This window comes from Perissodus microlepis, chromosome 1, assembly GCF_051167445.1.
Source record: "Perissodus microlepis isolate ML-2025 ecotype Zambia chromosome 1, ASM5116744v1, whole genome shotgun sequence".
NCBI lineage: Eukaryota > Metazoa > Chordata > Actinopteri > Cichliformes > Cichlidae > Perissodus > Perissodus microlepis.
In genome coordinates, this window is record NC_140461.1 from 24583020 (window position 1) to 24655108 (window position 72089).

Below are 72089 nucleotides of genomic sequence, written 5' to 3' on the forward strand. Positions count from 1 at the left end.
TGCAAACCGGACCCGTTTAAGTGAAATAAAAAGGATGCATGCATGTATGGGTAAATTGAGGTAGACTGATACTCATTAGAAAGCTATGCTTGCAACAGGTAAGCATGATATCCCATACTATCGGGCTTGATTCGCAATAAAACCACAGCTCATAAACACACACATGCAATTGACGGAGTTTAATCCTACATCCTGCTAGCCCCACACAGTTAGCCGCAAGCTGAAATATACAACCCACATACACAAACCACAGAGGGCAGATGATGAAACTAGTGTGGGAGGGAATTACAGATTAGGTCAGCAATTTGCAGTTCAATGTGAGACCTACTGTTCAGTGTGAGACAGAAGTTAAATGATATCAGGTGGAAAGCTAACGAGAACACTGCAGAGACAATTTAGGTCGATGACAACAGTAGTTTCTAAAGTAGTCCCTGACATCCATGCATGGAAGAAGTAAAAGGTAAGCACCACGAAACATTTTTTTTTTTTTGGACTAAAGTGCTCCGTGAACAAATATATTGAATATGCTCCTGCTCGACAGATTTACACATCACAATCAATCACAATCAACTCTCAATGAAATGTTTTATTTGGGAATACATCAATTATACTGTATGTGTATATTCTTTCTACAATAAATGGGTGTGTTGTGAACATGATACCTTTTTGTGAGTCAAACTCAGCTGCCAATACTTTATTCATCAAATACAGAAGCCAACAGTAGCTGTGATTGTAAGGTTCTATGTTTTTTTTTCTCCTGATAACAAGATAATATATCCCTTCATCTCTCTTTTTGTTGGTCTCTTGGAATAACAAAGATTTGTTTTCACCTAATAAAGTGTTAATTATTTAGTTCTTTGTTTGTTTCCTCTTTGTTTATCAGAGATCAGCAGTCAGCATGCCAGCAGCATGCAAACTATCAGGAAGCCAGGGAGAGCTCAGCTACTTTTAAACAATGAGCTTCCACTGAAATCATGATTTTCTTTTTAAATTTATTTAATGGAGAAGGTTGTGTAAAATAATGGCTGCATGCTGTGCATTTGTTTCTGTATCTTCACAATCGCTGATTAAGTGTAAGACTAGGTCATTACTGATGCATGGTTCATACATGAGCGTGATTCGCAATATTATTATAAGGATACATGCACGCTATTTTTCAGTGCTTGGTTTTCCAACTCATCCTAATAAATGAGGAATAGTACAAACTAATATATTCATTGTGTGAACCTAGGAAACATCTGTTTTCTTATTGTTATTGATAAAAGTGTAATTTAATAAGTATTGTTTATTAACAGTGTCAAGATTACTAACTAAAAGCTGAACAAACTGCTCTATAAATTGGTTGTGATGCACAAATATGCATAGCAGGTAGTAACAGCTACATCTTTATTAATATTATTATGATTCACATAAGAAAAAGGGGAAATCAAATGCTTTATAATTGTGTTGTTTTGTTTTTGTTTTGTGCATGTCACACTCACACTGGAATCAGCTGTTACAGGAAATTTAAGATTAAAATGTCAGATTAAGGAGTATCTGTACTGATTATCAGCCTGTACGTAAGTCAAGATCCAATACACACAGCCATTATAGTGTCTTTTTTTTTTATTATTAGTGATTACATTCAGATCTATCATTTAAGGAGAATATTGGTTCGGTTCTCAGATTAACTTCCGTAGTAGCACACAAGGTGTTCAAATTGGTTTACTATAAATGTCTCTTAGAATTAAATGATTTAATTTTGTTTTCTTTTTTTATTGGATAAAGTAGAAAGAAGAAGAAGAAAGCATGGAGATCAGGTAAGAAAAAATTAGCTTCCCTGGATAAGTACGATGTCCTAAAAAGGCATTAGATAACTTTTTTTGATGAACTTTATATTATAAAATATATTGTGGTGTTTCTTTGTTATATCTGTCAAGAAGGTATTTAGATTAGTTGTATATAAATATATTCTTTCATTGCTATCCCTAAACTGGGATTTCCCTCTACTAATTTGTTTTATTTCATTTTAAATTTGTTTTAATGGCAACAAGGAAGTGATTTAGCAGCTGCACAAACAAACAAACCTGGAAGCAATTAGTGGCTAGTGGTTAGTACTAGAGACTTATTTTTTATAGACACTGGTGGATCTGTTGAGTTAAACATTAAAAGAAAAAGAAATGCTTTATCAGAGGATGCAAAGAAGGAGAAGAGGGAGACTGAACAGACTAAGCAGGAGCTAACCTTGGACAAACATTAACACGATGGTGAAAGCACTGGAGTTTTTACAATACCTCAAAACAGACAGCCAACTGGTATTATTCTACTCGATAGGCAGTTAACAAAACCTTCCTGCAGTGTGTGTACAAAGGCAGTTATTGGTTCAAAGATGCTATAACGCTACTAACACTAGCTAGGGCATCAGTCCTGGCAAGCCTCTGTGTCTCACTTGCTCTCTCTGTGAACGGAAGCTTTAAACAAGGAAAGGGAAATGTAAATTAATGTAGACAGCTGTTATAAACTGTCCTTGGCTGTTGTACCAACCAGCGAAACGTAACTATATTCTGCACCGAGCCGTGAATGCTAGCAAAAAAAAAAAAAGACGTCTACTGCTACTATTAGCAATGCTAAGGTTAGCCAAAACTCTGCAATTGATCTATGGGCAGAAATCTGTGCCATCAGACACTGAATTTGAATAAGTTCAATTTGAATTTGAATTGCTCAGATTGAATCTGAATTGTGACTTGAATAAATGCTTTTGAAAACTGAATTTGAATTAGTCTAATTTGAAATTGAATTTGAATTTTCTAGTAGAATTCCAAACTTGTCATCTTGTACCCTCTCAGAGTACCCCCTCTGTATGCTTGCAGAGACTACAGTAGAGAAACATGCAAAACAGTGTCCAAACCTTTGTATTTTAGCTTTATTTATGTCTTACACAGCATCCCAACTCTTTAGCTAACTTAATAACTTTAGCTAAAGTGAATAGTTAGTCTAATTCATTAGTGCAGCATTACTGGATCACCTCTGTTTGAAGTGATATAATGTGATATACAACTATCACTGTGTTTAACTACCATAATAATTCTTAGGGTACTGAAGGCATGCTTAATTAGATTTTTTTTTTTTAAACATACTGCTCCATTAATATGTTTGACAGGCTGAAGTTGTTGGGTCATCTCCTAAATCGACCATCTTTTACAGGTGTTTTGTGCCAGAAATGGAGTGTCCACTGAAGACTGAAGATACTGAATCTCTACGCCTTGCCATTGATCCCTCTTGTGCCTTCATCTAGACAAGAGACATTAACTTAACCACTCTCATATGCTCTGTACCTACATCACCTTCCCTGACAGTCGTAGCTTGGCTCATCTGAGGGTGAAATTATAAGAATGTGTTATTTTGCAAAGTGCTCTCTAGGGTTCCTAAATAAAATATGGCATTGAGGTCATTTCTTTTGAATTAATCCCTTCTTCTGAAATATAAGAACCTCTCCTGGTTTTAATGGCACTTTGGATTTCCTGCCACAGTAACATGGAAGAGGGAAAGAAGTTGGAAAGGACTACTACAAATAATCCTAATGCCTAACAATGTAAAATAAGAACAATAATAATAATAAAGATAAGATGAAGTAACAAGTTTTTAGTTTTTAGTTTATTCCAAATGATCATCCAGATGTCTGTGACATGTGATGACAAACACCATAATGGAAGGCCTTAGTCATCACATGCTTAAACTCATATATTTTGGCATATGCTGAACAGGCAGTCAGACATGCTGTAACTGTGGGGTAGAAAACAGCATGAACACCATACGGCAGGGGTCTCAAACTCCAGTCCTCGAGGGCATGGAAAAGTTGCATGACACTGGCCCTTGAGGACTGGAGTTTGAGACACCTGTCATATGGAATATGACAGGTGTGGTTGAACTGCATGAAGACTCTGAAGTTTCTCTTCTCTTCTGGCAGGACAGGAATGTGGCCTTGTCCTGTGAGCCACTGTAAGGATGTACTTAGAGTAGAACTGGACTGTCACCGGCCTCAGGCTCTTCACCCTTTTCAAAGACAAAGCAGTCATTTAGATAAAATATTAGATATTGTTTACCTTTAAATGCACAAAGTAAATTTAGAAATGTTATTATTGTCAAGAGTGAACAAGCACTGATAGTGTAATCTACAGCTGTGGCCAAACATTTAGAGAATGAGAAGTGTTGTTTGCTTATTTACAAAGTTTGCTGTTTCAGTGATAGTTGTATATCACATTATATCACTTCAAATAGAGGTGATCCAGTAATGCTGCACTAATGAATTAGACTAACTATTCACTTTAGCTAAAGTTATTAAGTTAGCTAAAGAGTTGGGATGCTGTGTAAGACATAAATAAAGCTAAAATACAAAGGTTTGGACACCGTTTTGCATGTTTCCCTACTGTAGGGGTCTCTGCAAGCATACAGAGCTCTGAGAGGGTACAAGATGACAACTTTGGAATTCTACTAGAAACAGTCGATCATATTTGTTTGTCAAAGCTGAATTCAGGGCAAACTACACTAAATTAGCGTTTTTAGCTAGGAGCTACAATAAGCATAAAAGTTACCTTACGGCTATCATTTGTTAACATGACGCTTGTTCTTATACATGTAATACATTTATTACCAACCTGAGAGTTTATCCGCTGGTCATTCGACATGATGAATGACTTCAGAAGTCTTAATTTAGCTCAAGATGCTGTAGATTCCCGTCGGTAACACTTTCGGTCCGCCAGTAAAACGTAGTTCTATTAATCTGCGCTTGAACCGGAACCGGATGTAAGTTCCAAAAAACTGAATTTTGGAACTGAAATTGAATTGTAGAATTGAAACTGAATGGTGAGAAGTGAAACTGAAATTATTCGAGAGCTGAATTTTTAAAGGATAAAATGCAGTTTCAAAGCAAATCAATTCATTTTCAAAATATAAAATTCAATTTCAATTTAGTGATGATCATTTTCAAACCATAAATTCAATTTCAAATTAGACTAATTCAAATTCAGTTTTCAAAAGCATTTATTCAAGTTACAATTCAGATTCAATCTGAGCAATTCAAATTCAAATTTAACTTATTCAAATTCAGTTTCTGATGGCACAGATTTCTGCCCATACTGATCTAACATCATAAATGTTAGCTCCAAAAATACACAGGCAATATTCATTAGTGGACTTAAAGTAAGTTTTAAATATTTTAAGAGGGTTTCTTGTCTCTTAGTTGCCCAGTGTATTTTTTTGGAATGGCTTGCAAATTAGTTGCCAGGAATATCCTTACAAACAAAATCAACAACTGACCTTTGAATTCTGTTTCAATGAGAATCAGAATATTTTAATAATCCCAGAGGAAATTATCTGGTCATGGTTGCTCTGAAACAGCAAGAACAGTAGTAGTTAGCTAAACTCAATTAAATAATAAAATATATTCTAACGCACTGGGTTACAAGTTAGTTGACTATTGTGTTATCAGTGTTTTGTGTTCAGAATTGCCACTCACTTATGGCATACTTGGCAGTGATGCGCGATACCACTGATTTCCTTTCCGATCCAATACCAAGTAAAATTCAGGGTGGTATCAATAATACTGATCTGATACCGATACTTTGTACAAAAACTTATTTTATTTATTGTATCTCAGATTATAGTGTCATAATGATTACAGGACATCAGATTACCTGTTCTTATCACTTAATAATGCAGAATTCATCATATAGAAATAAAAAACCTGAAGTTGTGCGCTATTTGAACACCTTGCCTGCCTGCAGCACTAAAGGAGACGTCTGTCTCGCCCTAGCAGCACCTGTCCCTGTCCACTCCTCCTCTTCAGTTTGCCTCAACATACGCTCGTCATATTCTGTGATATGATTTACTCTGAGGTGTTTGACAAATTTGTGGTGTTGCCATAACACCTCACTTTCTTGCCACATGTATCGCAAACCACGTCTCGGTTGTTTGTGGATGTAAATATGTCCGCACATAACTAGCCATAGCTCCAATTACGCTCAGCCATTGTCGTGAGTGCGCATGCCAAGGAGCTGCTACACATTTATACAGCCGTATTTCGCACATGACTATGAAAGGTGGAAGAGGAAGTAATTCCTTCCAATGTAGACAATTCGGATGATATAGTTTCTTTCCACTGTGTTCCTGTTAATGATAAACTACAAATTTACCCTAAATTACTAAAACAAAGATATTTTAATGTGAGAATCGATTCTACACAGCAAAATCTCCAGTGTTAAATTAACACTAGAGAGTGTCTATATGGGTCCACACCTCTGAGTGTTAAATACAACACTGTTGAGTGTTAAATTAACACTATTGATAGTGTTATATGTTTAAAAGTAACCTAGTCAGTTTTGAAGATTAACAATGACTAACACTAAGCAGTGCTGATTTTCTAACACTGGAAAATAACTCAAAATGTTAGAAATATTCCAGTGTTAGAAAATCAGCACAGTGAACACTCAGAGGTGTGGACCCATATAGACACTCTCTAGTGTTAATTTAACACTGGAGATTTTGCTGTGTAGAACATAAATGACTGGTATCGGAGGAATCTATATTTCAGTATCGATCCGCACATCGCTAATAGCTGGACCACACCGGCAGCATGGTGATTTACTGAGTGTCCTTGAATGTGTAGTAGTCTAGAGGCCGTTTGGCCTGTCAATCAGATCAGCTACCAATGACAGAGAGTCTGGAGGAGAGCATGTGTGTGGTTGGCTGAGAGTGTTTGGGGCGCGGGTGTTAGAGAATGTTGTTGTGGGTGTGTGCGGAAAAGAGGAGAGAGAGTCGGGGGTTTGTTTTGATTCTGGAGGGTGCGTTTTTCCCTGTTGTTTTGGCATTGGCTACGGCCCACAGTAGCCTGTGTTACTATTCTTAATAAACACCGGTAACCGGAACACCGATCGTCTCTGTCTTCTGTCGGAGGGACGCTACAATATCATAAAGTTATAAAATATAACAACATTTGTCTCTAATGAGAGACAAATTAAGGCTAATTATAAATATCCCAGTATATTAAAATATACAAAATTAAATGTATATAGTTAGAAATTGAGATGCCCCTCTTATATTGACTTTGTTATTTTTTCTGTAGAGGATGTGATATTAAGGCTGTGCTACTAAGGCAGTGTGTACTTGTGTTTATGGCACCTCTCCCCCCCCACAAAAACAAAAACAAGGCATTTGCCTATTAGCATCAGGCATTGACATGATTAGGTTAGAAGAAGGTTAACATCTAGAACAAACAGGATCCATTGAGGAACTGTTAATATGAACTAAAAACACGCTAATAAATACTTACTTCCACCATCCTCTTATCAAAACATTGCATTTCTAAAAATGGCTCAGGGCACAGGAAACAGTAAAGGAAACAGGGCCAAAAGTTATCCATTGTAGTTCATGTATTCAGAGTCTTACATGATATCAGTATGCTTTTAATGATCTCCTGCTTCTTATGTTTATGTCAGTCAGACTCTTCAGTAATCAACGTGAATTTTTAGATTCTCTTTGTTCTCACATTTCTTAAAACTTTGTTAAATTTGCCTTACATAACCTGCAATAACAGTTAACACATTACGGGTAATATGAGGCGGCTGTTGAAACTTACTGGCGTTTTTATTTTTTTTTCCTTTTGCTTTTATTTACCTTTCTGAATATCTGTGACCACTGGGGTGTCTAGCTTTCTATTAACAATGAATAAACAAAATGAAAAGAGACAATGAGGAAAAGCTCTTTCATGAAAGGTGATATCAACAGAGGCAGGGTTCATGGGAGTGCTTGACTATAATGGAGATAGACTGCAGATAGCTTCAGGGGGCTGTGATTTTATTGAAGCCATTGTGACACTCCAATATCACCTCTTCTTAGAAATGAATTATCACACCTTTGAGAGAAACTGGATTAGAAACATTTAAAATCTAGATGACAGCTTCAGCAACCATAAACAGTTGTTTATGTCTACATGTTATCTTAGAAGGTTTATATATTTTTCTTGTTTTTCTACCCCAAGTTGCGGGAATATGTGCCACTGTCTTTGGGTGTTTTCTCCAATCATTAATTGATTAGATGGCTGGCATGGGGCCAGTCATGGACTTTTGCTCTGTGATCTTAGAAACGGACACCATTTACAGCCAAATGCCCTTCTCCCCTCTATTCATTTAGGTGCTGAAATTCAACCATACCTCAGCCGCTCTACACAATCAGTGAGGCCAAAGGTTATAGACTCGATGATAGGTTAAGCTGGCCATCCTTCACCGAGGCATGTTCAGATAGGACAGGCAGAAAAGATACTGCGAAGTGAATGTTGAATCAGACCATATGACAGTGTGGGAAGCATCTCAAGGCCAAGTGGTGTAGCCTGCCCTGTCCTTTTCAACACCTTTAAAAGAATGGTTGTTATCGTGCTGTCACGTTTGTTCCTCGTGACCGGGTTTATTCTCGGTATGCTCTGAAACACAGTGGTAAATATGTAATTTTAGCATTTATATTCTCAAGAAGTGATTCTCTCTGATTTTTGAACTCAAGCCCATCAAGGGCGACAACCGCAAAGCAGCCCGGGTTTCTAAAGAAATGATGAGTTAGAAAAAAAAGATTTCTTAGCAATATTTGAGTTTAGTGAATAGTAAAGAAATGCCAACAAAACTATAACTAGATACAGAGTATAAAAACATAATGGGCCATTTTGCAGATGAAGAAAATGTCAAAATCATTTTTGTTGTCTGGAGTAACAATGAACTTTGGCATGTTGGGTTTAAAGCCACAAAGATGTTGTGCTGAAGGCACTTGTCAAGATATCATGCTTTATTTCTGTAGGCTACATGGAATTTTTTAACAAAGCATCAGTAAAACTTAATGCCTCTTAGGGGTAAGATGTGTTATATAAGAATTTTTTTCTTTTTCTGTCTATGAATATTTCACACCCTGAACTGTGTCTCAACCCTGCTCTGCAAAAAGCAAAGAACAACAAGGGGTGCAAAACACTGGATTTTGGAGAAGAGATATGCTAGTATATATATAATGAATATAATTCAGTGTGTAACTTAAGACACTGGGTTGATCAGTTAGAGGAATGTGCTGTTCTCTATTAGCACTCATACTTTGTAGAAAAAAAATCAGTTTTTTGTGCTGAAACTCGACATTTTCCCGTGACTGCTTCATCAAGCTAGTTTAAAGCATGTTGTAGTTTCCCTTTTATGTCACCACTTTATATTTCAATCTACCCTGAAGATAAAGTCACCACAAAACCTGTGATGTTCTTTACATCAGAGTGTAGAGCCTTGATCTCTTACTGTACATTTTCAATTAATAGTAATGGGTCTGGCGGATTGCTTTCCACTTCCATAAAAGAAATGAGAGAGCGGCCAGATTTCACTATTCCAGCTTTCAAGGTTTAATGTTTGCAGTGTTCACTCAGTTTGACCTTGGCTTTTCCTTGGCTTTTTATAGCCAACCTGAACAGAGGAAATACAAAGAATAAAACAGAAAATATATGGTGAGAACAAATTCGCCGCTACGGAGTCATACTCTTTATCTTTCACTCATCTGTCACTGACTGTTTCTCCTCCACCTCACTGGCAAGGCAAAACACAGCCTGTGGTTCTCCGATCCCCCGACAGGGGCCCCCGCTGACCCCCCAGCAGTAATTTTAGATTTCATGTCGGCTGTGCCAGGGAGCCAGCCCCAGCTAATTCAAGGTCATCCTAGTTTTTATTATTTTATTTTGGAGAATAGAAGCCAACCTGTTCTCAGGCACTGTGCCATGTTAGAGACAGACATTGCATTAATCTGTTCCTGTAATCAGTTTGCCAGTGTTTGTAGGAATCTGTTATCCAAATGTCAGTTTCTTTGTTCTCATTTAATAGAATATTCAAGTGTTAATTTTACAAGGTACGCTTGTTTTTCCACTGACTTAATGATGCCAAAGTATCCTTCTGTAATAAGAATATGTGTAAATCAAATTGAGGCAAAAGCTGTCTGAGAAAAAAGCTGAGACAGGAATGCGTGACGCACAATAAGTGCAGCAGTTGGACACAATGAGATAAAATAAAAACACGTCTGACTGCTGTCACGTGTTGGGCTTCCAAAAGTCGTGCCAGTTATTAGTCATATTCTCGTAAGCAGTCACGTTTGGCGATTACAGTAAATGCTGAAGAGATGTCAGATGCCTCTCATTGTCATGCTGTGCTAGAAAAAATGAAGAGTGACCATGAAATCTGTTCAGACAGCTTTGGTGTTGCTAACCATTCCAGGGGACATCATCTTTCTGCAGACAGTGTGGTCAAAGGGCTCTTTTGTAAGCACTGACATCTACAGAGAACCACATTAGTGGTTTAGAGGGACAGGTCCCTTTTTTACACTAACACTTGCCGCTGGCCATCATGAAGCTCATGGTCTTAGTCCAGTGAACAAACTAACAAGCACTTTATAAATGAAATAGTTGCTATACTGCAATGAAAGCTTTAAATTATATAAATATCTCATAGAGTTGTTTTTATTTGATTTTATTAGGCAAAAAGCAAACTGAATTAATATTTTTGGAGCCAAATTTGAGATGGCAGATTGGACTTTTCCAAGAAGTCAGAAAGTAATCAAGCATAACATTCAACCACTACATTTTTTTTCTATTCAGGAATGCAAGTAAATAACTGTAATTTAGCATCTTAATCAAAATAATAATAATAAGGTGTTTGCTTTTTTTTTTTCCAGTTTTTTGTAAAACATCAAATTTGAAAATTGCTTGGATAACATTAATTACACTTTTAGCATTAAAAATATAATTTCAGTTAAGGAGCTGGACATACTGGTGGATTAATCATTACAAAAACAAACAAAAAGATTTAGTAATTACCAATACCATTCATTTACATTAGATGGTGGTTTGATAAAATTGTTAAGCATTATATATAGTTACCACTACCTGAAAATATTGAGTACTGGAGGATTTTTTTATGAACCACTCCTTTAGTAAAAGTAGCAATACCATACTAAAAGAGTAAAACATGCTTATTCTAAAAGAAAACTATGTTTCCTAATGTTATATAGATCAGTATTTCTGCTGCAGATCATTTTAAATACTTTATGTTCTGTTTAACCTCCAGTATTGCATCATATTCTTTAAAATCATATGTAAGAAGAGGGATTCCTTCAACTTTGGTTAGTTTAGATAAATGTGTATTTTGAGATTTCACTGGACAAGCACTCTTTTCCCTGCTTCCCCTGATGGAACACCACTGCTATAAACATTCCTTATTATATTTGCAGTGAGATCATATGTATTTCATGTGTGGGGGGAAAAAAATCGTGTTTACCAGCTTAAGTTCCTTTTCACTGCTAGTAAAGCATTTTCTCCCTTTTTTTAAACCCACAACATTCTCCACTGGGCCTGTGGAGCACACTTTTTTATTTATTTAAAAAAAATGCAGTTTCTGAATGACTGATGCAGGCTCGTTGGTCTTGCAAAGCTCAATACTGTTAAACTTCACTCAAAACTTGTGGAGATCGATTTCCTCCTCCTCACTTCCACAGGATCACATCATTAGATTTTCCTGGTTAGGTGACACCTACACGTCTGATGGGTGATGGATGTTTTAGATATAGAGACCAAATGAACATCCCCCCCAATCCCCCACCACACGCTGACACACACTCCCGCACTGTCACACACCTCCCTTCAAACACCCCCGCAACTCTGATGTTCTTCCTATCATCTCCTATCAGAGAGGCAAGATAACCTCAGAGCCAATGACAAACTTTGACAAATGGCTTGTCTCCAAGCACCTGCGAGAAGATGGAACTGACAGACTCCTTCACCTTTCCTCTTCCTCTAAGCCTTGGGCTGTGCCAAGCAGGCATAAGTGATATACTGTAGGACATGGCTGGGTGTAAGTCATGCTCCTTCCGTTTCCTCCAGATTGTGAGAGTCTCCATCTATCATTGTCAGTCACCTCTCTCTCTCTTTGCCGCTGTCCATCTCATCCACTCTGTCTGTCCTATGAGCCTTGTCTCTTTACTCATTCACCCAAAGGTCACTCTTCCATTTCTTCCATCTCCAGTGTTTCCTCTCTCTGCTACAGGAGCAGTCTGCAGATATCTATGGCACTATACAGATGGCTGGTAATCTGCCCCGGGGTCATTATGAATCCAAGCCAGGACCCTGACCGACGGCTACTCTCCCCTTCTGTCAGTCCATCTTTGCAAACGTGGCCTAAAACGAGCCATTCATCTGAATTTCCAGACATTTGGCTTTTCTTGGCAAACACAGCTCGGCTACTTTGCCTCGAGAATCAAAATCTCATACGCTTTATTTAAGCAGGCAAAGACGAACATTCACTTGGTTTTGCATGCATGCAGGCACACACCGGCACACACAGACACACACACACAGTTGCACCATTTTGTGTTTAGCAGTGTAGTTCAGTGCTGAAAACAGAACATTAAAGGTTTTACATGCCATCTGGCAAAGCTGTTATTCCTGCTATATGAAGTATGTGGAATAAAACCAACATGACTTTCATGGTATTAATATATCTTAACATAAAAAGTCAGGTGGGAATTTACAAAATAATTCTAAACTCAGGATTTGCCAAGAAGTATCCCCCCACCCCGTCCCTATCCACTTCCCCCTGGGTTTTCAGTTTATCAGATTTTCATAATCTTAGCACAATCCACACAACATTCACATTGTTGCCTCTTGCTTTTTCTCATTCTGCCATGTGCTCATCTCTCAGCCAATCTCTCTCTCTGATGCCGTCACCTGACATCCTCCCATAGTCTCCAGCCTCCTTCGTCTCCAGTGTTCATTGCTGTGTGACATCACTGACCTTCACTGGACGTTATTTCCATTAGTTTGACAAATCTGGTGCATCAGAAAAGGTTTGTTGACGTGCAGGAGTAGAGTGACCACTGAATGGATTCCTCATAATGAAAATGCCAAAGGTAGCAATGGGTATGTTAGGGGTTCGGTCAAATACTACTGTTCCAAATACGGTTACAAGACAGGTGCAAGATTGTGTTTGCAATTTGTCATTTGCCTTTGTCAGCAACTTTCAAATGCCTATGTGAATTATATTTATGTGAAAATAATTTGTGCTGGAAACAACGCTGTTGGGAAAAACTAATGACCATCAATTACTGAACAGGCCAATTTATCTTCACCTGACATTTTGTTCTAAAGCTGGACGAGGAAGTCCAATAAAAACAAGAACAACAGAAAAACCTTAACATCATCATTGATTCATCAAAGTTGACAAAGTTTCCTGACCCTACCCAAGTATTTTTTTCTTGCCTAAAAATCCACGAAAAACCAAAACCCTAAATGAAAGCTGCAGCTGTACACATTATTACCATTTTGTGATTTGCAGTGAACATTTTCAGGTAAGAAATGCAAACCATTCAGGATTGTGATGCCACTGAAATTTCTTAACCTACTTATATGTTAGAGTTGCACTCATAGTGAACCAATGATGCATTAAAATTTTGTGTGTGTGTGTGTGTGCTTCCTTTAGTGGAACTATGAGACTGCATTTTATTTGTTTTCTGCAGGGTTTACTGCAGTTGCAAAAACCTTGCCTCCTAAGCCTGCCGTGGTTCTGAGTCATTTACTGTACAAATAAGTTTTCTTTGAAATCTAGCTCATATATTTTAATCATTTTAATAAATGTATGTGGTGTGGCTAAGAGCTGTGCAGTGGAACATTTAGATCAAATGCACATTTTGGCCTCTATTTTCAACCGTGTATGTTTCTCATCCTTACAGTAACTGAAATAAATGAAGGCTCTGAGCCTTTCCAAAAACTCTGTGCGTGTGTGTCTGTGTGTCAAAGAGAGTGTGAAAGAGGGAGTGAAACTGATTTTTACAGTCCCCCCCTCTCAGTGTTCAGGGCATTGTGTTTTTAAGGTTCACGTCTCCCTGTTGTCTGACAATGTCCTTCTTCTGAGTTACTGAAGAAGCCTTTTTCATGATCAGTCCACAAACCGCAAAGGGCAAGGTTGTGACTTCTGTATCCCACTGACCATACTTCCTCCAAGCATGCACTTGATCTTAACACAGAAAGACAGTGCAAACATCTTTCCTCAGATTCGAGCCAGGGTGTGCAAGCAGGCCTGCCCTTCCTACGCAGTTACAAAGCAGGGGACTTTATGCTTTGTAGGAGGGCACTCAGAGTATAGCCTCCATAACACATTCTAAATCCACTCTCTCAAGTCTAGAAGGACAAGGCACATTTGCTGTTGTGCGATAGATATGCTTCTCAAAACAGCAGTCAGTGGAACAACAGTGAAGTATGCCCTTTCCATGACAGAACCCTCATCCATCATGAGGACAAGCAAGCCAAGTTTATTTCCACTCCACTTCTTAGATTTACGTGAGAAGCTTGCACCTTGAAGTGAGACTATACCTCCCTTATAAACCTTTAAAAACATCTATGGTGTTTTTATTCTTTCAAATGTGGTACCACTACCTATCAACTGGAGATCCATTTTAAACTGCTTTATTTAAAGAAGCATCCATAACATTGACTAATTATTTTCATATTTTGACAGACATCTGGCCTGGCTGCTTTAAAAAAAAAAAAAACTAAACAAATTAAACAAAACTATTAAACTTTAACAGAGCCCTGAGCCACCCCTCATTCCTTTATATTTTGCTTCCACGTAGCCAGACTTTTTTTTTTAATCTCTTTTTTTTATTTTTTACTGGCCGTGTGGTTTTTAGCAACAGCTTTATCACTCGTTCTCAGTTTAGTCCTTGTACCTGACAATTTTTAGAGGACTGGGTTTTTTTGTTGTTGTTTGTTGTTGAATGAATGATTCAAGCATGACAAACAACACACCTAAGTCAAAGGATCAATCATAACAGACAACTTAGCAAACAACTAATTTGAAATTGTATCCTTGGGCACTTTGTTACTAGCAGCCTGTCAAAAATAAAAACGCAATTAGTTGAATATATGAAAAACTGACAAATATATCACATTTTAGCAGGCACAAAATAGTATTTTTGCACGTACAAGGTGATTCCCAAAGAGCTAGCAGATGAAAACTTGGCATTACTCGGCATGGTGTGCAATGTGTCTGCACAAACTGAACAATTGGCAGGCTTAAGAAAACAAAACATCTACAGCAGATGAACAGTATCTAAAAGGCATATTCTTAAGAAATAGGAAAAAGTGCAGCAAAGACCTCAGAGATGATCCATCTACTGTTCACTGAAGCCTCATCAGAAATGGTCTCAGTGGAAGGATGGCTGTCAAGAAATGAAACAGGGAGAGAAGGCTGAGGTGTGCCAAATTACACAAGAACTGGACTGACTGGAATCAGTGACAAGACATCTGATGGAGTGATGAATTTTTGGTTCAAATTGAAATCAGTATGTATCTGGGAGGTCAGGAGAGCGGTACAACAATGAGAGTCCACAGCCATCTGTAAAACAGGGTTTGGAACTGCATTTTAGTCACAGGTGCTGGGGATCTTGTTGAAATTGTTGAATTAATATTATAATGAACAGCAAAAAGTACCTTTGGATTTTTAACCGCTGTTCAGTACCATCTAGAAAACATCTGATTGGCAGTTGCTTAATTTTACAGCTTAATAATGATCCCAAACACTCTGCCAATGCAGTAGATGCATACTTAAATTTTTAAAAAGCACACAAAACAATACTGCCAATCATGGATTGGCCTCCTCAGAGCACGGACAACATTACTGAAGCAGTGTGGGATGATGTTGATAGAGAATACAAGTAAACGCAGCTAACATTCAAGAAAAGCTTTGAATGCCTTTCAGGAATCAACTATTCCTGAAGACTACTGAAAGAAATGACACAAAAGTTTCCCTGTGTTGAAGAATAAAGGTGGTCATATCAAATATTGACATTCAAGCTTGTTAGAATTGAACAGTTGTACTTACGTGCTGTGTTCCCATTTATGTTTTCACATTTCAACATATTTACCATCATGTAAAGAAATGTGGGGTGGCTCAAGACTTTTGCACAGTACTGTTAACTATAAGAGTGGAATGCAGATCAGGTTACTGAGTTAGAAGCTATATAAAACACTACTACAAAAAAACACATCAAAGTTGATAACAAAACAGAAGGTCTGCAGTCATTTTGGGCTATTTACTAGTTCTGAGGCTTTTTTTCTCACCTTTAATTGATAAAAGAAATAATATAGTGGTAAGTATAAGTATTGACATAAAATGTGGTGCACAGCCTTTCATCATAAAGATAATTCAGTTCCCCCCCTTTAATTCAGCTACAGACAAGCTGGTTGAAAGTATCTAATTCTGGTTGCAAATGTCTATATTCTCCTCTGCTCCGGTCATGATTGCGGTAAAATGCAGAATGATGTTATTTTACAAGAGACCTGCTCTCGAGGCTGAATCACTGGAATTGCAGGCATCCATAGGTGCACGCACACACACACACACACACGCGTGCGCGCACACACAAGCACGCACACCATTATCATCACCATCACAGCCAATTTTTGAATGCTTTATAGCCTTGCAGCGGCTGCTTTAACCTGTTCGGCACGTGTGTTGCTGAAAGATGACAACAGCCAGGATGAGGACTGTGATGAGGTTTTGTTCATGGCATAATGCAGTGCCAGGTATCTGCAAATACAAGGGACCTGTCATTATCTAAAACACCACATTTCCCCTGAGGTGCTCTGAAAGATATGGCACACTTGCAGGGTTCCTCTATCTCTCTCACTGTCTCCCTCCCTTACTCAGACGCTCCTACATTACACACAATAATTCAATTTGAAAAACAGTGATGCATTATTTGTTAAGCTATGCCAGGTTGTGAACTAAATGAGAAGCGCATTCCGCATCTCTGGGGACCCTGTTTGTTATTTGTGTACGTTGTTAGTGGTATATGTTCATAAAACTTACAGGCTGTGTGTGTGTGTGTGTGTGTGTGTATGTGTGTGCGTGTGCATGCAAGTGTGTATTTCTGCATGCTCAAGAATATCCAGATACACACGCCTGCCGTACAGGATATTTTTCACCCAGTCTTTCTCAGCCATTTCACCACGGGTAAGGTGAGCAGAGTATTCAATAATGATTTACTGTGTGGAGTTATGGTTAAAATATGAACTCCATTCTCAACATGACCGCGCCTGAACAAAAAAAAAAAAAAAGCTCCCACTGAGAATGTTTAAAAACAAAAATCTGACATGTCACATTAGGGGGATTGTTAAAGGTTCACAGACCGGCTATTTTCTCTGGCTGGCTATATTATGGTTCTATTTAGGATGCTGTTTTTCTTTCCCCCTCGTATCCCCTTCCCCGCTCTCCCTCTGTGATCCATATCATTGTTCCCCGGAGAGAGAAGAAAGGTGACAAACAAACCTATTCATCATCAGCAGGTTCTCCTGGCTAAACTGTTATCCGAGCTGAACTCTCTAAACTTTTCCCAGTGGCCTATTGTTTACGGCTGCATCCTCTAAATTTACACCCACCGTTTGTTTTATGAAGAGTCCGTGGAGGGTAAGAAAGGTAGATAGAGGCCTGATGTCAGCATATTTCCCTGTCCTGCATCTATACTGTGATGTATGGTTAAAGAGAGCTTCTGTTTAGCCCCTCGTTCTCCATTTTTTACATGGTGCTATTGTTTTATACCACCTAGTTTTAAAAATACAGCATCATCATATTACTAAGCTCTCAGAGGAGGACTTATTGTAAATGATTGGAGGTTATTCACAGGACTGTGAGGGGAGGGAGTGGAGCTAGATGAGTTGGAGAAGGGAGGGAGGAGGGAGCGCAACAGCCTTACACCATACTGGCCTTAAAGGTGTTCACCAGCACTATATGAGCGCTGCCTACTGTCAAACTTTTGCATTCGGTATAATCAAGTCAAGCTGCTGGGTAACAGCTTCGATCTACGGCGAGGGTTCATTATGTGTAATTGTTCCTTTTTTTAAACAGCTTTTGTTTCTTAGAAGCACTAAAAGTTCATTTTGAATAGTTTGTATTCCGCCAACATTCGACTCTCAGTGCGACACAAGCATTAGTATTTATTTACTGAAATGTCACGCAGGGATGTTATAGTCTAAATGTTAGTAAATAAACCAGAATGCCGCCACTGACAACCAAGCGGCCTCGTCTGTTTTTAACTAACACTCAAACAATGGCACCGGTGCCTTTGTCTGCGAGTCCCTTTATAATCAAAGTCTGAATTGTCAGTGAGACAAATTGAATTAATTCCAATTTTGCTCCCTCTGAGTGACAAGATTCCATTATGCTCACGGTCAGGCTCTGTGCAAATTGCATTATAACCTGATGTCTCGATGTGCATTTCTGTAGCACCCTTTGAAACACAGGCAATAGTATGACTGAATGATTAATTGCAGCGGAGGAAGTATTGAGCTATACTGAAAGAAAAAAAGGATTCTGCAAACCATTAAAAAAAAAGTTAACTTTACTGGGTTTTCTGTGCCAACATTTACTGTATTATTTGTGCAATGGACAGTCATCTATCTAAGTCGATAATATGCAAATAATAGTAAATAACAGCTACTTTTAATTACAGCTTTCCAGGTTTAGCAATAGACAGTATAACAGATGGACATAGCTACATTGACGTCACCAACTGGTTTCAAGTCTCGAGATGGGCTTTTGCAAAGTCGCCATCTGTCTTGTAAATAAACAAAAAAAACAAAACAAAACACTAATGTAACAAAGAAGCAGCGCTCAATTTGACAGCACATTTTGATATCGTTTAGTCGTAGTCTTTTGACGAGTTGGGATTGTAATCTCTGTTCTTCACACAGAGGTTACTTCTGATTGGCTCGCTCCTTAACTCCTCCCACCTTTCGCCACAGCCACGGCTGTTACCATCTAGTGGCCTTCAAACAAACTGCAGATTCCACATTTTCCCCACATGAAAGCTATGTTCTTGTTTTGCACTTTCAGTGGGTTCTTCACACTTTGGGCTTCAGGACTGCCCGTGTGCTGTGAATATTCTCCTGAGTTTAGAGCATGTGAATATGACAGTTGCTACTAAATCTTGTCATTATGCTATTCTCCTCTTCCATCAAATCCTAAAAGCGCTCTGTTAATTCAGATCTGGTGACTGCAGAGGCAATTTGAGTGCAATTTATTGGAACGCTCTAGAAATTTTGATGATGGCATGATGGAGAGACTGTGGAACAGACATGCTAAGTGACCGCAGTCAGGTAGGTTGTGGCTTTTTTACACAGTACTCAGTTCATATTAATGGCCACACAGTGTGCCCCAGAACTTAAATAAATAAATAAATAAATAAATCCTCAACTCCATTTCACCAGTGGCAGCCGAAATTACTGATACAAGGCAGTATGAATCCATGCTTTCATGCTGTGTACACCAAATTCTGACCCTAACATTTTACCATTTGGAGGTTGCAGCAAAATTTGAGACTGAACAGCCAACATTTTTGTTCAGTTTTGGTCAATCAGTCCCCACTATAGCCTCTGTCCCAGTGGTGCCGTCCAGTGTGGTCTTCTCCTGAAGCCGAGGCCCATCACTTTAGGATTTGCCTCTCTACATACTTTGGTTGGCCATTCCTCCCTTAACTCTGCCATCAAACAGAGGTATTCACCTAGAAAACCACTGCTAGTCAGGTTATTTTTACAATTAACAGTACTATAACAACCACATCAGCCATACATGATTAGAAATATTAAACTTCTGCCATGGGATTGGCTGACTGGATATTTGCTTAGACAAGTAACCTAACTAATGAAGTTGCCAGTGAGTGTATCTTTACACAGAGAGCTAAGATTGAGATTTTATCATCTTATTACTTCACGTCAAATAACAACAGACTTGCTGTAGAACAGAGTTTGATGTCTATATACTTATACTGAAGTCATTTGGTCACACTGGATATAAATGCTAATCTGCATTTTCTGAGCCGAAAGTTAAAGGTAGCAAGAAAATTAGAGTCTGTTTAGTACGTGCCAAAGATTTGTTAAAACTTTTCAAAATTCCTCGAGGTTTTCCTTTCACTCTTACCCATCTGCCTTTTAATAAAGAAAGTGCTGAGTGACCTTCTCCATCAGAAAACTGCCAGGTGGGTGTATCTAAAGACTGCTGAAGGATTTTTTTCTTCACGTTTTTCTTTCCATCTGTCTTTTGTTCTTTCCTTCATTCAAACCACTGATGCACTTCATACCTCTGGAGTATCAGGCCAGATGAACTCAACTATCTAAAATGATCCATCATAGTAAATCTGCCAGCTGCTGTTACAATAAGTGCTCTCGGTACCTATTTAAGACGTCTCTCCAGATGTCTTTGTAGACACAGCAGGCATGCAGAGCATTCACAAATCTTCATCTCAGTTACAGCAAATTAAATTAATAAGTATGTAACTTTCAATTTATTTAAATATTTAAAGCCTCACTGTCTCCGTGAAAGAGTTTCCCTCGTTACTATCATATTGCTTCGAATGGAAATTGAATCCTTTAAATTGTACTTGGTGGAGTACAATTACAGTTGTTTATATCTAAATCAGTTTGGTAGAATAATTGCTACTGCTAAGAATCGTTTCCTCTTTAAAGTGCTTTCAAATTGTGCAACATAAACCTCTTGAACCTCACCCCAATTACTAACTGACTATGTAAAGACACACCTGAAGGCAATTAACGATAAAGTGGCTCCAAAGAAGCAACATAGCTGACACCGTCTTCATTTTTTAACGCAATCTAATAATAAAGTTGTCAACACCGGTACCCCGGTGTATGCTGGAATCTTGATTTTGGTTTATTGCTTTTGACCTTTCCCATATTTTCACAGCAAACATGCTGGACCGTCGTTCCTGCCGTCCCCTAACTGTGGTGATGCTGTGTCTGTCTTTTAAAAGGCGCTTTTGCATACACAGTTCCCTTGCTGGGGTTATACCTTGTGGCAAGCTTACTGCTGATGTGGTAGTATTGCAGACAGATGCAGGGGTTACTCTGCTCAAACAGGGTCAACATCTCCCCTGTGGTGCTTTACTGTCCAGCTGAGAGGGAGAGAGACAAAAAGAGTAGCATAGTGTGCACATGCATGTCTGTGCAATTGTAAGGAAGCCATGTTGATGAGGTTCTTTTACATTTTGTAGATAAAGCACAGAGGTATACATAATGCACAGCTATTAATTATACATGTCCACGAATTTCACATGCAGTAGGGAGTCTCCCTTGTGCGTGAGTGCAGTTTTTGTTGTTGGACGCTGACCTTTTGCTTACAGGGTAGGAGCAAGAAAAAAAAAAGTGTAGTCCCCAGCTGCTATGACAGTGATGTCCACTGGCCTATTCAAGGGCTATTCAGCCTGTGGGAACCAGCAGGGGGCAGGGCAAAAGGGCTCCAGATGTGTGAGTGCCCCTAAGCGATGATTCAACTGTGGCCTGGCGTGACATGACCTACCCTTGGGGCAGGACAATAGTTTGGTACAGTGTACTTCTGCACTGGTGGCTTTACATGTGGGCATTCACATGTGAGACAAGTCACACGCTGAAACCTGATAACAACTGGTGAATAGCTAGCGCGCCTCATCGGATTTGAGCTTAAATGGCACAGCTTGTGTCTGGATGAATCTAAATGGTGTTGTTTCAAGACCAAAGTTACTTCGCCACCATAACGTACTGTGAGGTGAGTCATTATCCTATTTTTGGGCCTACTGTACCTTATGAACTGCAGAAGGCAGGATGCCATTAGAGAAGGAGATTGCTTTTTAAGTGCTATCAGTACAGAGTACACTGTTTAATCTGAGGAGATTTATGGAAGGCAATCACCCAAGTAAAAACTGTAGATGCCATTTATCAGGCAGAATGGAAATTACAGCCATAATTTTCACAACCGGACACAGATGAGACCTTATAACTACATAAACCCCCTCGAGGTCCCTCTGCTCGTTTTTAATGTTCCTTCTATGTGTTAGTGTGACCTGGAGGACTGACTGGCTGGCTAGTTTGCCAGAACCTCCCTCTGGTCTGCTTATTTCCTAGCCCTCCCTTCAGAGTGTCACAATGTGAGAGGGACTAGTTTATGAACGGGAATAAAGGCTGCCTGGGCTGCTGTGATTGATCCAGCAGAGAGATGGCATGTCTGGTCATTTTTCCTCTCTTGTTTGTCAGTTTCACAATGCTTCCCCGGTGTGCCATCAGTAAGATCAAAAACAGAGGATGTAAGGTTACTTCTTCACAAGCAGAGAGAAGTCTGCCTCTGTAAATACAGAGTGCCTGCAGATTTTAAGTGTTTTTAGAAAAGATGAGATAAAAGTGACAGAGTGAGGAAGATGGCCTTGTTGTATGGTGGGGTTCATATCTCTCTCCCCACCTTCCTGAAAGCCTTGGTGCCTTTGAGCCTCCTCCTTGATGAATAACCATGTCACGCAAAAATGGATGTTTCAAGTAAAAGCACCCTGAAAATACAGTTTAGAACAGCACAGCAGATGAAATAGGCTGTAAAATGGACCATCCATCATATTGTCTAACAAAAAGTGACACATTGGGAAGGGGTTTAAGGCGGTTTTCATTAGGCTTTTGCAGCATAAGCTAACCAGATCACAAGACTAAATAATGACCTCTGCACTAAGAGTGTTTTTCAGCGAATGGGAGACGGAAGATGTACTGTACTTCTTACTGTCTCCATCTTGCACATGCAAACCCCTCACCCCTCTCTCTCTCTCTCTCCTTACAGAAAATAAAATGCCATCTATTTTCTGTCTGCCTGTCTGCCGGTTCTTTATATAAATCCCCGCTCTTTGGCCGAAGACAGTGAATGATATAAATTGTTCCTGGAAATGTACAGGAGCACAAGAGAATTTCCACAATAAGTAGAGTCCTTGACTTGAAATCTATTGAGAGTGGATTATTTTTAAATTATTTTAGGGTTTGTCAAAGTTCCTATGAAAGGAATGCTTTGATACATCCTCTGAGATACTGCAAGCATTCCAGCTGATGAATGCATTGATTTGCATGTATGCTGATATACAACTATGGTTAAGTGACAGAGCATTACCAACCCTATGCAGAATGATGGTGTAACTGCATTGCATTTTTAGTTAACTGAGTAACTTAACCACCTGCCTTGCTTACAGATCTTGGCTTACAGATGAAGCCAGTTTTACAGCTTGTGTTTTTATAACACTTAAGATGTTATTGATGAACACTGAAAGGCAGTCTTTTACCTCTTCACATGAAATACAGAGATTGCACCCTCGCAAATTTTTGCCATAACTCTATCCTTGCCTTTATATTTTATTGGCAGGATTGTAGCAAAGCAGCAGTCCCAGCATATGTTATTGACATCAGCCATTTTTCTTGTTCTTCGTCGACTAACTGGTCGCGCATCGTTCATACCTCAAAGTGACCGGCTCAACTGTGCACTGCATGCTTCTGTTCATATTTTCAAAATTTTGTACCGTTTCTGAAACGTTCCAGTTTGTCTGGTGATGAAGTCGTATTGACTTTGAATTGAGAGCCAGCACTCTCCATCTTTCCTTTAGTGGTTTAGTGGCAGAGTTACCACATGCTCATCTCTCTCTTTTATGTTGGAGGTTGTGAGTTCAAGTCTACATCGTGTATTACAGATCAACAGATTTTTCAGAAATGATTTTTTTCCCCTTATAATCTCAGACAGAAAACTGTAAACACGTTCCCATGCACAAAGTTATTCCATACTGCAGAGGGACAGCTTTCCTACAACAAGGTAAATATTCCTGAACAGTGACAGTGACTACACTTTGTATCTAATGAAATTGCTCCTGGTGGTTGTATTCAAATGTATTCAGAGTAGCTGCTGTCTCAGGTGCAGGACACTTGTGACTGATTAAAGTAGCTGCCTGTGTGTTTATGAGCCATCTCCCTTCAACTTTGTTAGCCAACCTCTTTACCTCCAGTGTTTTAGCTGCATCAGAGGCAAGCTACAAACCTACCCCGCCAGTAGCAATAACCCCACTGCAAGTTCTGCAGATATTGCATAGTCTAGTTCAGTGGTTACCAAACTTTTTTTTGCTAGGTCCCCCGAAACACATCCTTCAACCACACACACACACACACACACACACATTTTTTCAAACACCATTGCAGTTTATTTCACACCTCAAACCTTTTGTAAACAATTAAACCAGTAAAGGTAAACTGCATAAATTAAGTTGTAATAAAATAAACTCATATCTCTTTTAAATAACGGAAAGACAAACCATCTTTATGGTGTAATTCTTTTATGTATAGTTGGAGGTTTTTTTTTTTTTTACTGTGTAAGAATATTCAGTATTGCTATCAATACATTTTTTCAAAAACTGCCTCTCTGTGCAAAATGGGTTTAATAACACAAACAACTGTTGGATCCTGTTTGTCTGTGATTTGGACAGGGGGAACAAATTGTGGCAGCATCAGCCTGATATTATTTATTTCCCACAGTAACTTTACTGTATACAGAGCTAACATCTCCAAAATTTCAGGAGTATTTAGTCATTATAAGAAGTGTTTGTGAACTAAAAATCAAGAATGTGGGATCCTGTTTGTCCGTGATTTGGGCAGCCCAGTGCATCCTCCCAATGCAGGGGAAAGAAATTCTGCCAGGGTGCCATTGTGCAGGTGAAGCCAAAGGCAAGATATCATGATATTTTCTGTTCTTTGGCTTGGAAGGAATTTGGTTTGGAAAGCATATTTGTTGACGCTTCATCCTGTGCTTTGCGTTTGTGTGGGAGCCTCGTCAAGAAAAACCTGTCCATTATGCCAGCAGTGTCCAAGCATTCTTTTTATTTATTCATACCACGCCCCCCCTGCAATGGCCCCCTACTTTGGGAACCACTGGTCTACTTTATGTTGATATCCAAAACCGCTTAAGAAATATAGCCATGGAATTGCAGATTTAAGGCAACACCTTACCAATAGTTCCACTAATTTTGTAGCCCAAGGTGTTTGTCTGGCCTCAACACATAGTGGATAGTGCTTGTACAGATATACAGTACCTTTCTGACTCTTTGAATTTTGTTTTATGTTAAGGTTTCCTATCAGCATTTAATGTTTCACATCCATTGTTAATTACAACAAGCGTATTCAACACATCGAAACACGGGGACATCAAAAGGCTGAATGTAATGAAGCTGTATCACATGTTTCTACATCTACAAAATCTCTTCCTTGGAAAAACGAATGTTTTAATGCTGCAAGGCTTTTGTCTGTTTACCAGGCTTTCTGTTACTCCCATTAATTTAAAAGTATCATACGGCGCAGCCAGAACAGAAAATCTATTCTGATATTAACTCTGGTAACATTTAAAATGTATCTGTCTTTCTCACTACAAGGTCATAAAACTTTCATTTTTGTGAAATGCGGACTTGTGATTATCAAAGACTGGTTGCGATCCCTCAGTCACTGATTTATGAAATGGAATAAACTAATTACATACTGGATAAATGAACCGTGGAAGAAGCGGAACGTTTGCATTTAGTTATGAAAAGAGACTGTGCGTACGTGCGCGTGTCTGTCCATAGGACTGTGAGGGAATGTGTGCAATACTTCTCGCACCCTCTTTGTCTTACCCTGATCCATTTCAGGTCTATTGTATTGTCAGTTTGATTTATGTGGCGCCACACTTGAATCTCCCTACAATGTCAACCCTATGAAAAATATATGCAGCTGTTCATATAATGTGTGATGATATCAATGCTCTGATGAATGCCTTTAGTTCGATATCCCTAAATAAGATGACTACCATCCAGCCCGTAGTGCCAGCCATTACCAAGCCACCCGGCATGCCTGGAATGTTAATAGGATTAGCATTAGCATTTCCTTCAGGTCTGCTACCTGTCTAGCATTAATGCTTTGATCTGCTCACACAGAGAATAGAGAATAGGCCTTTAACAAGTGCTAACACATGTCTTTGCTCCTATTGGTGCTAAGTAGAACAAGAAAAGGCGACAGGTGGAAATGTGTACAGTTCGGATTAGTTCATGTGTATTAGACCATAATTGTGATGTGTGAATAAAAGCTGGATAAGAGTTCACTGGTGGTTAGCTGAAGGACAATTTTCTGTTCGTACAAAGAAAACCACACACAGGCACATGCACACACACATACACACACACAGCTACATTACTCCTTTGTCTTTAAAGCAGTTAGCAGCTTAACATGGCGATGAGAAGCTGGCTTTTTAAGTATTTTCATGGTTTTGGTGGCAAGTACACTCACACAGACGATGCTAGCCACTTAAAGGCTTAATATTAATTTCAGGTTGTAATAAATCTATGGTACTGGTAATAAAACAGGTCTGAAGCTCCTTATTTTGAGTAAAGGATTAATGCTTTCTCCTGCCTGTGGACCATCGATGCTCCTTTGACCAGCAACTGGGAAAATACATTAGTCATGAGATTAACTACACCCCTCCACCAATCTACTTAGCTGAAGAGAACTTGAAATCTATCTGTCTAAATCTAAGTGGTTCCCAGGGGTTGTTAAGACAAACAGCTTGAGGCTGTTGAAATGTGTGCACAAGGTCCCTTGTCAGGCTTTTTGCGAGCTGGCGCTTGTCTAAACAGGGCAATGTGAGCAGTTCCAAGGTGAATTTTTAGGTCACTTGTCCGTTGGAGTGTAAAGGGGATGAGGCCCCGCAAAAGAAGCCGGTGCACCGAGGGCAAATTACATTACTGTAAATGACGACCAGCCCCCCCATCAGCCTCATCTAATGAGTGAAAGGGAAAGAAGACTTAGAAAAAAAAATGCATTTCCTTTGGTACATGACAGACAAGACAGAATTGAAAAATGTAATGGTCCCAGAATTCCTCATGTTAATGCCATCTTGGGAATGTATTCATATTAATCTAGTCCAGTGGGTCTCCACTGAGTAAAATCCAGCAAGAGCTATTTCTTTTCATATTTCTAATAATACAATTAAGAAAAAATAATTGATGCTACAGAGTTTCAATACTGTTCTCATTAAACATTATCATGCCTATCCCTTCAGTTGTTAATATTGATTGTGTCAGAAAAAGATAAAAGTTAATAAATTACATGGGTGGGGGGGGAAAGCATGTACAGTTAATTTTACACAGTGATTGAATTGTAGAGAAAAATGTCCTTAAAAAACGTCCTGGCTAACAGTTGGGACGGTGCCCAGTGTTCCCTGAATGTTCCTGGACAGTAAAGGTTTAGAGATCTTTAAAGGGTGATGGTGGGCGAGGTGTTATTTCACAGGCTAGACATCCTAGAAATGTTAACAAGCCCATTAGATCAGGATGTCCTCAGAAAGTCTTCGCATGAAGGACTGCACCTATTATTGTAAGGACTTTGGAGTTTAATGTTTACAGGGATGTTATTTGTTTACTTTAAGAGAACATTGTAGGAACATATGCTGAATATATGAATGCTATTATATTACCTTCCCTCTGGTTCTGTACATTATACTGTTCCCAGAATATCTGCAGAACCTTTAGTGACATTTCATTGCTCGTTTCTAAAATATCTCTGCGGGCGCAGAGAATCGTTCCATTTCCTTACAAAGAAAGTTCTTGGACAGTCGTGGTGTCGAGTTCTTTAAAAAAAGGCGGAGAGATGTGATCTAATGGAAATTCAGGTGACATCCAGAACATTCTGGGAATGTGTTTGAGACCATCAAAGTACAATCTTTCTACACTATGTTTCCATATAGAGTACTAAAGAACCAGTACCATGCTTCTGCAGAACTTTTAGGGATCAAACACATTTTCCTCCTTCACCTTCCAAGACAGTTCCCAGGAATCAAAGTAACAATTCAAGAACTCTACAGTGAAAAAACAAACAAACAAAAAAAAAAAAAAACCTTAAAAAGGTTCAATGGAGAACTGAGCTATACGTGTGTATAGGGTACTCAAAGACAGAAAAGGGCAGCAGAAGGCACTGGGCTTATAAAAGGTGGAAGCAGGAGCAAGTAAGCTGTAGAAGGCCTGGGAATGCAGTGATGGGAAAGGTGAGCTTTTTCTTTTTTGTTTTTTCAAAGTAAGACACGAAACCAGGGAACACACACACACACACACACACACACACACACACACACACACACACACACACACACACACACACACACACACACACGACTAAATATGTGTTATACATGTTGAGTCTTTAAAACCATCCTTTTTGATACAGGACATTTTTAGCATGTTAATTGTTTCACAAAGCACCGTGTTGAATGTTGCTGTTGTGGATCCAGAGCATGTTAGCTCTTCAAAGATGTATTCATGTCTATCAAGTCTCAAGTTAACTAACTATGACTTAATATGCCTAACAGGCTACGTGCACTTACTGAACCCTGCGTGTTTTCTACATGCAGGGTGCCACAAAATTTGAGTTACGGTAACAGATTCAAGATCCCATAATGCACCTGGCAAATTGCATCATATTAAGCCTGAAGTAATCTTCTGATCTGTTTATGTTCCACGCAAACCCCTTTTTGTTCATGGGATAGTACTGACACGCATGTACTGAATTTCATTTTGCTGGCTATCTATGCCCCCACCCCCTGTAATCTGGCTCATTAACTTTATATATGTTTTACTTAGTTAGAGGTCCACTGCAATGTATTCTTGTGCCTAAGAATATATATAATTATATAATAAGCATTTACAAAGTCCCAAAATTCACCTTAATGTTTGTCAAATAATGTCTAGCTACCCTTTAAAGAGGTCCACACCATGACTGCTCAGGATTACCATTGGAAAGCATTAAGGCAGTCTCATTTCCAGCAGAAGGGATGTTCTGTGAACATACAATATAACCTCACTGTAGATTCTGCAAACATTAAAGCAGCCTAGTGTATAATATCTACAAGGAATATCTTATCATAATAGTCTCCTCCTGAATATACTCTGAAAGTCAGTAAAATATAATGTCCCCCTTACCCACAAAGACCCTGACATCACGGTCTTTTGGGAGTGTTCTGGGAACGTTACAAGCATTTCTCAGTTAAATCAATCCCTCACTCATTGTGCTGACCCCTCCCATTCTGCTTGTTCCTTCCTTGTACCGTCTTCCTGAGGCATTTCTCATTTCTCTAATTTGCGCCTCTTCGTCTCCTCTGTTCTCCTTCCTGTGACCTGCAAATCAATCTCAATAATCTATGTTGATGTATGTCTCAATTCCTAAAATGCATCTCTGGAGGAAAGAGGAGGCTTGCCAGAGGTGCTACAATTAAGAATGCACATCTCCCTGTTGAAGAAGTGCTTTATGAAAGAGGCGTGGCAAACACCTGGAATAAACACACCATGTTGAGAGGAGGACTTGAAACAGCAAGGCCTTAATTATTCATGTTGCTTAACTTATTTAAGAACCAAACTTTCTGTGTTTCTGTGAGTTTGAAAAAAAAAAACCATGATCATTAACAATGTAACATCTGAACCATCAAATACTGCTGCAATTGGGATGAGAAAAAAAAGTCATAATAAACCTTACAATAAACAAATTGTTACACCTGATTGCAAAATGCTACTGTAGCAATTAAAAAAATAATAATTTAGTTGTGTCAAACATATTTAACTGATATCACTGATGTCTCATTTTGTTAAATGCCTGTTGCATCTCTTCAGTTGCTTCCTCCACCCCTCCTCTGCTTACATCTCTGGTGGGATGCATTAGGATGGAAAGAGAAGAACAGAGGATGTGCAATCTGTGAAATGAGGAAAGGGGCCGGTTTTGTGTAGGAGGCAGGTAGAGTCTGAGAGGAATGACCAGAACAACCAGATAGCTGACATACCTGTAAGCGCTTCGCTGATTGATTATTTAAAAGGGCTTGGCGTTCCAACCTTTGCTCTCTTCCCACCAGCAAGCAGGTGCTGTTGTTCTGAGTTACTTTGCTTGCCACTAGAGGTCCCTTACTGTACCTTTTGAAGCATAATTATAGGTAGCAATACAAGCACAAATGACATGGGGTTGAATAATGTGGAGAGTGGTCTTGTTGTCCACTAAGTGGTGTTTTGCAAATGACTGCAGTTGAGACCTTGTTATGAAGAGTCTGTCAAATATCCATTATAAATTTACCTTTTAACTTTTAACTTGTTTGACTCAAAAACAAGCGTTTGTGTGCTTAAATTCTCTGGCTCAATTGCCAAGGAGCACACGTATGCAGTGAGGGAAATAATTATTTGATCCCCTGCAGAATTTGTAAAGCTTCTCACTTACAAAGAAATGAACAGTCTCTAATTTTTATGGTAATTTCAATTTAATGGAGAGAAATAGAATATTAACCAAAAAACACCCAACAAAAAACCCCACATTACTTAAAAGTTATATATTGATTTGGATGCTATCGACTGAAATAAATATTTAATCCCCTATATTCCCACATCTGTCTGCAGAATTAGTTCTTTAATTTCAATCTTTACGCCATCAGGGCATCAGGTAAAAGACTTCAAACCTGCACAAGACCACCAGCAAGACGCTTGGTGAAAAGATGACAGCTGTTGGTGCAATTATTCAGAAATAAAAGAAATACAAAATGACCAATCATCCTTGGTTTGGAGTTCCATGCAAGATCCTACCTCATGGGATGAGGATGGTCATGAGAAAGGTGGTGTATGCTGATTGCAGTTAGAACCACAGTCCCCAAGAGGTCCGCTAGTTCAAGAAGACACATGTGCAGCCTGTCTTAAGTTTTCCAGTAAGCATTCTACCTGTCGTGTTTGGATGAAGAGAAGTGCTGAATATAACCCAAAGAACACATCCCCACAGTTTAGCATGGAGGTGGAAACACTATGATTTGGGGCTGTTTTTCTGCTAAGGATACAGAATGACTTCACCTCATTAAAGGACAGAGCAATTTCATTCCCAACGCATAACATACAGACGATTTGTCACGCCCTTAGACGTCTCATGGTGAAGCAAAAGATACCCTTCCACGTCCTTATTAAAGGCTCTGAGTTCTCAATTGACTCATATATAAACCCGCTTGCAGCGATAAGAGATGCTTAGAGCAGAGGCATCAGCCGTCCATTCCAACACAAACACATGAAAGTATCACTGATAATTCAAGAATAAAATGGCTACATGTTGTGGCCATCACATAATGTTTTCCAAAGTGATTCAGTATGTGAAAGTGAACAGATTTAAGGTACATAATGTTTTGTTCCGTTTATTTTCATTTCACACATAAAACAAATTTATAGATTCATTCCAACTCGTTCTCATTCCCAACGTGTAGCACTGTGACAAATCGTCAGTATGTTACACGTTGGGATGAAAACGTGTTGTAAAGGATCTCAGGCTTCCGCCAGCCTGAACACTGAAGATGGGCAGTGGATAGGTCTTCCAGAATGACAATAACCAAAACCTATCACCAAGGTAATAAAGAAATGGCTAAAGAAGAAGCACATTAAGATCTTGGAGCGATCTAGTCAGTCCAGACTAGATCCAATAGAAAATTGGTGGAGGGAGCTGAAGTTGCCATGAAACCTAAAAAGGTTTCTGTAAAGAGACGTCTAGTGATCTGATGACAACTGCAAAAGACTTCTCACTGTTGTGCTTACAAACAAAATCAAATTTCACTCAATGAAATGCAAATTAATTCATAACAACCTGCGTAATGTGCTTTTTGGTTGACATTCTGTCTCGCTCAGTTAAAATGAAACCAAACTACAGATTGTCTTTGTAAGTGGGCAAAATCACCAGGGGATTATCCCAGTGAATGTGCTCCCATTGCAACCCTTAAACACAGATTTCCCCACACAGGAAATTCAACTATGAGTCCAAATTAGCTATTGTTATAATGTTTTAACTATAGGAACTACAGATTTATTTATTTTTACCTTATTTTTGTTTTTATGAAAAATAAGAGCCACATATGAGGATATTTGTTTAAAATTCTGATAGAACAGTAGCAGTATAATGTCCTCGTAAGTGGATATCAGGCCCTTGTAGAGCAAAATTGAGTATTTTGGTCTAAATAACCCAAAATGTGATGTCCACATATGTGGATGCCAGGTCCTAGGAGGTTAATAGTGAAAATATACCTGCCTTGTCTTCTTTGACTTGGGCAATGCACTTGAACGCATACTGTACAGTATCTATTCACACCCACTCTCCAATATATTAGATTGTGTCGGCCGCCATCTTGCTCTCTCTTCTCTCGTTTTCATCTCCCACATGGGGAACACTGTTTTTATTCTCTCTCCCTGATCTTATGCCTGCTGATGAGGGTTAGAGGAGGACTGAGAAGGGGTAGAGGAGGTGGGATGATTTGACCTGCAGGTGTTTCCCCGTGAGCACAAAGACCTCTCCACAGGTCGATAATGCACACACTAATGGCTGTGAAGTGACTGGACAGGAATGAGAAATAGCCCTCATCAGTTAGGGTAATGGTGTCCCTGGGCCCACTCAGCCCATTCAAGGGAAATCCTGTCAGATCTCTGTGCTTTCTGTGTGTACCTGCTCATGTTAATTACAGACAGTGGCAGACAATCCTGTGTTTCAAAGGGCCAGTGCCTTGGTCATATATCATCCTTACGAGGGTAGTAGTAAACGGTGGGAATTAATAAAATAAGAGAAAATTCCATAGACAGATATGGCCACTGTGTATGGGCTTATTTATTCATCGAGCCCTAGTAACAGAGCATGAATATGCTTGGTAAAACTTGTGAAAAGAATGATGAGTTTGCTCTTTTAAGCCTATCATTAAAGTGGGGGGGGGGGGGTCAGAAAATGTGAACTCAAAAAGCAGACGAATGAATGAGAGCGATTAAATGCAAATGGCGACTTATTATAGCAAGAACGTTGTAAAGAAGGTAGGAGTTGCTCAGGCTGGTAACTGGAGCTCTGGGGCTGAGCTGCAGGTTGGGCTTAGTGAGCAGAGAAGTGCAGAGGCAAATCAGGCTGAAGTGCGTTAGGGAAACAGCTCAGCCTAAACCTAAACTGCCCCCCCTCCCCGGTTGTAAGGTGGAGAGGGTAGCTGGGGTTCCAAGATTGACAGACAAGCCAAGTTGGAGAGGGATCCAGTGAGGCTTAAGTATGAAGGATTCAGGACAGACAGGCAGGAATTGTGCACTCTGAGAGCCCTGTGGCGATTGTTTAAACACAGCCTCTGTGGACAGCTGCCCACACTTCAAGGCTTCGGGTGTATCCATCAGGTATCAAGGCCAAGACTACTTGTCATTGCTCGTGAATGCAGATACATTTTGAAAGCCAATAGAAAGCAAGATTGCCAGCAGGCAACAGTCGATGGTTTCAAGATTGCATTTCAGAAAATGTGTTCTCTCTCTGTACTTCGGTTTACCTGCATGCAACCAAAGCCCGCTCAAATGGGATTGGTTGGTGCTATTAAGACAGCTTATGACAGCAAAAATCTTGCCCACATATTCTGACTTTTGCACAGAAAGACATCCATTTCTAGAGATGACTGATTCTCTGAAAAGGAGCAGGCGGGCTATAGTTGAGTCTATGAGCTGACAGCAGGGCTGACTATATGAAGAGGTGTTGATGATGGCTGGTTGCAGCTGGTGGAGCTCTACGCCGACTCCAACACACCTGACTCCACTCCTGCAATTAAGGCTCAGCGAGAGCGAAGGCAGCTATGGAGAAACAAAATGGGAAGCGGAAGGGGTGTCACAGGTTGGAGTTATAGCTCTTTTGGGAATATAAAAGAATGATAAGAAACATAACAACTGAAATTAATATCCACATAACACCACCTTAGTCTCCTACTTCAGACACTTAGAATTTTTATTCTCAGTCATTACATTCGAGTAAATCTCCATTGCATTTAATAGAACTACTGGAGTTTATGAGCCACCAAACAGAGTGTCCTTCAAGATAAAAACAACTATATGGAACTTTTATGAATGACATCATCTATCATCTATTATTAGAGCAACGTGCAAGAATCTAATGATTCACCATCTGTCTGCAGACACCAAGGACCATCAGAGCTCCTGTTTTCTAAATTTAGAAGAAAAAAATCAAACAAAAAAAAAAACTGCATAGTTAACAATCATTGTATCTTTGCCACATGCATGATGTCTTGTATTCAAAGAGGGACAGAGCGAGAGGAATGTGCAATACACGTAAATTGCCTATTTTTATAGAAATTCACTCTGTTTTCAGGATGGCTTTCAGAATGGATGGTGGCTTTACACGTGTCAGCCTTTATTGCCATTCACATTTCTTTTCACCTGAGCTTGCTGCTGTAAGTGTTTCTGCGTAAGACAGCCGAGTCTTCTCAATGTTTTTCCACATGAGTGAACGTGGTCGTACATGATTTCCACAATACAAAGAAATCTATCCTTTTAACACAGAGTGGCTGGCTTAAAGGGATAGTTCAACCCAAAAATCAAGTTGACATATTTTCCATATTTTCATCCTATCACATTTATCTATAATAAAAGCAGATGGCACTTGGGTTTAGGTGCGAAAATGCCATAAATAGATAAATTCAATAAATAAATACGTTTTACAAAATTAACTGAAATGCCACTTTTGAGAAACCGTGATCCAATTATTAAATTAAAAAAAAATCAAAATCCACAACCCACCATATGAGCAGGTTAGGGTATTGTCTACTGAACCTAGCTAATGTTAAAGCTGGGTCAGGTAGGTCACCATTATTTTCATTACTGTACAGATTTTCTGACACACCCCCTATTTGTTATATTTTACTATGAAAATGGAAAATAGATAAAGCGATTTATTGAGTCGTGCAATGGAATACATACAAAACTAAATACAAAAATAAAATTTTATGGCTGTCAAACTGCATTATCTTTGGAATCTTTCATTGGCTAAACTAAAGAACGGGTAAATAATTATATGTGCCTGAAGGTAGGTTGGTTACGTTTGCTTTGATAAGTCCAAGTTTGCTGTTATGTAGACACAACACTGGTACAGCTCTTGAATTAGGAGCCTTTTTTGTCCAAAATGATTTATAGCTCAGTGTTAAGTGGCTTAAACAAAATGATCAGGTACAAAGATTGGACTGAAAATCAGTGAAAAACTGGCCAATCACAAAAGGAAATTTTAAAAGACCTTTAGAAAGTCTGGAGGGCTATTGCTTGACACCAGTTTAAAATTACATGAAAGCCCAGCTCCTTGGAAGCAAAATGTATAAAGAAACGAGGGTTGGATCAAAACATTTGCACAGTGCTGTAGATTTTCCCATGCTGTCATAAGCATGAGCCTCCTTTTTGATGCATAGACGAGATGAGCACTTTCTTCTGTAATATTATAGCTGCTGTTTGTCATTAGATAAAAAGAAAAATAGCTCTTGCATTAAGAAAAGGAAGACATTTCGATAGCTGATACCTCCCAAACTGGGAAACATCACACCAAAATAATCAAAATGAATAAATAGCACTACAGGCCAGGGGAAGAATATGTCAATTTGATTTTGGAGTGATACACTCCTTCAGGCTACAGAGCTCTGTTGTAACTCACTTGTGGTCCACTGTGCCGAGAGAAAGAAAGAAAACAATATAACATTCAATATTTTTTATTCCCTTACTTTGATCTGTATGGTAATCTTGGTTGAAGAATAGAATATTTAAAAAAAACAGCTTGATGCTCATGTTAAAACTTGACTTTGGTGCAATATCAAGACATTTTAAAACATCCGTAGAGCCCCGTGGTCATGACCACAGCGAATCTAATAGCCATGCAAATGATTTCAACAAAATGGCTCACCTCCTTCACCTCCAGTTTGACACTGAGAGTTGCCAACAGGCACGACAGCTTGATGTTCTAAAGATGGCATCACAGGTTGTGCATCCTTGTGTCTCTGTACATGAAAATTTCCATGTACAAAGAGACCCTATTTGAGGCATCATCTCTATATTTGGCAACAGAGACAGATGCCTTGTTTACGCAAAACAACATGACACAGAAAGAGGCGGGACTTTTTTCCATTATGTGTGTATATACAGTAGATATGCTTCTGTGCCTGTGTGTGTGTGTGAGAGAGAGAGAGAGAGAGTGTGTGTGGAAATTGGCCCACATGCAGCCCACAGTTGGAGACTGAGTGGCTTGGTGAGTCAGATAATTGAATGAGTCAGCCGTGACGATTCAAGCACATGGGTTGAAGGTGTAAGAAGGATCCTAACTCTGCATAGAAGGAGCAACAGAAATAGACTAAAAGGCATAGTTGTTGTTCATGTATCCAAAAACATAAGCACAGTAAGCGTTCACAGTAGTTTCTGACTGTCCAGTGAAGCTTGAAGGCGTTTCACGGTCTCCATAAGCCTCTTAATCATCAGAAGCCGGAAATGGCAACAGACAACCAGCTGCTGATGCTGCGGATCACCGGGAAAACAAACTATATCACTCCATGGCCATGACAAGAATTCTCATTAGTTTAAAAAACTTTGCAAAAGGTGTTCGGACTTTGAACTGCAGCGCTGGGAGTTACACTCATACGCTGGTAGTCTTGAAACAAATGAGAATTCAGATCAATACATTAATTTCTTTGGCTAAATTACACTTATTTAATTTGCAAGACTTTAAGTAGATTTTGCTGCTTTAATTATTCCCGACCCCCAAACACTGAATATACACTTGAATTTAATTAATGAGGAGCAGTTGATTTTGTAGCTGCACATCCACTTTTACCACAAAGAATTTCTGAATCAGATCCTTGGAATTAAAGAACAATTAGTTACTTGGTCTTTTCTTGCATTTTGCAATCTGCTGACAAACAAAATGACACGGTCAGATGAGGAGCCATTATAATGCTGCAGTTTCTGTTTTGTCTCACACGGTAACGTGTCGAAACGGCATTTCAAAATATACACTATGGTCCAAACACACGTGTGATTTCGCGACCTGCGCGTGCATGCAGGAAGGAGAAGAGACGCATAAAAACACATGAAGCAATAGTCTGTTTACTAGCATAAAAATGTGAGGTCAATTTTAGATCACACAAATAAAATATTAACCAAGGATCCATGACTAAGACACTGCTCTTGGCACTTTATCTGATGCCCACTGAGTAAGAGCTTCTGAGCGAGCTGCTTTCTTTTTGCAAGACTTGATAAATCATTTTACAAAGGCAAAGTCAAGGAAGGAGAAATGTAACGTAAGGACCATTGTGTTTATTGACCACATCCCCACCATTGTTTTATGTGATGCTGCGTATAGCGATTTAAGAGATATTTTCAAAAGGCGACTGTTGCCTTTGTGAATCTGCAGGAGATCTGCAGGAGAAACCAGCTGTCTGATTTGATGGATGGCGTTGGCAGTTACATAGTGTTTCATTTTCATAGGGCTGGCCATATTAGATCCCCAGATGGCACTGTTACGTGTTGCATTGTGTGTAGTTTGTATCACAGCATTGCAGTGGATTTCTTGTCACTTATTAGTCATTTACAAAATAAATTAACATGAACATCAATGCAGCCGTTGCTTTGATGAATCAGTTCAAGGAATGAGGCAACATTTTAATTACAGTGATTATATGGGCCTACTGCACGGTTCAAACCAGTTTATAAATGTAATATGTGGGCCGCTGTTTTCCAGGCCAACAGCTGAACTATGCTGTAGAAATTGTAAATACAGTCTCTTCAAAATGCAAATTATTAAGACAAAGCGAATAAAATCCAAGCTTTGGAACGATATGAAGGTTAAGTAAGCTGTTTTCATTTATCGTGTATATTATTACTCTGATTAAAGCGAGTACATGCATCATCTATTGTATTTTGACTTTAGAAGCCCACTTGTTTTAAGGAGTGTGTTTAACCATCTCATCAACGAGTTTTCAGGCACAGCAGGCAGGTCTTATTGGCAAACAAGATGTAATGAAACAGTGTTGTGCTACCCGTCCACCAATATTTGACAGACAGACAAACAGTGTGCAGACACACAGTTAGCAATTAGCCGATGAAGACTATAGCCTCTAAAGTAGCAGCTATTTCCCACAGGAGCTGGCAAAGACCAAAGCGCGGCTAAAAAGAGAGTCAATATTGAACAAACAGAGGAGGGCTGATGATAAAAAAACAATACAACACATCGATACTGTAGTCTGTATTGTCAATGTGGCTGCCCTTAAAATCGCAGCAGAAAAGCAGCTGGGACCGACCTCAATCTGTACAAATACATTCCTGTTTTAAAATAATGAGATGTTTGATACATTAAATGGTAAATGGTAAATGGCCTGTATTTGTATAGCGCTTTACACATCCAGTCACCCACCCATTCACACACTGGTGATGGCAAGCTACATTGTAGCCACAGCCACCCTGGGGCACACTGACAAAGGCGAGGCTGCCGGACACTGGCGCCACCGGGCCCTCTGACCACCACCAGTAGGCATTATGGGAAAAAATAACGTTTGTTAAGTTTCTGATTATCTGCTGTGATCGTCTAGTTTTAAAGAAATGTTTACAGGACATTTATTTGGCAAAATCGTCTTCTTTCGGATTGCTCCCTTTGGAGTCGCTGCAGTGGATCATCTGCCTCCATCTCACCCTCTCTTTACCATCCTCCTCAGTCACACCAACAGCGTCCTCATTCACTAAATCCATGGATCTTTGTGGTCTTCCTCTTTTCCTCTTGCCTGGCGGCTCCAAAGTCAGCATCCATCCACTATATCTGCTGTACCTGAGCTGTCCCTCTGATGCACTCATTTCTAATCCTGCCCATCCTGGTTACTTCCAATGAAAATCTTAGCATCTTTAACTCTGCCACCTCCACCTACGGCTCCTGTCTTTTTTGTCAGTGTCACCATCTGCAAACCATACATCATAGCAGGTCTCATCTTGTAAACCTTCCCTTTCACTCTCGCTGTTACAAATCACCCCTGACACTCGTCTCCACCCACTTCACCCTGCCTGCACTCTCTTCTTTAGCTCTCCTGTCCCCTGCTGCTTTGGAAGGTTAACACCATGTATTTGGATGCATCTATCTTCAGTACCTCTACTTCTTGCATCTTCACCTTTCCATCTGTCTCTATCTCATTCACACACATGCATCCTCTCTCACTTCTAATGACTTTTACTCCACTTGTCTCTGATGCATACCTCCACATCTCTGGGCTCTCTTCCACCTGCTCCCCACTCTCACTACAGGTGACACATCATCTGTGGCCATCGTAGTCCATGCTGGTTTTGCATTAAGTCCTGACCTTGATGGGAAAAGGTTTCAAGCTATTATATGAAGCAGCTCTATTTTCACAGCAGTTTGATTCATTAAGATGATTATATGGAGCCATTACATGATTTGATTACCTGACGTGATAGTTAATGTTGTCTCATTTACTTTTAAAACTGGTAACCGTGACATTCCTCAAGGAGCTCTCACTGCAGAACTATAGGGGCAAAATATACAGTGCTAAAAGGATTACATCCTAAATGTGCAATATGATCTCGTTATTCCACTTGTCTCATAAAATACTTCTCAAAGTCAGTTTCTCTGTTTACATGTCGTCTATATGGGTGATTACTGTTTCATTATTTAATACGAAACCAACACAATGTGGTCCATTCTGGTGTGTCTAATCCACATTTGAGTTTATTAGAAATACAGTCGTTTTCCTTAAGCTCAAAAGCAGTCCAATAATAGAGAGTGATCAGCCAGACATGCCCCAGCATTTTTAGAGTGATACATCCATGAAATTGGATCCGCTTCTCACACTTTCATCCCAAACCATTATTAATATTCTCTGTCATCCACACACCTCCTGTGCTACATCCCATACTGTTTAGTGGCCTTGAAGGAAACATTTGGCTTTTGATTAACCATGCAATTAAAGCGCATTTTATCCTACAATAATAAAAATGTACTAAAAAATAGCCGTTACCGAGACAGCTCTTAAAGGCAGGAATTCTCCCTTTGAGAGCATGAAGATTTATTTAAATTGCAATCTTTATATGTGGAGCATATTTATTGTATAGTCATGAAAAGTGCGTCGCACAGAAATTGTTCATTCTCACAATTCTTTGAAATTGTTGCATGGAATCAGACTGATGGTTTCCAGACTGGATAATAATGATTAGAAGTTTCTTAGGGAGTTAGAGTTGCTCTCTCTCTTATCTAAAATGCTGATATTTAGGGTCTGGTGCTCCTTTTCCTACTGAGGGATGTGTTGTCATCATGCCAAATTATAAAGAGTGTTCTGTGGCATTCACAAAAAAGACTGCATAGATCTGGCAAAGGATTTAAAAAGAACTCCAAATTATTTGAGGTAAATCACTTAACCATCAGAAAAAATAATCTACAAGAGGCATGGTTTCCAAACATCGGCTAATTTGTCTGGGATTGGCTGCCTGAGCAGAGCAGATCATTTGATACAAAAAGTATTCAAGAACCCCAAAGTCTCATCACACGATCTGCAGGCAATGCTTTATGAACCACAGAGATTGCAGAAGTTTGATGTACTATAAAAGACTTTTGCTGCCCAAAAGTAAGTACTTCAAAATGATTTACAAAGTACTGTAAATCAGATCTTTTGAAATATTGTCCTCTGATTAGACATATCAAAGCCAAGGAACTAATAGACTTTTCAGGAAATCTTCTGTTTTTAAGACAAAGAAAAATCTCATCGCACTTTGCTTCTTCATTGGTTGGGCAACTTGCTGTCACTTTGTCTGTGAAGGTTCTCAGTCATCCAGGTCATCGTAGTCAAAGGAGCTTGCAAAGAAAAGCGTCTGGACTTCTTTAAGTTACTTGAAGACGTTTCACCTCTCATCCGAGAAGCTTCCTCAGTTCTAAGGTCAAATGGTGGAGAGTCCCAGATATAAACCTAGTGGGAGTATCCCCCCACAGAAGGACAAAAGGACCCCCTGATGATCCTCTAATCGCCTGAGCCAAGGTGTGAAACTGGGTGTGGGTCCCAATCAGCCAGAGTTTCGGGTGTGTTCATTGTGAAACCTGGCCCCACCTTATCATGCGAATTCCTGAGGTCAGATGGCCCAGGATGTGAGTGGGCGTTAAGGCGTCTGGGAAGGGATCTCAAAACTGGATTATAGATGGCAGAGAGTTGGTGTCGTAAACCCCCGTCTCTGTTCAAAGATGGTCGCTCACAGTGGACATAGATGGCTTCTTTCACTCCTCTTTCAAACCATCTGTCCTCTCTGTCCAAAATGTGAACATTGGCATCCTCGAAAGAGTGTCCTTTATCCTTAAGATGCAGATGGACTGCTGAGTCTTGTCCTGTGGAGGTGGCTCTTCTGTGTTGTGCCATGCGCTTGTGAAGTGGCTGTTTGGTCTCTCCAATGTAGAGGTCTGGGCATTCCTCGCTGCACTGTACAGCATACACCACATTGTTAAGTCTGTGTTTTGGCGTTTTGTCTTTCGGGTGAACCAGTTTTTGTCTGAGCGTGTTGCTGGGTCTGAAATGCACCGGGATGTCATGCTTGGAGAAAACTCTCCTGAGTTTTTCTGATACACCGGCTACATAGGGGATGACAATGTTGTTGCGTCTGTCCTTCTTATCCTCCCTCGCTGGTGTCTGGTCTTCTTTTCTGTGCCTCTTTGCTGACTTTAAGAACGCCCATTTAGGATAGCCGCACGTTTTGAGTGCTTCCTTTACATGTGTGTGTTCCTTCTTTTTTCCTTCAGGCTTAGAGGGAACATGTTCTGCCCGGTGGTGTAGGGTCCTAATTACTCCAAGTTTGTGTTCCAAAGGGTGATGGGAGTCAAAGAGGAGGTACTGGTCCGTGTGTGTGGGCTTCCGGTAAACTTCGATGTTGAGTTTGCCGTTCTCTTCAATGTGCACAGCGCAGTCCAGGAAAGGCAAACAGTTGTCCTTTGTGTCTTCCCTGGTGAACTTGATGTTTTTATCCACAGCGTTAATGTGCGCAGTGAAGGATTCCACTTCTTGTGTCTTGATTTTGACCCAGGTGTCGTCCACATATCTGTACCAGTGGCTGGGTACTCTTCCTTTGAAAGAGCCAAGAGCCTTCCTTTCCACTTCCTCCATGTAAAGGTTGGCTACAATAGGTGACACGGGGGAGCCCATGGCACAGCCATGTTTTTGTCTGTAAAAGCCTTCGTTGTATTTGAAATATGTAGTGGTGAGGCAGAGGTCTAACAGTGTGCAAATCTGATCGGGTGTGAAGTTGGTCCTGTCCTCCAAGGAGCTGTCTTCTTGTAGTCGTTTTCTGACAGTCTCCACGGCCTCCGTGGTGGGTATGCAAGTGAAGAGAGAGACTACATCAAAGGACACCATGGTTTCATCTGGATCCAGGGTAAGTTTCTGGACCTTGTCAGTGAAGTCGGTGGAGTTCTTGATGTGGTGTGGGGTGTTCCCCACAAGAGGAGCAAGGATGGTAGCAAGGTGTTTAGCAATGTTATAAGTGGCTGAGTTTATGCTACTGACTATGGGTCTGAGTGGGACAGCTTCCTTGTGGATTTTAGGAAGTCCGTAGATGCAGGGTATGGCATCCCCTGGGTAAAGGCGGTGATATGTAAGGCGGTCAATAATTTTGTCCTTTTCAAAGTCTTGAAGGCAAGCTATAACTTTCTTTTTGTAGCTGCTTGTGGGGTCTCGCTTTAAGGCTTCGTAGGTATTGTTGTCACTGAGGAGAGTAGTGATCTTTGTATGGTAATCTGTAGTGTTTAGGACCACGGTGCATCTTCCCTTATCAGCTGGTAAAACAGTGATGTTGTGGTCTTTGCTCAGGGAAGCGACAGCCTTCTTTTCCTGTATTGTGAGGTTGGATGGAGGGACTTTGGCACTGGAGAGCGTGGCTGAGACTTTCATCCTGATTTGCTCTGCTTCTGTCTGTGATAATTTATTAATCCATATGGCAGATGCTGTGGCTGTGATGAGGTCCACTATGGGCAACTGTTGTGGAGAAATGGCAAAATTGAGTCCTTTGGCTAATACTCTCTTTTCAGGTTCAGTGAGAATCCTGTCTGAAAAGTTCTTAACCCATTTCTCCTGACTGACTTCAGGTGTGTTTTCTTCTCTGGGTTGTGTAGGTTCAGGATGAGGAGTGTGTGTTTTTGAAAGCAAGGTGTGAAATTTCCTGCGTTGTCTTTCTTTTCCTTTAGAGTGTTGGGCCCGCTGAGCCTTGTCCACAAACTTGTAAACCTCTTCTAAGATTGGAGAGGGTAGAAGGATTTCCAGTTCCTGCAGGGTCTGGCTGATCTTGATCTGGAGGGCATCTATGGTGAAATGGACCTGTCTTATCCTTTCACTTAAAAGGTGATTTTGTGCTCTCTGTAGAATCAAGTCTGCTCTGTATCCCCTGACAGTGGATCCAAGGCGCAGGCTCTTAGGAACAACTCTGCTTTGTCTACATCTTAGGTTGAAACGGAGATGGTTCCTATAATCCGCTAGTTTCCTTGATTCCCTTTCATACTCCCGCACCAGTTGAAGGGTGTTCCTCCCAAAATGTACGGCAATATGTCTGTGAAGGTTCTCAGTCATCCAGGTCATCGTAGTCAAAGGAGCTTGCAAAGAAAAGCGTCTGGACTTCTTTAAGTTACTTGAAGACGTTTCACCTCTCATCCGAGAAGCTTCTTCAGTTCTAAGGTCAAATGGTGGAGAGTCCCAGATATAAACCTAGTGGGAGTATCCCCCCACAGAGGGATGTGAAAGTGCTGTCACTTTCACATTATAGCAACTTGCTCATTAGTTACTGCTGTTAAAGGACATGAGATGATGATAATAATAATAATTTATTGAACAAATGTGTTGTTCTGTTGACCAAATTTGTGTTATTTAAAAATATTACCTTTCTCTCTTGGAACAGTATCAAACAGGATGAAATATTTATTTGGCCAAATACAGTATAGCTGAAGAGCTGCTAATTTCCATGGGACTCACATACTCTAAAGATTTGGCATTATCTTTGAGTCTTTATATGGAACCCACATTTTTAATCACCTCTCGGCTTCTTGTTGTTCTCACTGTAAGTATAAAACCTGCTAATTTAAATGTTTTCACAGCTATAACTGCTGCTTTAAACCAGTGCTGACAGCAACAACCATGTAGCTCTTTTTATACACAGTTGTTGGTTTTAATTGAGCTTGAAAATCACAGATCATTCTCCATGTCCAGAAATAAAAATTGATTTGTGTACAGTATACAGTCTACACTGCCATTAGGTAACCAACAATTGTTCTCAAAAATTGTTTGAAAAATCTACAAAATCAAACTGAATGAAGGTTAATAAAGAGAAAGTAATAAAAATGCGTGTTCTCATAATGAATAGACATGAAAAGCCTCAGTCTCCCGTCACCATCCCTATTATTTACTTGGTAACTGAAAAGACCAGGCAGCCAATTACAGGGCCCGTCAAACTGTCAATCACTATGAAGCAATTCATAGAAATCAAACAGCAAACTGTCACAGCGATATTATCAGGTGCTGCGGAGAGAGAAAAGGGGATGTTCAAGCACCAATTAGAAGAGCAGGATGTGTTGCTAAGGAGGGATACAATCAATGCTGAGTCTGAAAATGGAAGAAGACTGAAAAGAAATATAACCTACACCCCTGCAATATTTTCCCCAAAACTGGCTGCTCATCTCTTGATTCCCAAAAGTCTATATTTACATGAAATATGCCACCGCAACATACCACTAGACAATAGAAATGTACAGTTTCAGTAATATCTATTTAAAGCTGCCAACAACTAATTTGTCAGTTTCTGTGGTGAAAAACACAACCAGTGTAATCCAGTGCAAGCCTAGGCAGTTCACGACTGTTCATAATATTCTGGCCATGGGTAATGTTCTGGCTTGGTTCTCGTAGATCAACAGACATTCAATGTCCCAGGCCAAAGACCATGAACGAAGAATTGGGCTTAAATGGGCTTAAAAGTTTAAAATTGGGGACATGACCACATTGATTGACAACTTTGGCAACGCAGTCCTCTATAGCTGTCTACCTGCAGTAGGTCTCACTTCCACTAATTCAAGTCATTTAAGCATCTCCATTGCCAAAGCTGCTGCACTGAGCTGCGACCGCAAGGTGGTTGGTGTCTGTCGTGGTGGTAATCTCCGAACCAAATGGTGGACACCAGGGGTGAAGGGAGCCACCAGGCTGAAGAACGGGTCCTATCGGGCTTGGTTAGCCTGTGCGACTTCGGAGGCAGCTGACAGGTACCGACAGGCTCGGGCAGTGGCTAAAGCAAAAACTCGGGTGTGGGAGGAGCTCGGAGAGGCCATGGAAAAAGACTTTCGGACTGCCTCGAAGAGATTCTGGTAAACTGTCAGGCGTCTCAGGAGGGGAAAGCGGTGCTCTACCTGCACTGTGTATAGTGCTGGAGGAGCGCTGCTGACTTTGACTGAGAAAATTGTCGGGCGGTGGAAGGAATACTTCGCGGACCTCCTTAATCCCACTGACACGTTTTCCAAGGAGGAAGCAGAGTCTGGGGATGAGGGTCATCCCCCTCATCCCCAGTCAATTTCCAGGGGCAAGGTCACTGAGGCAGTTAAACAACTCCTTGGTGGCAGAGCCCCTGGTGTGGATGAGGTCTGCCCCGAGTTCCTGAAGGCTCTGGACGTTGTAGGGCTGTCCTGGTTGACATGCCTCTACAATGTTGCGTGGAGATCAGGGGCAGTACCCCTGGCTTCATCGGGTGAGGGCCTCCAGCTTGCACTGGAATGGTTCGCAGCCGAGTGTGAAGCAGCGGGAATGAGAATCAACACCTCCAAATCTGAGGCCATGGTTCTCAGCCGGAAAAAGGGTGGAGTGCCCACTTCGGGTCGGGGATGAGTTCCTGCCCCAAGTGGAGGAGTTCAAGTATCTTGGGATCTTGTTCGTGAGTGATGGGAGAAGGGAGCCGGAGATCAACAGACGGATTGGTGCTGCGGCCGCAGTGATGCAGACACTGCACTGGTCCGTCGTGGTGAAGAGAGATGTAACACTGGTGGTGCAATACTAGACCTGTTAGTGCTACTTCTTGCCTTCTTTGCCTGTAGTACGGGCAGTATAGTTACTTTTAACCACAGCTCGGGGACAGAAGGGAAATATGGACCAGATCAGACAGGTTCTAGATTCGTAGGAGCCAAGGGTGTATGACAACAGAGGACTTGTACACAAATGTAGAAAACACAATTGCATTTATTAGCAATTATTAAAGTTGTGCACATTTAACAAAAGTAGAGCACGCTTCTTGAAAACAAAAATAAAATAAAATAAACCCCACAAATGGTCGACCCAAGGATATATTGTCTTTTGTGTCTTTTTTAAAGTCAATTTCAGTCTTTCAATGTTCAATAGTCACTCAGTGTGTTTGTAACCAGTCGGGTTACAATCTACCAGTTCATCCGGCTCTTTGGGCTGGGCTCGCCATCCAGTACTGGAAAAGGGATCCTCGATTCTTCTCAGGTCCTCAAAACCAATCCAATCCAAATAAGCAAAGGGAAAAAACCTGACCTGGGGACCAGGCCAGAACACAGTAGTTCAACATTTAAGCTATCATGTCTGTAACTTATTATTACTACTGGTTGCTTGTAGTGTTTCTAAATTTCTTTCAAAATATTCTATGTTGTACAACAAATTATTCTAATTTCAAAGGGAAAAAGTGCATAGGAAACACACATTTAAAAGAATACAAAATAGCTCAGCAGTGCATTAAAAATACACATTGGCTTGAGACTTATCAAGTTTCATTTAAGTAAAGTGCAGGTGAAGGCACTTAATTTCACATTGCTAATACTTAGTGTGCAGAACTATAATTAGCACCATGAGAAAAGTGAACATGTGCTAACATAACAACTTCGCACAAAACCATACATTATACATCAATACCACAGTAATGTGACATAAACCTTTAAAGAACATCTCGTATAAAGTGCAGCAGACTCAGTGCTAATTGCTTTAGCCTCGGAAAAGGCACTTTCATGGCAAAATGGCTAACGGAAGTTAGCATCGGAGCTAGCGGCAAGTAGCATGCTATGCTAGCACACGTGTACTGCCTGGGACTTCCCATGTGAAGCAACAAATGCTACACGGGGCTTCACAGTGCTCACGTTGGCTCACGGCCTCTGGAATACAGTATCACTCTTATTATTCTCACCGGAAAAAGGACTTTCACTATCCAGCTAGCTTCTTCGCTGCACGGGTAAACTGATCTTTCACCGTCTGTGTCTCTGGCGTATCTGACTGGCACACGAAGGTACACACAGGTGTCTGAGCAGCGGACAGACTGGGGGAGGGTCAGACCGGCCAATGATTGGTCGCTCAGTGGATCTGACAAACACACTCTACAGGACTAAGTCCTGCCCCCACACCATTTATATATTACATATACATATGTACATATTAATAAAACTTATGTTTACATGCTTTTTATCAGTATTTATTATAATTAACTTTGTTTTTATCAATATTTATTCCCATTGTGAGAGTATGAATATTTATACTTTTAATCCTGTTTTTAACACTGGGTTACAGAGAGCTGAGTGTAAAAGCGAAGCTCTCAATTTACCGGTCGATCTACGTCCCTGCCCTCACCTATGGCCACGAACTGTGGGTAGTGACCAAAGGAACGAGATCACGCATACAAGCGGCGGAAATGAGCTTCCTCCGAAAGGTGGCTGGCGTCTCCCTTAGAGATAGGGTGAGAAGTTCAGCCATCCGGGAGGGGCTCAGAGTAGAGCCGCTGCTCCTCCACATCGAAAGGAGCCAGCTGAGGTGGTTCGGGCATCTGACAAGGATGCCTCCTGGGCGCCTCCTGGGTGAGGTGTTCCGGGCATGTCCCACCGGGAGGAGGCCCCTGGGCAGACCCAGGACACACTGGAGAGATTATATCTCTTGGCTTGCCTGGGAACGCCTTGGTGTTCCCCCGGATAAGCTAGAGCAGGTCTGGGCTTCTCTGCTTAGGCTGCTGCCCCCGCGATGGATGGATGGATGGATGGATGGATGGATGGATGGATTTGAGAAATAATGTGGCTCACTGTCCATCTGGATCCAACCAATCAGAAGTTTTACCAGTTTGGTGTCTATCTTGCAGCTGATAACTTACCTTTCTACCTTCTCGACTAACCATCATTGCTGGGGTGCTTTAGAAACATTACATATCCATTTAAGAGTTGACAGGTGCATTGTAATTGCAATCAAGCCTGTTTGTTTGTTGTTATTTACAAATGTAGAAATTATATTGGTTGCTGGCAAGTCCATGTGGCTTGCTGCTTTGTCCCAATCACCTACACTATTAGATCAGTCTCATCTTTTTCCCTTAAATTGCTATGTGTTTCTGACTGAGAGCAGAGCTGTGTACTTCAGAAGATGAAGTAGCGTGATCAAAAACTGCTGTTTGAAACTGCAGTGCAGCGATAATGAATCTTTCTACGTATAAGGGAAACAACAGAAAAGCAAGAAGGCTGGGAAAAATGCACTGGAAATGGAAACATGGGTTTGCTTGGAAGCGGGCTGTACGTACATATTTGTGTTTATGTACATGTGTGTATTTGAGTAAGTGACTGCATGCCCTAATGCTGTGCTGGCATCATGCTCCTCTCCAGTGTATGCACCCTGTTTACTTTGTTCTTTCCATCTTCTCCGTGCTGTGTTGGCTGCTTTCTCAACTGGTGCCTTTCCAAAATGAACAGTTTCCAGTGTTAGTGTGCACACAGATCTATCTGTCTGTCCATATCATTCTTAGACAAAATAACAAAATAAAAACAAAGTAGCTGTCTGGTAAAACTAACATTGGCGTGTGTGCAGACAGTTTTAGTTTTAGCAACTTTTTTCCCAACTTTTTGGAGTAAAGGGAAATAAATACAGCACTGTCCTGATATCGAAGGTAGTGCCAAATTTATTGCAAGATCTTTCAGTGCAAGGACAAACCTGTCACCGTCTGTGTAACATCTGTACTTGTGTTATTCCCGGTCCTGCCCTGCATATAGAGCCAGGGTTACAGTTTGCAATCCTCATGCAATGTTCATAAATATCTGAATATGAAGCTGAATAATATGGATGGCAATTGGGTGTCATGAAATTTGGATGCTTTTGTCCGGTGAAGGTTGTAATGTATGCTGTGGCTGAGTTTTCTTCCAGAAAATGAGCATCCAAATCATTTGTGCAAGCCTGTGATACTATTACTTAAAAATGAAACAACCTTAGATGACGGCCTGCAAAAATTGTTCTGGTGTCAGATGTTGCCATTGCTCATTTGACTGAGCAGGTGACCAATGTACTGGGTCTTTGCTTCAGTGTTTCCTCCCCAGACATTTCTCTGCATGTCTCCCCTGCTAGAAACCTAGCAAATGGTGCTATCTAACATTCAGTCAGTTCAGTTTTATTTCTGTAGCACGTATACACAACAACAGTCACTTCATGGCATTTTATATCATTGATTGATTGATTGATCACACACACTCAGCAGGCTAAGCCTAAAGTTTTAAGCCTAATCGTGAAAGTAGAGAGGGTGTCTGTCTCCCAAATTCAAACTGGGAGTTGGTTCCACAGAGGAGGGGCCTGAAAGCTGAAGGCTCTGCCTCCCATCCTGCTTTTAAATACCAGCAGAAGAAAGCCAGCAGTATGGAAGCGAAGACAATAATGCGACCTGATTATTCAAGACCTTGTGAGGAGAAGGACTTTAAATTCAATTCAGAATTTAACAAGGAAACAATGAAGAGAAGCTAATATGGGAGAAATATGGTTTCCAGTTTTTAGTCGCAGTTATTACTCTTGCTGTAGTGCTCTGGATCAACTAGAGGCCTTTCAGGGAGCTTTTAGAGCAATCTGCTAATTATGAATTACATTAATCCAGCCTAGAAGTAATAAATGCATGAACTAGCTTGTGTTTAACATTGTAAAAGGATTTGTTTTTAACCCAAACCAAAGAGAATAACTGCGTTCACTGATAAGATTCTGTTGTCCAACAATCAATAACTTAATGAGTACTCATGAGAGTGCGCTGGTATTCTGTTTGTTTTCATATTGCTTAATACAGAGCATATTGTTTAAGATTTGCAACTGAGTGGAGTGCTACTTTTCATTCTGGCTATTTCAGGCCAAGTCGTGATATGCTCTTAACCTTGACTAAGTTGGTTCCATTTCATCCAGGCAGAAGACTGATTCATAAGATTTGCTGCTCCACGACTCAGACTTTAATCAAACTTACACAAAAATGATCACCTAATGGGTTTTCACCCAAATTGTGCTTAAGGTCAAGATCACCTTTGTTGTTTTATGGGCAATATCCATAAGAACTGTGATGGACTGTGAGCTGGATGAGCTACTACGTCATTGACAGAATTAAATATTGCTATTGGCTTCTCTCAGCCAATAGTTTCTCTAAGCACTGTATTCCTGTGAGTTTCAAATGGACGATCACAGTTATGTTCATTTTTTTTTCCTTTTATACCTTGTGTTGTTTCATGTGTGTGATTCTTTATTCACTTTTCTCTTGTTTCAGGTCCGTCTATCTCTACCTTCCTGTTCCTTCACAAGCTCATGTGCATCTAATTGTCTGTGCTTTGTAGTTAAGTGTTTAGCCTTAGTTCTCTGCTATATTACTATATTGTCAGTAGTTGTTGTAGCATTCTCTTCTTAGTTTCCAAGTGGCTTTGAGTTCCTTCATTTTTCCTCAAGTTAGCATTTTTCACTGATTACCGAGCTAAATCTTTCTCAGTTATAGCCTTTGAATTGCTCTTTGTCCTTGGAGTTGTGCTTTTGAGTCTTTAGTTGAGTATGCTTTCACTTACCATCTAAATACCAATCAGGTGGTTATTTAAAGTAGCATTTTTTACAGCTGTACTAGGATGGTGTATATCACAGGTATTAACCACGGATGGCAGTGTTTATCTATCCCAAATGCAATGCCACAATAAATGTGCTAAGGGCTGAAGCTGCTTTGCAACTTCATGACACAATAGAGCCTGTGTTGTAATGGCACATCTGACAGAACATTTGCATGGATAGTGCCATCCAAGATATTAACAACAAGCAGAGCAATAACTGACACACCTGTGTGGGACGCCTGTATAAATGAGGCCATTTTACGGTTCTGAATGAGGTTCTGTGCTAATTACTGTACTTTTACATTTGTGTTATAACTGTCTTATTTGTCTAGTTTTGTGTTTCCAGGGTTTTCCTGTATTACGTGGGGTGAGAGTTTGCTAATCAGACTGTGCTGGGATTGGTGTGTCAAGGCTACAGCTACAAATTATTGCTGGAGCCAAGATAGCTGCCATGCTTCCTTTTCACTCAACCAGTCATACCAGTGTTTCTGTAACCTGAAGTGTGATGTGTGTTTAGCACAAGTGAGGGATGAGCTGCCATTTCTTTTTCTAACCATTTTCTCGTGTCTTTTTTGTCTAGTGAGGAAGAGCATCTTGTGTTTTGGTTCGTTACTTCCAGGCAGAATATCTGAGCTCTTTTATTGTTAGATAGTTCTTTTTGTTTGTTATTCTGGCCTTAGCTCACCCCGATGTAATTTTTATTTTATACTTTTTTTGTGAATGTGCTGAACAGTAAATACAATATAAATTTTTTACTTGGAAGGTTATTTCCTTGACTGCTTGGGACTTGGGGAAGCGTATCGGCTCCTTAGATTGGATGTAACAATTCGAATAAACCTTCATTTTTCAGTTGTAAAGATTTTTTTTTGACATGTGGCGTAATCAAACATGCTTATCAAATATGTGGAGCCATCTACTCTGGTGACCCTTCTTAACCCTCTCAAGGCAGGCGTTGCCGATTTGCAACAGTTAAAAACTAACAACCTGATTACCCCACATACATATTTTATGAGGTTTTTTTTACTCAGAAGTACCACTGCAGGACTTGGTTGTGCATTAGCAACTAAAACTTAATTTGAGCCTGAGAGGGTTAATGCATGCTGATGAAACTAAGATTAGCACTGTGGCTGAATGGGTGATTGTTCTTCTTCTTCAAAAAAAAAAAAAAAAAAACCCTGATGTTTAAGCTTGTCAAAACTTATGACATCAGGGTCCAGTTTGACCTCAGGCAGGTGAATTAACTCAATAAACACCACCTAGTATTACAGCCGTTCCCTGTAATACCAGATTCTTATAACACTAGCACACTTTAGTTTCACTGGAAATAGTGAAAATCATGTATTAAACTTATTTGATTTTGAGTATATTGTTGCAGTTTTATGCCTCGTCAGCAAGTTCAGTCCTTGGTAAACCAAGAGAACCTGTTAGAGAATATCAGATCCTGGAAACTGAGGAAGTTGCCCCCTGAATGGAGATGGGAAAACAATCATCTCACCAAATGTAGGTTCCCATGCTGTACATGTGAAGTCTAATAATAGGGGACTGACCAACATGATAGCAAACACAAAACTGGTGTTGTAGTTTCCATACAACAATGCTCACTGTGAAAGATGCTTTTTTCCCCTCCAGTTAGGAAGATTCACACAGATTGCTGAAAACATCTTAACACCGACACTCGACAGCCCTATTGCAATGGAAGATAAATACACACCCTTGCTGTGTAATTGCACCAACAGACAGGCAGCTCCAGATGGCTAAGAGGGAGGCTCATGAGTACAATCAGCAGCACATTTGTCAGTGTTGAATAATTGTGTTAATATATAATTCATTGTGTTGCAAATTCATAGACAGTAATCTTCTGTAATTTTCTATGATTTCATGGATTTTTTTTTCCAGGGGTTGGTATAACTGGGGATCCAAACGTTTTTGTTTTTTACTGACAGGATCAATAAGTTGTGCATTTAGCAATACTCTGCTGCATACCCTGACGACTGCCGCTCACTGGATATTTTCTCTCTCCCCCCTCCCTCTTTTCCCTCTCTAAACCCCAGAGATGGTTGTGTGGGAAAACCCCAGCAGATCAGCAGTTTCTGAGATACTCAAACCAGCCCATCTGGCACAAACAACCTTGCAGTGTTCAAAGGCATTTAAATCACCTTTCTGTTTCCATTCTGATACTCAACTTAACCTTTAGTAATTCCTCTTGACCATGACTACATGTGTCAATGCCATATGATTGGCTGATTAGATGTTTGCATTAACTTAATTAAAAAGGGTATACCTAATGAAGTGACTGTGAGTAAGTGTTATAACCTGTGACATTTTAATATCTATACGCATGTACTTGAAATGTTTCTTCTTCTCCTCTTTTCCTCTTTTCTTGTGATAGAAAAACCAGCTGGCAGACACTCTATGAACCAGCAATGTGTTATTGTCAGAAGCAAAGAAATCATCACGATAATCATTGCTGCTTTTATCTCTTTTTAAACTGTTTTTTTTTTCTGCACAACAAATAAACAAGTTAAAAAATATCCATGTTAAATAAATTGCCTTCAGATACTGTAACCTTTTTCTGTTATACACTTTAACTTTCTTTTACCTTGTCTTATTATCCTGCTTAATGTAATTGAATTGTATAGTTTACATTACATATATGTCCATAGCACATCCCTTGCTGGAATAATAAGACAAGCCATCGCTGATATCAGACATAGCAAAGCCTACTTTAATGCAGAACATCCCCCTGTTAAACTATGCCAAAACCTCCCTTAGTCCCTGTCCAATAGTCTCAATACTGTACTCTTGGGGGAAAAAATGTGGTTTGCAGAGCTGTCATTGTTAAGTCACTACTGATAGAATGAACTGTAAAACCCGTAAAAAGGTCTCTTATAGCAAAATGTTCAGCTTTCTTCAAATCCATTGGAATTCTACCTCCTAAATTGGTATACCGAACAGACAGCACAGCTTTTGAGAAACAATTCCAAGAGGGGATTATATAACATTTGTTAAGGGTATTAATCATTTTCTTTAAACCCCTGTTGTGCGTGGCAATGATGGGAACCCTATCTTTTGGCAAGTAATAAGTGATGGCCTCTGTGCTCTGTGTGTGTCTTGGAGTTTCACAGCCCCAGAGGTACATTACAGTTTCTCTTCTACTCCCTTTGTAAAAATACGAAGATGACCTTTAAAGGAAGAGGGTTTTTTTCAGTTTCGTTTATGAACCTAAATTCTAAAGTGTGTATGTATATTGTTTAGTGTGAATGTTAATTCTAGCAATGTGTAGGCAACATGATTGGATGTAAGAAGAAGAGTGTTTCAGAGATCAGCGTGGAGGCTTTCACAACTTTGTGACAGTTCACACAGGCACACAGCTTAATAATTCAACAATATTTTTTAAAAAATGCAATGAAAACACAGGATTTCATCATGTACATACATGGCATCATAACAAGAATCAAGGAAATCTCTGTAAGAAAAGGACAAGGCTCAAAAGCAACACTGGCTTTAACTGATCTCCAGGCCCTCAGGCAGCACTACCTTAAAAACTGACAAGAATCTACTGTAAGGAAACACTTTTAAACACCACTGTCAGTGAACATGTTTTGTTGCTGTAGAGAGGTTATTTTTTCTGGTTGGATCTCAGTAAAACAAAGTATGCTGTAATTTTCAGTGAGCTTGTATTGTTTGAAAAACATTTTCTCTGGGAAAACATCTACATTTTCTTTGTGTTGTTTTCATTTAAATGTAGGGTTTAAATGAGCCGCAAATCAGAAAAATATCTTTTTTATCTACATTTTACACAGAATCACTGCTAGGAAAAGAAAGAGCTCCTGCAAAGACTCTGTATGGGTTCACACCAAACTGGGGATGACGATGAAAAAATAGATGCACTCAACACAGCCTGGCAGATTATTAGTGTTAGACAAGTTACTTGAACACTGTAATCAATTACTCAAGGAACTTGAATCCTCACCCACACAACACATCTTTATTTAGGAATAGATACTGCACATTACATTTTAACGGACAGAAAATCCTGCAATTTCATATAAATTACTAATATTCCTAAACTAGATTATTCTGTGATAACATGCAAGCACTGAGTTCATCAGACACACACTCCACAACTCACATGAATATGAATGCATTCATTTATTTAATTAATGTTTGCCAGATCATCTATATAATAGACTGCTCTATCCACTCAACAAAGAATGACCAAACTGATGTCAGCACTACATCAAATTCCCAACAGGACAGAGATCAAGGCAACCCCCAAATGTCAAACAGAGAGTTAGTGGGATTAGTCATGTAATCGCTGAATTTCATGCTGTAATCTCTCACATTACTCACTACTCAAAAAAGTAGATGTAACAAAGCCACAGCAGACCTGGGTGCACGTTCATGTTTTGCAGCATACTTTAATACTTTGATAGTTGCTGTACATCCACACACAGAGCTGCAGCTCTCCCGCTGTCAGCTCAACATAACAACAACCACTATCACAGGACCCGGTGCAATACTTAAGTCGGCGGGCCGTGCAGGTGCGTCCGCCTTCCCTGCACGCCACCGCAGGCCACGCCCCACCACAGTAATACTATTACAACACAGTATTATTAAATGTCTTACTGCCCAACAGTTACACCAATACCATTTAGTCACACTTTATTGTCTCCGTGTGAGGATGGAGCAGAGGTTGCATCCAACACACAGCACAAGGGAGCAACGCATGGATTAACATGACCACCAAGCCTTTAATTTTCAAGGTGAAGTGAGGAAGAGGTAAGATAACCATTTTGTGCAATAGATGTGCCACTATATACCCAATCGTATCTACCAGGAGCATATGTAGAAACTAACAGAGCTCTAACAAACACACAATAGAGATGTGCATGACACCAGAGAACCATTCAAGAAAAGCAAAGGAAAACTTCAAAGCTGAAATAGACCTAATCAGGTAAGGGTTCAGTCCTATGTCTGTGATACTATACTTATACTTAAATCTTTAATGGAATCAATGGGAATAACAGCAGAGCTAAAAGAAATCATGCAGTAGCTGACCTGAGCATCGTCGCCTGAAAAAAGCCAGGGTGTTGACCTGATCTTAAAAAAAAATCACCTGATGTTCCAAGCTATGAATAAGAGGTTCAGGCAGGTTAAAGGCACCTTTTGTAATGCCTAAAACGCTTATGTGGACTAGTAGAGTGCACAGATCACTTACTCACTTTCTTGCTTTGTCAAAGTCAGAGTTGGCAATAGGCTCTCTTTAAGGAGAACAACTTAAGGGAAAACTTTAATGAGATCATATGGCTCACAACAGTGAGACCTGAGCACCTCAAGGAACTCCCACTGGAGGCCAGAAGGTTGAACAGTTCTTTCACAGGCAGAAATCATTTATAGAAGGGGATGACTGAACAATGGCCTCTGACCAAAACCACAATGGCTGAAAGAAAACGCTGATAGGTATGCCTTATAGATAGAAAGTGACAGGCCTCTATCGGTAAAAGCTGGATGAAAGACAATGTTTTTTTCGAGAATGCATAAATAACCTTAAAGGTAGACATGAGTGCTGTATATTTCTATAGCACACTTTTTTGCACTCTTTAGCTTTCATTATTTAATTTACATTTATGCTCAACTGAACAGACAGTATATCTGAAATAAATCTTTTTCCATTAGGACAATGTCCATCCATCCATCCATCCATCCATCCAGTTTACTGCTTATCCAATACTGGGTTGCAGTGGGGCTAGAGCCTATGACAGTCTGTCACAGGGCACAAGAGAAATCCAATCATTCCACTCACATTCATATCTATGGTCAATTTAGAATTACCCAGCATGCATATCTCCGGGAGGAACCCAGAGTAGCAAGAGAGAACTCACACAGACATGGGGAGAGCACAGTGATTCCACACAGAAAATTAGCAGGAAGTCAGCGGACTCAAACCCTGTGAGGTGACAGTGATTCACTGTGCCACACTTGGACATAGCTTTTAAATTCTTAAAATATGAAGAAAGATCATTTCTTTTGTGAAAATGGTTCTTAAAATTGAATAATAATACTGTCTTAGATATATTTGCATATGAAGGGACAGTCCTCTTGGAAAATATACACAAAATTTAAGCTGAGCACGTACAGCCACTGTTTTCTTGGTGTTCACATTTACAAAACAGCAGTATATTTGTTTTTGTTTTGTTTTTTTAATTACTATTATCTATGATTAAGTTCTACTTTATGTGGGTAGTCATGCTTTAACATGTCAGAAATGTATTGAAAGAATACTATATTTGTACATTTTTATTAATTTATTGCAATTCTTGCTGCAAAAGAGGAATATTCTATAAAACGACAGTATGGTCAACTGCATTAGAGGATAAAGTGGAGTGTTAATAACCAGAAAATCGATACATAGAGTATGTATTGATCCTAATAAGGAACAAAAGAAGTCATTACATATAATTGAAGTGCAATGATGATGTGATAAACTTATACTAAGCTCTTTTTCAGTATTTAAGAGTCTCTTAAAATGTATAAATTTATTAAGTTTATAATGTCATTATTAACAAATATATAATCTGCCAACAGAGTGTATTGCTATGGCTCTCACAGGGGCTTTATTACATGTTAAAAAATATGCATATTACAAAAAGATTAACATAAATTACTATCCAATATGAGTAGTAAAAAGTAAATACAGATTAATATATGGGGGTTTCTTTATGTTTAAGTTCAAAATGAGGATATGCAATAAATCTTTTGCTGCAATTATGTGTCTATGAAACACTGACAGCCTAGGATGTAGGTGGTATGCTGGAACTTTATCACCAGTGCACCTTAAGCTGAAATGAATGAAATCCCTCAGTTGTGGCCTGAGGGCCTGAAAAACAATCTGGACCTCAGAGGTGACAGCCCATGGATAAATAATGTAAATACTGGGAGACAACCTTTTATTGAAGTTTTTTGTGTGAGGTGACTAAGAATGACTACAGTGAGCATCCCACTGCCATGGGATGCAGTGCTGTCACGGCACAGTGTGAAGGGCCTCGAGTGACATTTGTCACTGAGACTGACTAGCATTCCAAATGAAGCATATAACCTTTGTGAAATGATAATCAATCATGCTTCATCAACTTTTCCCAACACCAAACCACAAAATAACACTGTGTAAACAGATGATTTATTCTAGTAAAGTCATAGCCGTCATCTTGGTTAACTTTGGGTTGTGTTCCATTACTTCACCTTGAAGCTGCTGTGAGCTAATCTGCTGAATCTAGAATCAATATTGGATGCATTCTTATTATTTATGTGACATACACGTGCACGTCTGTGAACGGTACTCAGGAGAGACATCTAAAAATTTTGCTCAAGATAAAGATTGCTGAAGATTTGCAAAAGATTAATAGAGCAAAAACCTTTTTTTTCCAAACATTTACAAATGTTGACGCACAAGTACGAGCTAGAAAAGAACAACACTTTAAAACAACTGTGATTGTCATTGATGCTTGATTTCACAGTAAGTAACCTCTGCTAGTGCATTCACTTTGTGGGCGTCCACTGACTGCTTGTGGCACACTTTTTAAAAGATTTATGAGAGAATAGCTGCGCCTGTACCACAAATACTGCAGCGACTAAGGACAAAAGCCACCTGCTTGGAAGTTTCTCTTTTGATTAAGTCCAAAGAAAATATTTTTTCGCAACCACTGACTATGAAAATAAAACAGAATTATGTGTGATTCAAACATTGCAGTGTTCCAAGCACATCATTTCAGTATATAATTTGATATATGATTGGATATGTATATTGTTTTTAATGGTGGCTGTTAGTGTTCAGACAGTGCACGAGTACAAATTACAATGAATATCTGACTGACATTCTAAAATCAGGTTAAGCTTTAAGATAAAGTGAGTTTTAAAAATGCCACAGAGCTAAATCTGTTATTGGAAGTGAAATTATTGTTTCAGTCAAGATAAATCTAGTCAGATCTATTCCAGATCCGCATATTTAACCATATTTAAACAATGATCCACTATGAAAGAAGAGCCACTTATAATTCCCTGCATGGCAGCTTGGCATGTTGCTTTGTACAGCTACTCTGACGTATTATTTTTCATTCAGAATTTATCAACACGTCAGTCTTTTATCTTCTTTCAGAAGGGCCGATAAACATACCAACACAACATATAACAATTTTGCATCAAATGCATCTATAGACACATGTCATAAAAACATGACCAGTTTGATTAAGGAGCTTTTCCAGCCTCTGTGATTAACTATAAAATAACCAACTTAACTTACTACTACCACAAATAAGAAGCCTGGTGTACTGATTGTTACTATTTAGTCTCATCATTAGGAGACAGCTAAACCATATCATTTCCCGTGAGTCTAATCAGCGTCCATTCTCTCATTTTCCCTAGATGTTGCTGAACAAAAGCTTCAGAAGACACAGGTTCAAACAAGAAAGGACGTACCATTCTACCGCAGTTTATTATTGCCTATTCACACATCAATCCTGGAAGTCACCTTCGATACTTCAAAAAGGCCTCTAGTGAAAATGATGCTGTGCACAACTGAAAAAAAGAGATATATGTATATGTGTATCATAAGAAATACTAAAGAATAACGAATGAAGCATCTGACTTGATAAATTGGCTTTGGCGAATTCCTCCCCAAGTAATTATTCTGGAACGCTTATTGTTATACAGACTTGTTGAATAGGGATCTGGGCTCGCCTCTGGAGAGATCCCTGATTAAATTGAACTGCATTCAGTGGCTCTTTTTCATTTTTACTTTTTAGTCTGAGGTTATTCTGATGCTAGGTCATATGTGGTCATTTTGCCTTTTTTGTAATGTAATACAATGAGAAGTAATCGCAATTCAAGTGTATTCAGGTGTACGCAGAACTTCAATGTGACTGATTTTATAGCTCAAGGCTAGCATGCAGGTTAAATAATTCATGAACTTAATTTGCAGGCTGGAAATGCTCACACACACTAATAACATCAGCCTTGTTTACAGAGGTATGAATCACTTTCTGTTTTTTTTTTTTTGTTTGTTTGTTTTTTACATTCAGACACGGTGTTTTTTTCCCCAGCAATTTTTTCACTGCTTAAATGCAGCATGCTAACATGCATAATTTGAAAACACTCAAATTTAATCTCTGGCCACAATTTTAAAGTGGCACAAAAAACAGAAAGTGTAAAATAGTTTTTTGTAATTGTTTTTTTTTCTTTTGTATTTCAGTTCCAAACGCAGAATCTATATATATATATATATATATATATATATATATATATATATATGTATATATATATATATATATATATATAAGTATCTTGTGCAATGCCAATTGCAAAAAAAAAAACTATAACAAATATACTACAAGCATAAAATAATGATTGGAAAGAGAGTACATTTTTTACTTACTGCCTAGCCAGCAGATGCATTTAAAGCAGCACAAACAATCAACATCTATTCTTTCCAGATCAGGAGTATCAGTAAGCCAGCCTGCATCGATCTTACTTGATTGAATTTCATTTAATTGCTGTAAATTAGTAGAAGTGATTCTTGGAGTATCGGTTGTCCACATCTGCTGTACTGTTCCTTCAGATTATTAGATTCCTGCAGCCCCTGAGTGCCATGCCTAAGTGCCGTGCCATTATGCATGGGTATCCATCGTGTTTACATTTTTGTAAATCACATGGAAATAACTTTAAGCTGCAACAAAGTAACCCCATTGAACTTGTACGTTATGACTCAGTACTTTCTGATGTAGGAAAATGATGGATTACAATGGATCACCTATCCAGAATCTCACTGGTGTTCTGTCACATTTTACTGCCTGATATTACTATTTGTGAAGAAAGCTGCAGTGGAAATAAAACTGACACAGCTCGCCTTGGTGCAATCATGCACCAAGCTTAATCAGATCTGTACTTATATATTTCAGTCACAATGGTACAAATAGGAACACATGGCATCTGCAGAATCTGCAGATCAGAGGTGTTTTATAAACAGGTGATTCAACATTTAAGCGATGACATGGTACTTTACATGCTACATTTTGTAATGTACAGCTGTAATCATGGTTTCATGATTGAGATACATGTTTTAACAAGCTAATGTCAGTGCCGCAACTAGCTAATAGGGAATTTATCCATCATCATATTCTAAAATTACTCCAAAGACTAAAATTGACACATTCTGCAAAAATTCTAAACACTTTTTTTGTGAATCTATTTTAATGTATGGTAAAATATTCAATAAATGTACCAAAAAAAAACATGAAAATGACTTAGTAGGTCAGTCGTTAAGATTGTTGCTCAATTTAGCTCATGCTAGATTGTATTAGCCTATTCCCTATTTGAAAGTTTTTGTATTACAGCTTTTCACCTGTTGTAACACACATACATTTTACTGTTAATGCATAATGTAGTAAATGTTTTCATAAAGTATACAGTAATTAGCTAAAGTATTTTTGAGGGATAAACGATGTACATAGCTACCATGAGATCATAGATTGGGTTTTGAACTCTGATGTGAAGCTCGAGATTAGCATTTATCATCTAACAACCAACAACTTTTCAAGCACAAGTTATTATCCAGTTAGCATACATGGATGAAAATCTCCAATTCTGAAACATGGTATGATTTTATTTTTCATTAAATATAACCTAAAATGAGTAAACTCATAAACTTAGGTGAGAAAATAAAGGTGAGCTATACTGTTGTTACTATAAACACTATTCTTTTTCCCATCTGAAGCAAATTATATAGTTTTTAAACATCACTAAAATCTTATCTTTCTCCTAACCATCTCCTCTAATCTAGCACAAATAATCCTTTGCAGTTTAAGAATAACATTAGAAGGAAACGCGGAGCTAAAATAGGGCTAAGGCTGTGATCACTGTGATCAAATCTATTTCAGGCCTGTTTATAAGCTAATCTAGTTTTTTGTGGGATTTTACTGTTATCAAGAACTGAATAGGAGACAAAAATGAGCATTATAAAACACTGAATTGGGGTCATTAAAAAACTATAAGACTATTTATCACATGCTGAATTTAATAAGTATGGCAAAATGGTCGACATCTCAACCTGATGTTGTATTTAGATTAGTGTAGGGGATGTGTCTGAACTGGCATGTTCTCATCAGCTCAGTTTTGTTACTGTGGTAATTCAATAGGTATTTAACCTCTGCAGTGGTTGATTGTATTTATGCCATTTGTTTTTGTGTACTGCTCAGAGATACTTTGCTTCAAAGCCTTCAGATGCTCAAACACTGACTGCATCATGAGAGCCAAAGGACATGATCACATGCAGCATGAATTCGACCCCAGGTAATTTTAGAATCTTTTATGATTTTTATAGAAAGGAGTGAGAAGAAACAAGAGAACAACTGAAAGTCATTCAGGTGACAGAGTAGTCACAGAATGATTGAAGATCTTTACTACTGATAGGTTTCTTGAAGATAATGAAAATGGGAGGAACATAAGTTCTGATTACTTGAACAGTCAAGAAAGACTATGTAAATCAACCTGGATTACATTGTCCAAATATTCCCAAATTTAACTGTATAGGCATTTTATTTCATAAATGCAGTTTTCCTGATTATGGCTCTGAATACCACCAGCCAGTCCACACCTGTCCAAAAGCTTTTGAGCAAACTCTTCTGAAAATATGCGTACATGTAATAAGCTTCATGCTCTCTACTCTCTGTGGTGTCTGGTTACATTTTGCAAATGTGTTTTTTTCTTTCTGACAGTAGCTATCCTAGCTACATTGTTAAATTAGGTTGTCAAATACTGTGTTGTCTCCTAATGAAACACACATAACACTTGTTTCACTTTTGTTCTCTGTGTTCCTACAACACTTAAAGCTGTGCTTAGCTTATGATAAAGAAGAGTCACATCTAATCTAGCGTTTACTTGCTTATGGTTGTGGTAAATTGCCGGAATAATCACATTGGTACTACACAGATAGAGCTGCAGTACACGTTAACTGTTCTTGGTCTGACAATACAGAATAACATTATAGGCATCAGTGCCAATTTTCAAACCTGGACTCAGTTATAACTGGTCACATACTGCTGCTTAGTCAGGACCTGCATGCTTCACATTGCAAACACTGTGTACCCCTTTAGCACCATTTTACAATGCATAGGTCTGAGAGACTTAAATACAGTGCAATCAGCATTTAAAATCATTACAACGATAGTAGAGGCAAATGTGGTACGCTAGCACTATCACGGTCATGTAGAAAGTGTAGTTGCCTTGGATTAGGTGCTTAACTTTGTGAAGGTTTGTATTTTCATCCAAACCACAATCTATTTGTAAATCTAACTGAGTGGTTTTGGTTAAAACCAAACAGCTGCAGAACAAGGAAAGTAATAAAAAAAACTAAACTCAATTCAAAGTGTAAAATTACTCTGTGTGTCTCTGTAACACTCCTGACTCTTGGCTGGAAGCACTATGACTGTGATACTGGAAATGCACTAATACAGTACTCCCTATATTTAGACAGAGACTGAGTATTTGAATTCAATAAACGTCACATTTATTGACAATGTCATTCATACAAGTGCTTGAAAAAAGGCTTTATGGAGCTTGGGTGGCAGCAGGTGACAGGTTTCTAGAAAACAGAAATAAAGAGGTAAATAATATTGTCATGTCAAAAAGTTATACCAGACAGACGGCAGGGTATGCAATAAGCCTTATCTGTGATTTTTGTCCTTTATTTTTCACATAAAGATTTTAAACTTCTAAAAAGTAGAGCTCTTTCATGAATGTCTACTTGGATCTGTATGACTATATTAGAGTTTGATTTATTAAACATCCAAATTTGTTATTGAAAAACAGTACATTTAACATAATTCTTGAAAAACTAGTAACTTTTATAATTCACGTGTGTTTTTCTGAAGCTTTTGTTGCTTTCTCCTTCTGGTGATTGAAAAATTGCATTGAAAACAGGAACATTAAAAATAAAATGGAGTCAGCTAAATGTACGTCTTTTTTATTAAACCAATTATAATTTAATTATTTTAGGAATTATGCATGATTAAAACATTTTTTAAATTAAGATTAAAACCTGAAGTAACCACTGCCGTATCCCCAGGGGCTATTTCTACACCCGTTTCAGAAACACTGCACCTCTGTGCAAGACTTGCTGATAAACTTTAGGCAACAAACAATTATGACAGCAGAGGAACTTCAGAATGATGGATAGGCAGCATAGAAACAATGTGCCTTCTTCAATACAATATAAATGATTTGTACTGTACCATAATGAGAGAGAGCTCTGGCACACCAGAGGCCAAATAGTTTGGATTAAATGGAATCTAAAATAGGTCAGCTTTTGCCTCTGTGGTCAGATTTAATCAGAGTTAAACTTTTCATAAGATAGACTGTAATGCCACCTTCAAAATCTATCTAATTTAAAGGAATTACTCATCAGGCCCTGGTCAATTATTTGCTTTTATCAATATCCGCTATCCAAGTTATACTGCATCAGCTTATTTGAATTTCATAACCAAACACTAATATTCTCCCTCATAAGATCATATGAATATTATGTAAAAGGCTTCAGGGAGATCGCACTGCAATGTGAGTTGCTTTCTCTGAAATGGCAGAACGCTTGGAAGGTGCTAATTTTCTTTCCCCAGAGGTGTAGAGGCCAGCAATCCTTTACCTTCATTATAGAGCCGATGCAATGATGAACTCTTTGTCTTGGAGGCAAGTCATTTAACCTCGTCTTACCCCAACCATTCAGTTTGTCACTGCACACTCATGGCATGGAAATGCCAGAGGAGTGGTGGCGCAATGAATGTCATATGAAAGTCAGGGGACTGAGAGAAATTAAGTTGTCAGTTCAAGATACATTTTCCATAATGGAGTTTGTGATTAGAAGGTATTACGCAAAGCGCACGACCACTGGGGACTTAATCATATGGAAATACAGTAGAAGATAATGAAGACAAAGTAGCAGAGGACAGAACAAAAAAAGAACAAGAAGATTCCTGGCTAATAATGACATAATGTTGAACACTGGCAAATGCTGAAAGGCTTTTTTTTTTATTCCATTGTAACTTTAGCAATCTTTGATATTCACAAAGTAGTAACTGAAAAATACGGGCAGACACAAATAATACCCCGAGTAATGTTACAGCTACAGCTCTGATCTTACCTCTGAACAGCAAAAAGGTACGTCTACAGAATAGCAAAATAGATAAATAAAATTATTAATGTGACATGAAATATAAAATCGCACTGAAGTGTTTTTGTGTGAATTACTACTTAAAAGTTTATCTGTAATAATAGCCTCAGTTCCCACTCGTGCAAAATTCAACAGATTTTCCAGAAAATGTAGCCGCAAGATTAAAGGGCGAGGTCAAGAGACCAAAGGGTTAAGCAGTCACCATGGTAACTTGGTCCGCTGAGTCAACAAAATGGTTGTAGCAACTGATAAAAAAAAAAGGTGTTACTTCCTGCAGGGCCCCACAGTGGCCAAATAATACCTTCCTTGATGATGTGACTTCTGGGGCGATCTCAGGAAGGAGTACGTGCTAAGTCTATACACAAAAAAGTTGCTGATATATTCTGTGACTACACGTCTTGCTTGTCTGATGATACTTTTGAAATTTTGTGGCGCCAGATTTGGTGATGATTGAAAAATATTCATGTTTTTCACAGCATTTTTCCAAATATCAGCTGGAACCCTGGAGCTCATAACTTGGCTAACACATTTTTGAGAGCTCAACCATCCCCTAGTTGTCAAAAACCTTTTGAACTTCTTCAAAATGGGCACCTGAACTCAGGTGCCAAGATATGACTTACTTATGACTCACTACTTGGCAACCTCCCTGCTGAACACTTTCAGAAATCAAAAACCGGCTAGATAACTATTGTGAATCTTAGTCATCTGTTAATTTTGGTAAAGACTGGAAAAAAAATCACGTCCACTGAAAAATGTTCTGTGTTGTGCTTAAAACATCCCAGTGGAAAATAATGATGAGTTGCACTGAACTCAGGCGTGTGGTTCAAAAGTTACGCACATAAAAGCACCTATATATAACCTTCACCCACTGGTGGCCCTTATACACGTAAACGAAACTTAGTTGAGAAAGAATTAGACTTTCATAGCATATGGTTGTCTCAGGGCTGCCAACGAAGAAGATAAAGAAAGAAATTAGGAAGAAAAAATGGAAATATGGCCGCTTAAGCTGTTTCACGCTTGACCTCCAATGGATGCATGTTTCCATCCACTTGTATAATGTGAATATAAGGAGTTGGCTGCACTGACATAATGAACTGTAAGAAATAAATCTCTATTTTTCTATTGCTGAAACCTTAGCAGAAGACGAAGGCACTGAAATTTATTTGTGTTATTTCAGCTATAGTTTGAATATTTTGAGTTAATAAATGTTTTTCTTTTGTGTGTGAATTGATGATTTCACAAGGGTATGACTCCGGGTTATAAATATTTACATTTTTTGTCCGTGTAAGCACTTATTTTTCTATTAGCATAGCAAACAGAGAGGTCCTCACCTGCTGTCCTCTTTGTTGTATCAAATGAACTACATCAACATTAAGAAAAAAATATGTTCCATTAATTTTACTATTTTTTCATTTTGAGTTGCATAGTGCAGTCAAATCTCAGTTGATGATTATGGCTTCCTTTTTGTTATAAATTTAAAGGGTTTTATACAAAGGTAAAATAGGGCAAAGGCAAAAACACACGAGCCTTTTTATTCCAAATAGAAGACACATTTTAAAATCTTGAGCACATTTAACACGTTTCTTTTCTTTTCTTCTTTTTTTTTAATACACCAAAGTCCTTTTGTCATTTAGACTGGCCATCTAAACATTTTCAGATTTTAGAAGGGTGGTATCAGCAACAAGCATTTATCAGTCTACTCAGAGTAGATGTGAGAGAATGAACACATTAATCATTGTTATCATGACTGCTACTAGTATCAGTCCACTACAGTATGTGGGCTGCATAAATGTGAGGAGGTGTAAAAAGAGATGCGCAGTGTAGCCTATTAAATAACCAGGTTCACAAGAGAAAAGCTGTATCTTTGTAGGTGTGTATTACCAGGTTATTCCATTATCACGAAATAATGTGTGCGAGAACAAAAGAGGGGAAAAAAGAGAGTTCATGGAGGTTATCATAAAAAATATAAATTGTCATGTTATTTGCCTTGATAATAGAGATGCAAGAGGGTTAGTCTGAAAACACTGCAAAGGAAAAAAATACCCTTGCTGAGCATCTCAGTCTTTTCAACTCGCATGCTGAAATATACTTGCAAGGCAACTGGAATGAGATCAGCACTTACCCGAAAGAGTTAAAGCGGCGCCTGAGGCTATCCTTCTAAGAGAAGCTGAAGTGTTGTTTGAAGTCATTCCAAATAAGAATTGTCTCTAATTTAATGTCTTCAAATCTTTTTATTTTGTCATCGTCCATTTTGCATCAGTATTCTGTTTTTTACACAAAATGTAAAATCTTACACAAAAAGATGTGTGCTATTTTCACTTGGGTTTTTTTTCATCTCTGGAACATGGCCCTGTCAAACTTGCCAAAGTGAATCCTTAATCCAGCATTTTTAATGAAATATCAACAAACTTCACCCAAAAAAAACCCGACAACAAATTGCTGGTTTTCTCATCTAAAATGTAGCAAAGAAAACAAACTTGCTTTTGCTTGTTAGACGTTCTGCTTCGCATCAATTACTTGCACCACAGCCAAGATAACCTTTGTAAATCTTAATTTTAAGATCATGCTTGAGCACTGCTACACATTGTGTTTGGATGCACCTCACAGAGGTTGATTCTGTACCTCTGTATCTGTTTGAATGTTGGTCTGTATGTTTTATTGTCAGCTTGATGGTCAGCTTGATGTCTTGCAGGTACAGTGGTGAACTCTTTTGATCAATTCAGATGTGACTAGAAAACTGGAGAATGAGGGCATTCTGGCGGAGACTAGATGCTGGAATTGGTCCTTAAAATAAAGTAGGTACAGAGTGTGATGAGAAAAGTGTGACTGCTGAAGAGGCAAGTTCAAACCCTCCTTGAAGAGCTTTCAGAAGAGCAATGTTAGTAAGCTAATAAAGGCTAATAACACTGACAAAAGCACCAGTGCTTTTTAAAATTAAGTTATTATTGAAAAACAACAAAATCATAATACACGATATGATGACATTATTTTTCAGAAAAACATGTAAACCTGTTTCAACTCATGACTACGTCATGATAATGAACAACGTGCAATGTTCTTCTTCTTTTAGCTGCTCCCCCCACATCTGATGATGCACCCACTGTCTCCATCTCACTCTATCCCTATTGAGGATGCTGGGGATAGAGTCAGGATAGGATAGAGTTTCTGTCACACCAACACTCTGCATGTCCTCCTTCACTTCATCCATGAATCCACTCTGCAGTCTTCCTCTTTTCCTTCTGCATGGCAGCTCCATCCAAATTCCTCCTTATCCCTTTCTTCTTCCTTTCCAGCCAAACACAGAACAATCTCTACCAGCCCCCTGTTGGCCAACAGAACCAAAGGGCATTGTTGTTAACCCAGGTAACAACAACAGGTTTCCAGTATGGAAATCCCATTCTTTATGATCAACATGTTTGTTTTGGCTAATATTTTATGCTGTTCCTCTCCATTTATACTAGGAGTACACTGGCTCGTGGCCCGCCGTAGCTGTGATGAATAATGTGGAACATGCACTCTGTTTATTCATTCACAAAAGAGACTAGAGGAACAAAATCGGTCTGAGACTTCACACCTTGATCAAGGCTACAAATTCCCACCATGCCATGCATGAACCAGGTTTCCTGCATCCTGTAGGTTCTTGTAGATTAGTTTGTGACATATTTTTTGTATAGGTATGATGTTGACTGTCCAATTATGACTTGCAGTCATACAGAATCATTCAAGGTAAGCCCTAATGTGTGGGAAAATGTTCATGTACATCTGACTTTTTGAGTAATCCTGCTAACAAACAAACAAACAAAAAAAAACCAAAAGGAATACTGAATATATTTCAAGGGCAATTATTAAGGGAAGCTCGAAAAACTATAACAAATTCCAAGTTACACTATGAACACAAAAGTAGATCCTATATTCAAAGTAGTACATGAATAAAAGCACATGGATGAAAAATTAAAATACTCGTGGGTGAATTTAATTTATCTGCTTCAGTGTGTTTATGTGCATGTTAACATGTCACACACATTTCAAGTTTTCTTAGAAACATGTCAAAACAGGAGCAGTTGTGTTATTAGTGATGCAGTCTCTGATTTTATTGATGTGACAAGCCAAAATGTGTGATATGAAAAAAAAAATCTACACAGGTCTTATATTAGAGAGACGACTCAATAAAAGTTACATTGTAGATTAAAATCCAAAGTACAGTTGATGGATTTTCAAAAAAACAGGAAACATTCAATCACTTTAATTATACAAATGCTTTACGTGTAGATCAATATTATACAAACCTCCAAGCTGTAGCTGTCATGCCAAATCCATCATCTGGTAGATGTCACTAAGCCGAAACAAATGCTATAAAAAAAGCATATGAGCATGGGGAAAAGTAAAAATGTAAAAATGCTCCGTGCAGAGCATTTCTCATTTCTTATGAATGAGCAGAAACCTGATTTGTAATGGTAACCAGAGTAAAACAGGTTACATGTTAAAATTCCCTCATTTTGTCTTTGAAAAGCCAAGTTTCCCAAGATGCACAAAAAGCCCTTTGAATATTAAGTGATTAATGTGTAATAAACACAAGCAATATCAATATAAATCTTATCAAGTCTGCTGAATAAGAAATGTGTTGTTTGCAAAATGTATTCATTAGGACTTGTGCTGCCTAAAGTGCTTAATGTAGCAGGCATGATGGCAAAAGCTTAGCATGGCTTAGGACACAATTTCAGCATTTATTGCGTCATTAAAATTTACTTGCTCGGGGCAAGGTCAGTCCTTTTTAAAAATATTCTAGAGAGGTCATGAAAAAATAGTTAGGGTCATTAAAATTTAATCAGGTCTCCATTCCCACAGGTATTGCAAAAGTTTTATGAACAACCCCGTGCTATCAGATGTGCTATATATCACAAATAGCCTGAGGAAATATGACGCTGTGATGTGCCTCATTCAAAACATACACCAACCAGCCACATTTTAAAAACCACTGAGAGGTGTAGTATATGGGAATAACATTGATTAGCTTACTAGAGTGGAAGCTACCAATTTTGGGGTTGCATTAGGCAACAAGTGAACAGTTGAAGTTAATTTTTTAGAAGGTAGAAAAATGGGCAAATGTGTTAAGTGTTATCATGGCTAGAGAACTCCGTCAGAGCAAATTCAAAACTGATTGATACTGTGATGTGGGTTGTATTCAGTAGTTGAGAGGAGGTGGCAGAAACACTCAAAACCACACTGGTACTGGGACACACTCTTCACCAACCTTACAAAGAACGGTTGAACAGCTGCTGCCTTAGCATGCGAGTAGTGTTCATACAACCTGTAACGTTACTTTGAGTTAGGGAGGTAAAGATATCGCAGTCCATGGATCATTGTGCCATCACATTTCTCCCACACTCTACAGAGGGCAGTGGGGCCTACTTGTGACATCACTAAACATTAACTTAGGTTGTCTTAAAGAGACACCACACAATACCGACTATTACAGTACCTTACAAAAGTGGTCCAAAGAACCACAAAGCATGAACCGGTGAAATAATAATGGGCACCAAAGTCCTGTGTTATGCAGCTGAAGAGCAAAACCTGGCTGCTGTGGTCGATTTCCTGAAATCCTTAATGTTGGCAATGGTATAAAGATGGCAGAACAAACATACCAGTGCAGGATGTTGCACAGAGGGCTACATAGCCACTGCTGAAAATACCTACACATGAATGTCAGAACTGGAGCATGGAGCAATGCAAGAAGGTGTCTGTGTAATAAATCATGTTTTCTTCATGTGCATCATTTACCTCAGAAAGACAAAGAAGCAGATTCCACATAGAGAAAGTATGAGATCTGCAATGTTCTGCTATAAAACCTGTCCATTGATCTTGATACTACACTGTGACACAAAGCACCTACATAAACACAGATTATACACAGCCCTTTATGGGAACAGTATTCCCTGATGACTGTGGCCGTGGTAATGCACTGTACTACACTGCAAAACAGTTTGAGGAACAAAGAAATCAAAGTGTTGATGGCCTTCAAATTTCTCAGAACTCAGACTGAGCTCCTGCATGAAGCAGGGACAAAAAAGAAACCAACTAAAATGATCTGCTTATGTCTTAGAGCGTTATAACACAGAACACCAAGGGCACAAATAGCTCATTCTAATAGTTTTAATTAATACTTGACATATTAACTATTTCAGCATTTGTGTAGGAGTAATGTAAATGTAAATATAAAAATGTACCTGATAGAGAAGAGTACATGCCGCGTGGATATATAGCCGTAATCCGCTACAGTATGTTATGTTAGTATGTTTTGTGCTGTTCTGTAATAGGACAAACATGTTCAGTATCGAATGCTAATCACTGTTTAAAAACGATGTGCAAGTGATGCTTAACTTTACTTTTGTATGCTTGTTGCTCAAGTCTAATTGGGTGAAATAATCTCACTGCAGATCCAAGGGCATAATAAGATTAAACATTACCATCAGAAGTGGACTTTTCCAGACTATCAGATTTACACTCCAGTCCCATGCGACCTGTTTATTTTCAATTAGGTTTTGAAAATGAAAAATGTTCTGGCAGAGTGTGGGGGTGGAACAACACCTCTCTGAAAGTCTGCCATGGCCTGCTGCTCATGTTCACACTCATCCTCTGTAGGAACTCCCACTTCCCGAATACAAGCACACACACCAACTACATATTCTGGATTTGCATTTAATTTTATGAAAGACAGCAGTGAGATATGTACAGTCTATATACAGAAATAAATAGCATATACTTCAGCTAAGCTTGAGGTGGTATAGCTGATGTGGATGAGAGGTTAAAGGTGAGTGAATGAATATTTAACACTCTAAACACTAAATAAAAAAACTCTGAATCTGCCAAAGAACAAGGATGCCTGCAATCAAGTTAAATGTCTTAACATTTGCTGTCTAAACTGAAACATTAGCAGCAAAGTAAAGTACTTCACCAGAGTCGAATAAATGAGTATTATCAACTTGTCAATGTTTGCCACGTCACACAAAGATAAACTGATGTGACGTCTGTGGTGTCTGAACAAGAAAAAAAAAAGACAAAGAAAATCGTTTATCATTTCACAGTGTTGCTCCTCTTGCTGTGGGCATGGTCAGTTGAATTACTTGACTGACTCGATATAATTTAGAACTTGAAATACACTATACTACCAAAAAATATTTGCTCATCTGCCTTCACATGTATGTGAATTTCAGTGACATCCCATTCTTCATCCATGCAACAGCTTCAACTCTTCTGAGAAGGTTTTCCACAAAGTTTAGGAGTGTTTATGGGAATTTTTGAGCATTCTTCCAT

The 72089-nt window shown here is 39.1% G+C and overlaps 1 long non-coding RNA gene across 1 annotated transcript; it reads right to left on the reverse strand.

Annotated features, from left to right (window-relative positions):
• Window positions 1-31063: 31063 nt before the first annotated feature.
• Window positions 31064-35706, reverse strand: LOC146393896 (uncharacterized). The gene is made up of 2 exons (XR_014799975.1): window positions 35615-35706; window positions 31064-33510 (listed from the first exon to the last, which is right to left on the reverse strand). It is a non-coding gene; the product is annotated as an uncharacterized LOC146393896 (long non-coding RNA).
• Between the last annotated feature and the right edge of the window lie 36383 nt (window positions 35707-72089).